This window comes from Ursus americanus, chromosome 21 (assembly GCF_024610735.1).
Source record: "Ursus americanus isolate L20-20 chromosome 21, mUrsAme1.1.p, whole genome shotgun sequence".
In the NCBI taxonomy this organism is placed as follows: Eukaryota; Metazoa; Chordata; class Mammalia; order Carnivora; family Ursidae; genus Ursus; species Ursus americanus.
In genome coordinates this window covers 57,904,995-57,974,788 of record NC_142147.1, presented here as the reverse complement: position 1 = coordinate 57,974,788, position 69,794 = coordinate 57,904,995, and the positions used below count along the sequence as shown (strand labels likewise).

Here is a 69,794-nt window from a genome sequence, read left to right as displayed (position 1 = left end):
GCACCTTTGTCACAGCATCTTGGAGCATACAGCTGTAACAGGACCCTTCTTCCCCACCCCACCTTCCATTCTCGCTCCAGCGCGCCCTCAAGCACGATTAAGACCACCATCCTCCGTCAACCAGGGCCTCACGGTCCAGAACACCACGGTCCCACAGCCCACGGGTATGCGGCTGCGGGATCCAGGGCCGGCCTGGGACCAGTTTCTCTGCAACTGCACCTCAGGACCATCAAAGGACACAGGCTGGGGGACGCCTCGAGGCAAGGGCGGTGGGGACAGCAGCGGCCTCCTACCGGACCGACTAAAACCCGCTCCTCTTCGGCTCCTCCTCGATAGCACCCGCGACCAGAGCATCGCCAGACTTGCTGGCTCCACACTCACCCGCCAGGGGGCCCTCGGGTGAAGGATCTAAAGCGCGCTCCTTCCGAGGACGGAGAGCTCGTCTCACCCTGCTCTGCGGCCGGGAGTGAGGTAGTTGAGCCCCCACTGTGTTCCTCGCGAGGACGGAGAGCTCGTCTCACCCTGCTCTGCGGCCGGGAGTGAGGTAGTTGAGCCCCCAATGTGTTCCTCGGATCCGAATTCCCCGTCACTCGTGACCACCGCTCGAGTCACAAGAACTACCACTAAAACACACAATAGGGACAGGCATTCAAGTACCCGATCGCCGCCTCGCGGTCGTGTGGCCGCTCTGAGGTCCCGTCACCAAAGCCGGAGGCGCACACCCAAGGACCTTAAGGGGCTGACCGGGCCGGTGCTTGGTTTAGACGGTGTGCGCCCCCTCGTGCGAGTCTGCCTACCGGGGCACGTTTCGGCGCTGAAAGCTGCTATGCCCGAGACCGAAGCAAACAACCCAAGGAACCACGTTGATTGCTCACTTGTACCGAGCCAGCGTGCCGGGGCGCGGGCGCCCCTCCCACAAAGCTGCCCCGAAGCCAGGCACAGAGCGCCGGGCAATCCCGTTGAGGCCAGCGTCTTGCAAGGACTAAAATCAGAACAAGGCCCTGCCCCTATAAGTAGCGTGCCTGGGGGGGGGTCAGAATGAGTAGACGCTACTCGACCCGCATTCCGGCATCAGAAGGCGCAGTGGGGGGGGCGCGTCCTTGCCCGCACACATGGCCGCCATCGCTAACGGACGCGGAGGAACCCACAGTGGGCGTGGTAAAAGCGATGGCTTGGAGCGCGGCCCCAAGTCAGCCTGCACGTCTCGAGCCTCAGCCCCCGCCCAGCCCTGGAGCGCTGAACCGTAAACCACAAGCACACGCCGCCCGCAGCGCGGCGCCCCCACCCAGGACGCCACCAGCCGGTGAGGAGGGCCCAGGGTGACATCCTCCATTACTGGGGGGGCTGCACAGTGGGTCGTCTGTTCAGACGTGAGAGAGCGGGCGCTGACGGGGAGGAAAGGCACACGATCTACCCAGCGCAGAGAAATGCGCGCTCACACCGAGGTGAAAGAAAACGTCTTAAGAGCAGACACAGGAACGATCCTGTGATGTCTGGGCTACACACCAGCCTCGACATCCCCGAATTTCTTGCGCCGTGGCCCCAGCTTTGAGGCCACCCGTTGCTCCGCTCAGCTTGTGCCACGACCCCGGGTCGGGGGCCAGGAGCGGCCAGGAGCCCCTCAGCAGGGCAGGGGGTGAAGACGTACACCGTGGCACCGGAAAGGAGAGCCGCACTCTGGCCCAGAGCCCCTCGCTGCTCCACCCCGGGGGCAGCAACACGTTTCGCGACGGGGAAAGCTGTGCCCAGCCCCACCGAGGGGCCAGTGGGCTCCACACGGAAAAGAGGCCGTTGCCCACTCGCAATGGCGCAGCCCCAGTGGCTACTTAGCCCGAGAGGGGAGCGGTGGCACGGGCGCCGTTATAATGTCCTGACCAAAGGCCCGTCTTCTCCTTTATCATGGCCCTCCACACAGATTGAGACACACGGGGCACCGCTAGGATCAGGGGACTAGCGGGGAATCCGCGATACTTGGGGAGCTCAGTTTGCCGCTCAAGGCTTCTAATTCCCAAAGAAAATCCTCTACGTAAGTCCTGAAAGTGCGTAACAAGCCCCTTGAAGCACCACCACGCTCTACAGGAAGCTCGAGACGCCACCGTCTGTTCTCTTTTGAGCCCGTCAGGCCTCGGCCACCCGCCTAGGCGACATGCGACGCCCACGCGGACAGCGCGCATCCCCCACCCACCACCCTTCCAGGGCCCTGGTGGCGGGTTCAGAGGGCACTGCGAAAGGAGGTCCCTGGGGTCCACGTCGAGTGGTCTGATAACCGACACCGCAAGGGGAGCAGAGCGGCAAAATAGCCTCCGCACCTCAGAGAGCCACGTACTAGGTAACCAAGATACGAAGGCAAACGCGTTGCATCATAGACCCCGGTCGGCCATAACCGTGCGGCAGAGCGGGGCAAGCCAGGGTTCCGTACCCGTGCCCGCGCACACACCCGGCATGGGAGAAGAGCAGTCTCTCCCCCCTCACCACTAATATTCGTCTCCCGGCTGCCTAGAGCGGGATCCGTTGCGGAAGAGCGCGCTCACCACCGCGGCCGGCTCGTGAAGCTCCCAGGGGGAGCCCCACCTCAGAGCCTGCTTCCCCCCGCCTCCTTTTGTGGGCGGAATACGATCAGCAAAGAGCGGAGATTTTCATCTGACATAACGCTTTGCCACGTCGGGTGGCACTGCATGCCTAGGACTCGGTGCCTGCAGCAAGAAACGAGGCCGCCAAAGAACGCCCGATGCCCTCGGGCGCTGGAAGCTGGAGACAACCCGCAATTAGAGATCCAGGTGCATAATGCGCGGTACGAAACCGACAACTCGACATGAATTACCGTTCTCAAGGTCCGACCTTTCTGAGCTTCTCCGTATACCCTTCCAAAGCTACAGACCCCGAAAGCCGCGCCATTTACCACACAGCAAAAAGCGCCAATTTCGAGCAAAAAAAAAAAAAAATCGCTTCTGAAGGAAGCTATGGATCCTAGGGGCCTCCTGGACGCTTGGTCTGAGACCCCCGAAGCACAACCCCATCACCAGAACTCCAGATCTGGTCGACCCGCGGGTAATGCCCCCAGAACAAGGGGGAACACTGCGGACAAATTACAGAACTTGTCGCGCACACAGGCTTCTGCAAGAACTTCTGTTCGGGGCTTAGAAAAGCCCCCACTTACAAGCACTCCCGGCCAGCACACGCCTCAGGCGGAACTTCGAACAGCCCCATCACCGCTTCCACCTGTGGACCAGAACGGACCCACAAACCAAGCCCGACCAAAGTCCCTGAGGAGTAGGGGAAACCACCGAGGCCCGCCTCCTCAGCCACTCGTTTGGGCTGTAGCCAGCCCATTCACAGGTGAAGACTCGAAAGAGCCTCCGCGGAGGCGTCTCCGACCAGCGGACCCCCCAAGGAATCACCGCCGGATCATCTTCTGTACTTGCCCATACTTTCCCACAAGGTCCGCGCAGAGAGTTTCACCTCTGGAGAGCTCAACCACCAAGCGCGATCGGAGCACACGGGGGAACGCGAAACCCCGAGGCCCGCCCTATCCGTGCCTCTCCTTTAAAGACGCTAAAAAACCTTCGCGTAGAAGTATCTCCGTCCAGCGCAACCCCACAAGGAACCGCAATCAGATTTTCCACACGTTGTCCGGACCTTTCCTTCTAGGACAAAACGCACAAACACGGGGCGCCGTCAGAGCCCACTCGGGAACGCGAACCGCCCCGCTCGCGCGCGAGCTGGAGCCGGTCCATCAACGTCTCTCCGTGAGAGACTCGAAAGCGCTTCCGTGGAGGCGTCTCCGACCAGCGGGCCCCATAAAGAATCGCAACTAGGTCCTTAAACGCCTTAATCTGGGCCTTCTCGCATGTTTGGGGCCCGTCCCCACTCCGGAGCCGCCGGGATATAGGCGCAGGGTCCTCTCACCTGTGGCCCCGCGGCGCCCCAATCAAGGCGCGCGGGCGGGGAGACAAAACGGGCGCTGAACGAGTTCTCTTGGCGACCTCACCAGCTCGCCATTTACCGTCGATAACACCAAAACACCACAAACCTGCGCATCCAATCTCCAGCTAATGCATGGGCGGCAACGCGCCGACGAGACCGGGACGATTCCGCCAGTGCCGCCGGCCTCCCGGAACTCTGCTTCCCGTACCGCTGCCAAATCCCAGCCCTTGTCGATTTCGCCGGCGCTCCGGAGGGGGAAAAAGTGTACGAGCGGCCACCAGATGGCGCCCGACTACCGGAGCGAACGTCAGCGAGACGGATCTGCATCGCCAGGGGTGAGAGCGCACTCCCTGCCGCCCGGACGTCCAAGGTCCTCCCGCCCGAACGCATCTCTCCGCCCGGGAGCGTCGGCCTCGAAGTCCCCGGGCCCGCAGGGCGGGAGCCCGGTAGCAGAAGGGGAACCTGGGAAATGATTCCAGGTGGCTGCCAGGAAAGGAACAGACAACACATGGAAAGTTCCAGGGAGAGGCCTGCAGGCCTGGACCGCTGGCGTGGGCTTCCCTGAGCAGCTCGAACACTTCCGGGGCTTCCGAGAGGGCTTAAAAAAAAAAAAAAATTCACGCGTGGGCACTGTAATAAAACCATGCAAGTGCTCGCAGCACTGACCAGGGATGGATGAATCATTTTAATTATATTTTGGGTCAAGGAGGTCTTTCTAAAGCATGACAACAACGCCCAGAAGCCATAAACAAGTTGACTGATAGATTCGACCACGTAAAAGGTTAAACAAGATCTTTCTCCACATATACAAAAAAGTACAAAAACAACAAACACACGTGAAGAACGTTGATGCAAATACATACGTAGTTACAAGAATGTCAGTTTCAGTGTTACTTATAACAAATTGAGGAGGCACGTTAACGGCCGGTTTACTAAAGTACTTGCCCACCTATGCGATGCAACACCGTTACAGCACTTACAAAAAATAAAAATAAAACTGGCAGAAAGACACGTCGATCAATGCAAAAGAAGAACCCCAAACAAATAGGCTGTCAAAAGAGGTCTGGTTGACCCTCGAGTTGAACCTCAGCAATTGGAGGTTCCTCACACTCTCCCCTGTCCTTGGAATGTGTGCTGTGCCTACCGTTCCCAGTGGAAGCTATTCCACAGACACAGCCTTCCGAGAATACAGCATTGTTGAGACCATCTGGATGGTATATGTAACTGAACCCAGTTAAGATCTCTATAAATATTCGAGGCTCGGTGGGCAGGTAAGGAGATCTACTCCCCTGGTGGCATCCAAGACAAGCCTCCTATATTAGTTTCGTTGCTTATTAAAACTGCCACCTACCAATCTGGGGTGGACTTCCTCCTTGGTTGGTCTCTTCCTGCCCTCTGCGTACAGGGGCCGGTTTCAGATTACACCCAGGAAGCTCCTGAGGAGTTTACAAACTGACATTTGCCCAAGCCCAATCGATTTTTGGCAAATAGGCAAAAGCAGGGGCACCTGGGTGGCTCAGTCGGTTAAGCATCTGCCTTTGGCAGGTCAAGATCCTGGAGTCCTGGGATCGAGCCCTGCACCAGCCTTCCTGCTCAGCAGGGAGTCTGCTTCTCCCTCTCTCTCTACCCCTCCCCTTGCTCCTTCTCTCTCTCTCCCTCATTCTCTCTCAAATACATAAAATCTTTTAAAAAGAGCCAACCCTTTTTAAAGCATTAGATTAATATGCATCTTTCCTTTATACTACCTTAGAACAATAATTTTCTCTTACATTATGAAATGTCCTTTGTAAAAGTTTCAAAAGATTTTTAGTTCTTTCGTTTTTAAACATTAAAATTTCATTAATCTTACATCTTTAAGTCAAGTCTACTGGACTCGCTCCAGCCATGTTTTTGCATCTCTTGGCTCAATCAGAAGATAGATTGATACCTGGAGTGTGTGTGCACAGGAAAAGAATAAATGACTTAGCGAACTTTTCTTTTTTCACCTGCGATTTGGGAAGTCTTTGACAATGCCACAGATCTTCACGTAACCAGGTGCGATGTCCATTTTTCAGGAATCTCTCCTCTACAAGGAAGTTACAAACTCATGGGACACAGACATTTCAGCCAACCGAGAATACTGTGGACTGAAGGACAAGAAAGGAAAGTTGGGCTAAAAATAGGACAAAGAGGAACAGGGTTTAGGAGGATTTACCAGTGAGGAAAGTTTAAGCTTATAAATTACCTAATGCCAGAGTTCCTACATGGCCCCTGCAACACGGTTTATTTACAGGACAAAAAAGAAATAAAATTCTGATTCATCAATGACCACCTTTCTAGACTTGGTATGGAGAGGCTTCAAAGCAGTTTACACTCAAACTTGCCTCCCTGAAAGACGTTCAGATGAGGGTATGTTCTTTGACAGATCAATTGCCAAAATGTCAGTAACCTAAGATGGAAAATGAAATGCAACACATAAACTTACTCTGTCGCTACTAAACCCTTGTAAAATCACACAGCCAAAATTAGTTCAAATCAATTTACAACACAGTATTTTGAGGAAGATGTCTAAGAGCTACGGAAACAGATGAAGACCAACCAAGTGAGAACACTCAAAGGCTGTTTATTCAGCCCTTGCTGCAACAAGGTTGTCAGAATCCATCACTTGCATTTTGGCAGATTCTCAAAGGCAGGCAGAGGAGTGGTCAAGCCTGATATTTTAAAAAGGTAAGACTTCAGGTGTGCCCTGATTGGGAAGCTGTAGGTGGGCTACCTGGAAGATGCATCGTACATGATTGGCGAGGGGTACATGTTTGGCCTTCTCTGGTTGGTATTATGCTGCAAACAAGGACAAAAATGAAGGAGTCTGTCCATTATTGATCATGTCCTGGCTCTTTGGTGCCATCGTGACTGGGGTCATCCTTTGGCATCCTGAATTGTTGCTAGATATCATGGTATGATTTCCTACAGGTTTCACTTTTAGATAGGTAGCATCTTGGGCTGGTTATATAGATAACAGGCTGGTTTCCCGCGCTGGTTACGAGAGACTGTGGGTCTGAGTTCTATCGTTGTATGTGGTCTGGCCATTGTCTGTTTCTATATTCTCTCAGTCCCACCCTGGTCTTCTCTCACTTCTGAGAAGTTGACCAATTTGGGGGAAAACACGAGATTCAAATCTTCACTGCTTAAAGACTGTTCATCTCCGCAGCGGTTCTGCAAGACTGGCTTGACCTTTTTATTGCTGTGTCATCACGGTGATCATCTGATAACAGTGCAGTTGCACAGAAGCATTTAAGACTCTGGACAAACAGACCAGCATCATGACCACTGCAACAAAAGCAAGCACAATTAATAGTCCCTTGTCTGTTTCATAGATCCAAGTACAAGAAGTATCAGCAACGGCACAGATTCCACCATGACCAGCCAGCAAGAAATCTAGAACGATGAGACTGTCCATCACTACTGATGTCAATGAGACAAGTGTTTACTACATCTGGGGCAGACGTGGTGTCATTTAAAACTTCTGCCAAGGCTAGTGATAGGTTTATTAGTCTCTTCTATTTGTATGATTCCCACTGATGGGAACACTGCTCACATCATTCACATAAACAATGAGTCAGTAACTCCCTCAGTGTGCTGAATAATACAACAGGCCTCATTTTGGAAAGCACACCTGAGACGGATTTCCAACGTTGGTGATTTATAGAACTAGGGTCCCACATGTATGGACACGTCCTAAGATACCATTCTTAAAGTACATGAGGTGTGAGTCTGAATCCTGTGGGTCCTGGCCACAAAGGTAGTCATTATCTGTCAAGGGCACATAGACATCTGGGAACAAAGGAATCATTCGTGATATAAGCTCAGAGGGCTTAGTGACTGGGTTACATTTTTGGATCTCTGTTGGTCTCTTCCAGGTAAGTAAGTATTGGGCACATTGCCCTATGAAGATTATTGAAATCGAACCTAGGATCTCCTGAGGTCTGATCAATAGATTGAAATAATCGGTTCTTTTTCTGGGGGACAGGGACACTAGCAATGTCATGCACTGATTGTGTAAGGTCAGTGTCCATGTATGTGCAAGTGGAAGTGCCATCCGCTGTTAATTCCCTATGGTCTCATTTGCTGCAGGATTTTATGGCGGGCTGGTGATGAATGGCATATCCAACGGTAAGTAAGACTGAGGGTAGTGGCTGCTGTTAGGGATAATCTAATAAAGGTGTTAGATCGAGTGTGTTCTGACATAACCTAATCTTACAGTAGGAAGGAAGAAACGAGTAAAAGGGCCATTAGTGGCAATGACAAGGGGTCTGTAGAAAATGAGAAGTGGAACAATTACAGGCGAGCAGATTTAAAAAAACAAAACAGCGATTTGTTAGATGTCTTGCTCTGAGGCATTGAGGGGAAGCGGTCAGCCGTTTGTCCGGAAGGTCTTGGGTCACCTGTCTGCTTTCGATCAGCTTAGAATCCTCAGTTTGAGGTCTTGGATTGGAGGAGCCTTCCAATCGTGTGTAATTCTGGGTTTCTTCGTTAGTTGTGAAACATGAACCAGAATGACCTCCTGGAGTTTCACTGCTCTATTTGTTTCTTACAGCACCTGATAGGTTCCTTCCAATAAGATCCAAGAGCAGTTATTCTCTGAGGTCTATTCCAATAGATGGAATCTACTAGTTGAAGATCATGAAAAAGCTCTTTGAAGCACATTTTCAGAAGGTGGCCTTAATCAGGTGGTGATAAGACTGGATATAGTCAGTCAGTCCCTGGTAATATTTTGCCACATCTGCAAATAGCAGGGCAGGACTAGTATCGGAAGTGAAATCCCTAGACACATGCATGATTCTTCCGGTTGGTAACTCATAGGGGGATAGCTGAGTGAGTGGGCTACATGGCCATAAGGGCTAGAGAGAGTACTTTTGGCCAAGGGAGCGCAAAGGTTTCTAAAAGTTTTGCTGATGTGAACAATGCCAGCGGTCTGTTCAACTTTTCTAGAAGATTGTCAGTGATTAAAAAATAGAGTTTATATGAAGTGTGACATGATCACTTAATGTAGACGTAAACATTGGGATGACCCAGGGTTGGAAACAAAATCAATCAGCTTTTCAGTGACCATAAGAGCCGCAGCTTTTTGGCAAAGAAATGCTTTAACCCACTCTGCAAATGGACATACAATAACTACAACATATTCAAGTCTCATGGAGGGTAGAAGATGGATAAAATCCATTTGAATGTGTTAAGGGGCCCTTGAGGCATGGCCACCACCTATCCAGGGCCCCATGGTGATGTTTGCGTGGTCCAAGCCACACAGTCCCTATTTGTCCCCCACTGGCTTGGGACTGTCCAGTAAGGATCAGACCTTCAAGAAGAGCCAGGTGGGAACCTTACCCACCCCCTCACTTCAACCTCAGCCCCCGCTAGGCCCCTCAGGTATAAAGATCCCAATAATCGCCCTCAGTGGTCTTTTGCCTCCCTCTCCAAAGGCACTGCTGACCCCACTCGCCATCCCTTAGGACAATCATTCACTTTTAAAAGACTCTCCTTCTGAGCCCCTTTCCTAGGCCCATAAGCTGGGCCCTCAAATAGCCCCAGAGGAAGGTCTGCTCATGACCTCCATTTTACACGGCTGGAAACTGAACCTAGGGGGAGGATGGGCAGAAAGTTCCTATTTGTGACATCCAATGACAGGTGGGGATGGAGGAATCAGTGCCAAGCCCAACCCTCCTTCTGGTCCCAGCTACTCTAAGGATCATCATCTCCTCCTCCCTCTCTCCCTAAGGTGCCCTGTAGATCCTCTCCTTCCCAGATGCTGATGGCCCCCGTAAGACTTTGCAAAGGCCACCATAATACATTACTTTCGACTGGGTTGCTTAAACAACAGAATTGTATTTTGTCAAAAATTTGGAGGCTAGATATCTGAGATCAGGGAGTCAGCAACACTGATTTCTCCTGAGACCTCTCTCCTTGGCTTGTAGGTGGGCATTTTCTTCCTCTGTCTTCACATGCTCTTCCCTCTGTGTGTCTGTGTACTAATTTCCTCTTAATAACACTGGTCACACTGGATTAGTGTCCACAGTATCCCCTTTATTGTACCTTTTTAAAAACCCTATTTCCAAATTCAGTGACATTCTGAGGTACTGGAAGTGAGGACTTCAACATATCAATTTGGGAACATACAATTCAGCCCGTAACTAACACATCTTTTCATAGGGAGCTGACAGGGAGGAATTCTCATGAGGATGACCTTATTTAACAGTCCCCAAATCACAGCCCTGTAACTCGGGCCTTGCGCTCTAAGGTATTAACACAAGAGAAGCGAAACATATCCATATAAGGAATCAGAAATGCAAGAATCAGATAAATGTCTGTAACAACTGTTTGATAAAGCCCCAAACTGGAAACAACTCAAATATCTGAAACAGATGAGTAAATAAACAAACAGTGGTTTATCCACAGAACGTTACTTTTTTTGACAACATTAAGAGGATGAACTAATTACATAGACCCATTGACAAATCTCAAAATAAATATACCAGATGAGGACAGCCGGGGGGGAAAAAAACCCAAACATTTTCTTTTCAGTCGTGTAAAATTACAGAAAATACATATGCATCTATTGTAGAAAAAAGTAAATCGATGTTTGCCTGGAGGGCAGAGAGAAAGAGAATAATTAAAGGGCATGACTGAATATGGGGTGATGCATATGCACATTGTAATGATTTGTGATGATGGTTTCATGGGTTTTTATGAATGTCAAAACTCATTAAGTGGTACAGTTTAAATATGGACGATTTATTATTTAATAACCATACCGAAAAGGTATTAACAGTTTAATTTTAAAAATTCTGTTTTCAAAAAATAAAGTTTGGCAAACCTATGCTGACCCCACCATATCCGTTGTAGTGCCCTGGGATCAGCAACTTGCCTCAGTGGCAGCAAATACAGGTGAGCAATAAAAGCCATTTCCGGGGCGCCTGGGTGGCACAGTCGTTAAGCGTCTGCCTTCGGCTCAGGGCGTGATCCCGGCGTTCTGGGATCGAGCCCCACATCAGGCTCCTCAGCTGGGAGCCTGCTTCTTCCTCTCCCACTCCCCCTACTTGTGTTCCCTCTCTCACTGGCTGTCTCTGTCAAATAAATAAATAAAATCTTAAAAAAAAAAAAAAAGCCATTTCCGCCTGAGTCGTTGGGAATGCAGGCTGCGTAAAGCCTGCATTACTGGACTGAGATCTTACTTCTTTCTATCTTTGTTTTCCTTCCTGTGCGGCAATGGCTTTACGTCGAACAATGCAGAGAAGTGACAGGAATCCGTAAAACTGTTAGATTCCTTTTCTTTTAGAGAGAGCGCACGTGAGAGAATATGAACGGTGGGGGGGGGGTGGTGCACAAGGGAAAAGGAGGAAGGATCCCAAGCAGGCTCCGCACTGAGGCTAGATCTGTATTCAGGGCTTGATCTCACAACCCTGAGATCTTGATCTGAGTCAAAACCAAGAGTCAGACGCTTAACCAACTGAACCACCCAGGCGCCCCCGTTAGATTATTTTCTGACAAGGCCCTCAGCTACACAAGATTCACAGTTCAGAAGGATCTGAGAATTTCTGTACTTTCTCATCCTTCACAGCCATACTGACTGGAACAATGGCAGGTGCCCCTTTAAAAGAGGCACATTCCAACCAATTTGTTGCAGTCTCTTGCCCTCGCTCTGTTTTGGTTTTTTTTTTTTTAAGATTTTATTTATTTATTTGTCAGAGAGAGAGCACACAAGCAAGGGTTGCAACAGGCAGATGGAGAAGCAGGCTCCCCGCTGAGCAGGGAGCCTGATGCGGGACTCGATCCCAGGATCATGGGACCATGACCTGAGCCGAAGGCAGACGCTTAACTGAGCCTCCCAGGTGTCCCCTCCCTCTCCATTAATCCTCTAATTGTGTACAATTATGATTCCCCCTATAATCTTTCAGCCAGAAAGACACTTTCAGACACTACCACAGAAAATTCTGGATATCAGGGTACACCACTCCTCTGTAGGAACTGGGAACAGATTTCCTACACCAGTGCTGAGCACGATGCAATATCCCCTGCAAACGAGAGAACGATTTCATGTTGTTCCCAGAAGTACCGGAGGTTGTCACAACTGGCCCCTCGTCAGGGTGAGTGCTGACACCACGAAATATCCTGGCATCCAGGCTACAATTTAACCACAAAACCCTACATAATTTCCTTAGAGGCCTTGGGCAACAATGCAAACAGGGACCGAACTAGAGGGAGGACTACCATCCTTCCATCCCCCTGAAGCACACAAAGATTGGGGTGCCCACGGCAGCTGTTTCTCCTGCCATTCTGAAAGCACCCCATAAAGTGAATCTAACCCTTAAGATAAAGGTGGCTTACACAATCAGGCCTTTGTTACAGCACAAACCAGAGTAATAGAGGAAGGCTGTTCCTTCGTTGGTGGCTTGGAGGCTGGAAATTCCATCACGAGAGTCACCAGATCAATAATATCCCTAAAATGGTCACTTTTCACATCACCAGCAGAACTCAGATGGAGTCCTCTAGAACACAATGGGGTCATCCATGCCCTAACTAATCAGAGAGAAAAGGATGAGTACTCTGGCTGGGAAAACACCAAGGTTTACTTCGCTGAGCACACCAGAGTGGATAAATGGTACACATGCCGGCACCTGCAGGTGGGAGAGGTGAATGGCTGCTGCTACAGAATCAACAGTAATAAAAATTCACACTGGCCCGAGCTGACACACGCAACACAGCCCCACATACCTGGAATTTATTTTGATGTTTGGATGTATGAGGCTCAATTCAGGCAGACGGCACCCTCAACACAGACCTCGAGTGTTGTTATACTGAACAAGGAAATACATTTGCTACATATCTAAGTTGTTTTTCCCATGTGAATTTTGTCGTAGTCAACGAGGTAAGGCCTTCGGCTAATGCCTTTCTCATTCAAGATATTTATAATGCCCAATCCAGTATGAACTCTCTGGTGTCGAGTGAGGCCAGAGCTTTTACTAAAGGATTTCCCACACTGGTTACACTTATACGGCCTTTCTCCAGTGTGAACTCTCCGATGGTCACTGAAGTTGGAGCTTCGCCTAAAGGACTTCCCACACTCACTGCACTCATATGGCCTTTCTCCTGTGTGAACTCTCTGGTGTTTAAGGAGCGCCGAGCTTTGGCTAAAAGATTTTCCACATTTGCTGCACCGATAAGGCCTTTCTCCAGTGTGAACTCTCAGATGTAGAACGAGGCTACAATTCTGGCTAAAAGATTTCCTACATTCACTGCACTCATAAGGCTTTGATCCTGTGTGGACTTTCTGGTGTTTTAAAAGACTGGAATTATAGGTAAAGGACTTCCCACATTCACTGCACTCATAGGGCCGTTCTCCGGTGTGAACGGTATGGTGTTGCAGGAGCGCAGAGCTTTGATTAAAGGACTTCCCACATTCACTGCACTCATAAGGCTTTTCTCCAGTGTGAATTCTCCGATGTTGAATGAGGTTGGATCTCTGACTGAAGCATTTGCCACATTCTCCACACTCAAATGGCCTTTCTCCAGTGTGAACTTTCCGATGGTTATTGAGGCTGTAGCTTTGGCTGAAAGATTTCCCACATTCACTGCACTCATAAGGCCGTTCTCCAGTGTGCACTCTCCGATGTTGGAAGAGGTTGGAGCTTTGGCTAAAGGATTTGCCACATTCCCCACACTCATAAGGCCTTTCTCCTGTGTGAACTCTCTGGTGTTTAATAAGGCTAGAGTTATGGCTAAAAGATTTCCCACATTCACTGCATATGTAACATCTTCCTCCAGGGCGGACCCTCTGGTGATGAACGAATGTGTGCTTGTGGCTGAAAGCTTCTGTGCTGTCTCCGCAGCGGCGTTGAGTTTTTCCCTTGTGGAAGGCTGCCCCACATTCAGTTCCATTGTTTGACTTCTCTCCTGCGTGTGTGGCCTGTTGCTGGAGGAATCCTGAGCTAGCCAGGAAGTCCCTCCCAATCTCCCCACAGATAAAGGGCTTCCCTGACACTTGCAATCTGCAGCTCTTGACCACTGAAGCTCTGCCTCTGTTGTTTCCAAAGGGCTTATCGCTCAGGTGCTGCTTCTGCTGCTGCTGCAGGTTTTTGCTGAAATAGAATCTTTTCCCATGCGTCCCACCAGTGTGCAGTTTCTCATCAAACTGTGTTTCCTGGTGCTCAGCCGAGTGAAAACTGTCTTTCAAGACCGGACCACACACCTCATAGGGGTTGGCCTTCTGGGGAAAAAGAGCTGTCTCAGGAGTTCTGACATGTGACACTCCTTCTACAGAAACGCTCTGCTCAGAAGGTGCCTCCTCATCCTCTGCTCCATGCCAACAACCTGAAAGCAGGAAATGCTCGTGAAGTGCACGGTGACTTTCTTGGCAGGCAGCTGCTACCCAAGTGTGTATGACAAACCCAGAAACGAGTCCATGAGATTGTTTATAGGATAAGAGGTTTGAGTTCAGGCTGAGGATGAGGCCGCTTAGCCGTACTAGGCCACTAATGATCACAAAATGGGGGTTCAGGGACACTCACGAGGTGAAACAAACACACCAAGAAGAGACAAGGTCTACATATAACTTTCAAAAGGACTTAGTCCGCCATGCAGAACGGTGTGTTCAGACCCAGGAGAATTCAACAGTGAAAGAGATGCTGGTGTTCAAGGACTGTTTAAGAATCTATGTGCACCTCACGACACAACACATAGGAGCCAATAAGGAGAGTGCCCCACACGGAGCAGTGACGAAAATGGTCAAGATGTGGAATCCAGAGAGGATTCCCTGGGCAGGAAGTAAGAGTACAAGTGATGAATAGCAGTTGACCAGTCACCTGAGTGTGAAGACTGGGGAAATAAAGGCAGGTATGAAGTGTTGGGGCCACTGTCATTACCAACGAAAGACCAGTCATGTGGAATAAGTTTCCGGTATGATGTGTACACAGCCCTGAGGTCATGCCTCCCCCAGGTGTTACTGTTCAGAGCCAGGCTGTGAACCACAACAGACTCTCCACCATAACCCCGGGATGAGCAACTATGTGGCACCTGGATGATGCAAGTAATAAGGGAAAGACAGGAGAGATAAACGGCCAGCACTGGCCAAGAACAGCTCAGCACATGCAGTGCACACAAGAGAAAATTTTATATTTCTTTTATATTCTATTCTAATATAATCTTCTAATAAATTCCAATATATTCTAATATAATATTCTATATCATATTGTTCTATTATAAAGAAAATTTCCAAGCAAGAACAGACCATGGTCTTACATAACAGTGATGGTCAGTGATGGCAATTTCTGGCACAAGAAGGAATGAGGAAATGTCAGCTAGAGGAAGAAAGTGGAACTTGGGATACTCGGGTGCTTTGTAACTGGAAGTCACCTGGCAGGGAGAGGGCAAGCACAGGGGGATCCACTGGGCTGAATGGAATAGTCCTGACCCTGGTTGCTTCCCTGAGAGGCTTAGGACTGGCAGGAGTTGGGGCTGCTCAAGAAGTGGGCAGTGCACATACCTCAGCCCAGCCAACCACACTGCCTCTTCAAGGAAATAGGGAAGGAAGCAGAGACCACGATCCTGACGGGAGGACAGACCCGCCCTTGGGGAGAAAGGTAAAGGGAGAGACTAGCCCAGGGCACAGAGGTGGGTGTGAGGACCTTACCCAGGGAGGTTATAAGCGCCAAGTTCTCCAGCATCACATCCTGGTACAGGTGTCTCTGAGTGTCATCAAGAAGATCCCATTCCTCCCAGGAGAAGGACACGGCAATGTCCTCAAAGGTCACAGTGCCCTGGCAAGACGGAGACAGATGAACCCATAAACAGCCTCTCCCTCAAAGATGACAATCCATCCCCTCCACATCTACCCCCTCACCATCCTCTTCCTAAGCATCCAACACAGAAGAGAAACCAGGCCCTAGCACCACTGGTGCCACTGTCTCCTCACAGGCCCATTGATCATGGGCACCAGCCATCAGTAAGACAAGGCAGGTGGATAAAAAGGTATCAAACGAGGGTCTGGACAGAGGCATTCACCCATTTCTGCTAAGCAATTCCCTTAGTATGGACAAACCATGCAATTCTCAATCCCGGGGCCCTAGGGCATCCGGCATACTCCCTCTACAAGTACACATCATTCTTTAGATGGCACATCCCCCACATCGCAGACACTGCCACATGCCCATGGCTGCCACCAGCTTACTGCCCTGCATACCTTAGGCATCCCTCTGGCCTTACAATTATATATGACTGTATTTCAATCACCTCTTCACCCCACTGGTGAGGATGGGCTTGTGTGCTAGGGTTACGGGGATGGCCAGATGACAGATGAGATCGACAGCATTTTTCTAACCATACGTATTTACAACCTGGGAGAGGAGGACACCACACACCACACAGGGCCACATGGGGGTGGCACTCTGGGAAAGACTGAACAGCTGGTGGTTGTAAGATCCAGGCTTTGTAATATCAATACAAAGAGGTACCTGTTTCCTCTGGGAAGATACCACTGACTTATCTGAGTAACTCCATGGGCAGGTAGGGAGCTGAAACCAACTACAGAGGGATAAGCACCTGATCCCCTTGATCAAAAACATTCTTTGGTTAGGAGATCTTATTTCTGGGAGCAGAAGTAGCACTCTGGCCATCTGAGGTCCTCATGGTTTCCAGACATCAGTGCCGCACATAATACTGGGTCTTAATTTTAGACCTTGCACCACAACCTGACGACAGCATTCACAGGACGCTTTGCAAATTCAAACAGGATTAAATACTGCCACTGACTTTCCAGGAAGCCCACTAGCCATCACAGCCCCAAATCCTCCTATGAAGCCTTCACTGCTTGGGTCTATTCCTTGCCTCAGACGTGTGGATCTCAGCTACCCATGGCCCTATTCCATGAGTTGCTGCACTTGCTGTCCCCAAGGCAATCACAACCTCCTCGGTCCACCGAACCCTCATTCAAAGCCCACCTCCATTAGTGGTCCACCCCAGGCCTTAGTGACTCTCACAAATGACCACATTTGCCCTTGACCTTATCTTCCTGGCTGAATGAAACAGCCCAGGCCCCAACAAAGCCCTCACAAAATCCTGGTGAGTGAAGAGTGGTGAATAAAAACCCGCTCTGGTCTGCGTGACATCTTGCCTCGGTTATCCCTTGGCTCTGTGTCCACCTCGTTCCTGTCCACCCTCGCCTTGGAAGCCTTGGCCGCCTGCCAGACTATCTTGTCCTGGACACACACTCCTTTCAGGGCCATGTACCTGCCTCATTTGTGTTTGTGAAGCCTCAACCACTCACCCAGGTACCCAGGCAAGAGACCCAGTCCACAGTCTCCATCTTCCCTACCTGGCTCCCTAATAGCTTTACAATCATAACCTGACAATTACCCCTCCTAATCGTGAATATCCTGAATCCTCCATCCTGAACCTTCCCCAGATTCCCAGACCTATATGAACTACTTCCCACATCATGCATCCATTCAGTGGTCTCTGAAATATCCCAGACTCTCAATACACCTAAATCAAAACTCCTAACACCCCCCCTCCCCACACTGAATATTACTACTACATTCTTCATCTTAGATAATGGACCTTCCACTCCTACAGCTGCTAAGACCTAAAACACTGGGATCATCTCTGAGTCCTGTATTTCACTCCTTCTCCCTCATCAGAGAATCTAGTTGTCCATTTAAAACATCCAACCAGGACCTAACCACTTTCCCTAAGCCACGACTCTGGTCCATTAACTCTCACCAGGGCTTTGGCAGTAGCTACAGCCTGATCTTCCTTCTCCTTCAGTCTCACAGTCGGTTCTACACTCTGCAGCCAGACGGAGTCTGGTAAGACCTTGTTCAGATCACTTTCTGCCTCTGATTCGCACCTTCCCATCACCTCCAGAAAACACAACTTCTCAGTCATTCCAGTCTTGATTCCTGTCCCCCTGCTCTTTGCTCCCACCTAAAAGGACACATGTGGTTTTCTGAACACTCAGTTCAGTTATGCCTCTAAGCATCTGCATATCCTGGAACCAGTTCCTAATACATTGGTTGCCAAAAAGGGGAACATTTCTATATAGAGCCTGATATAGACTTAGAACCCTTTGCTTAGGAATTCCCCAGGGCTCCCAGACCCAGGCCTGGGGGAATGACACTTAAGAGCCCCAGGACACCATAATCCAGAGAATATGTGGGTGGTGGCCTGGGCCATCGAGGGGCTGAGACACCCTCCACTGACCTGTGTAGGTTCCACAGCACCTCTGCCGCAATGGGAAACTGTGCAGAGGAGCAATGGAGAATTAGGTCCATGGCAGGGTTCGTTGGGCTCGTGTTACCCGTCCCCTTCCCTGGCCCTGGAGTCAGGTGACCGCAGCTGGCTCTCTAACCGCTGTGCCTCAATGCTGTGTTCCCTCTTGCCAACTGTGCCACCTGAACTAAGAGCCAACCTCCCAGGGACTCCATGTCCTCTCCATTGCCCTCCGGTCAGCTCTTCCTTTGAACCGCCTTCGGGAAACGTTAAAATCCCAAACGGAGATCGGGTCCCTCCTTTGGCCAAAACTCTCCTTGGAGTCTAGAGTCCTCACCTGAAGGTACCGGACCTCGGTCCGCCATTCCAGGCGTGACTCTGCCTCACGCTGTCACCTGAGGGCAGAATCCTCCCGTCTCCGGCCCCCCCTCCAGCCTCTGCCCCAGCCGGCCCCTCAGCCCCGAGCCCGCTCCCGCAGCCAGCACGCCGGCGCTCACACACGGGCCCCCGCCCACCGGCGCCTCCCTATCCGGGACACCCGGGCCTGGGCCGCAGGGACGCGAGCAGGCGCCCCGCGCTCGAGCCTTTCGGGTCTGGGTGGGGGGACGGCGGGGAGGGCGGGGAGATGAGCGTTTACCTGAGCCTGGTCCGTGGGCGCGGTCGCCGCCATCGGACTCTTTGAGCGGAGCGGACTCCCGGGCCGGTGGTCCCCGTCCCGGCCCCCGGCGCGGGGCAGCCCAGGCGGCGTCGCCAGCCGCGGACCCAAGTGTGTGCGGCGGTAACAGCACCTCCCCTCGCGCCTTCTCGGTTAGTCACCCCAATCCTGAGCCTGAGCTCTGGAACATTAGCGGATGAACGGGCCTGAAAGGCAAAAAGACCGCCAGGGGGATGAGGCCGGAAGTCCCGCCCCGACGTTAGGGGCACACGCAGAAGCGACTCTTTTCTCCATCTTCATTGGTCAGAGATGCAGTCCATCGACGCGCACTCTTCTGGGTAATGTAGTTCACAGACGTACAGGATGAGGATAAGACATTCCCAACGACCTCTGGGAGGAAAGGCCACGCCCCCTTGAGGGCTCTGGAAATTGGGGTTTTCCGTCCCAGGCCAGAGGGACTTCGCTTCTTCTTACAGAATCCGAACCCGGATTTCTGGGAAGCGATGTTTGCAACTGATCACCCAGGTGTTTGGAGACATTATTTCAGACTCCTGGATGCTCAGCGTGGTCTCAAAGCTAAAAACATTTCATATGCTCCAAAAGGCTGCAGATCCAAATGCACATATCATTCTATAGAGTCATTTAGATACAAAATGTGTCCTTGGAAGCAGAACCTAGTAAACGTTATGATCCTACAAGTCCAATGCACCCAGAAGCATTAGAGACAGTTTTGTCAGTGTGTGTATGTTTGGTCAGGGACAAGGTAAAAAATACCTCATACAGGGCCATGACAGAGAAGATACAGGATGAATGTGAGGCCACCCTGAAGCAAGAGTTTTTTTTTTAAATGCACCCATAGAAAACATCTCTCTAATCTGACCATTAATTTTTGTGTCCAATTCATTGAACGATACTTTTATCCATTTAATATCTTAATTCATATCCTCGCACAAACCCAGTTCCTTTTAGGAATCTAACATCCGTCAAAAAAAGAACAATGTAATAAATGTTGTTTTGGAAGGGGACAATGGCTTCAGTGTTCAAAGATGGAGCATGTATGCAAAGGCTGCTCTCCTTTTCCAAGGAATTGGGGTACCTAAAACCATGATATCTCATTGTTTGGAAGTGATTATCATATCTCTTGCAGGGACTGTTCTGCATGGGGAATTAGTATTACCTCAGAACTATAATTGCAAAATGCAAATTACAGAAAGTTATTACTGATCACTACGTAGTGCTTCAAAGGTGGTGGCAGACAGAGCTTCGATGAAACACCAGTGGACGGGGAAAAAAGTTAAGACCTCAGAGAAGATTTAGCAATGATGTCTGAGAACAGGAATATTTATGTTGAACACATGACGAGAATGGTCACTCTGATGGTTTTCTCCAAAATGAACTGTCTTCATTCCTGATAACATTGTGCAGTATCAGGGGCGCCTGGGTGGCACAGCGGTTGAGCGTCTGCCTTCGGCTCAGGGCGTGATCCCGGCGTTATGGGATCGAGCCCCACATCAGGCTCCTCCGCTATGAGCCTGCTTCTTCCTCTCCCACTTCCACTGCTTGTGTTCCCTCTCTCGCTGGCTGTCTCTATCTCTGTCAAATAAATAAATAAATAAAAATCTTAAAAAAAAAACCAAAACATTGTGCAGTATCAGTGGAGGAAAGAAACAATGTAGACAGAGCAGACAGAATTATAAAAATATAGAGAGAAGCTGAGGCTTACTGTACAGTATTATCCTTCTAGAATTGTGTCTGCACTCATGTATGTCATGCTGTCTGGGTCCTGAATTCAGATAAAAGTTGTTGGTTGTAGTAAAAGTAAAGACATGCTTTGTATACAGATCTGCACTGTGCTTTTCTCACTTCACTATATATCTTTGACAACCTAAAGCCACTTCCTCATTTTATATCCATAACTCCTTATATTCACACGTATTAGACCCAAACCTGACTCTTTTTAAAGACTGCTGTGCATTGCCTTGTCCTCCTGTTCCATGGCTGGCCAGCTGGCCCAGCTCTACGAATCTCTCCTATGTGCCCCCAAGATCCTTTGTCCAAGCCCACAGAAAACTCTGGAGATTTCTAGGTTAGTCCCTTGTCCACCTGGCCACTCTCAGGGGTCTCCTGTACTGAGAACTGGGCCAGGTATTAAAGGTATCAAGGCGAGGAGGCTGATGACACTGACACAAGCCTTAGGTTCCAGACCCCTATGATTGGGGTGCTCGCTGGTCTTGGTGTCCTCCTTAGAGTCCCGAAGGCAGAAGCAAGGGCCACATTATACTGGTTGTATCCTGTCCATAAGAGAGTGTAGCTGAACCAAAGGACAGTTCATCTGCCAGATGCACAGCAAGCCAATAAAAGACTGACACCCAGCTTCCAAAGTGAAGAAAAATTGGCTACTTATTGGTGTGGCACCACCCAGGAAAACAGGGAGCTAAAGCTCAAAGCCCTGAACTTCCTGGTGGGAGCAGGGGTCTCCAGAGAAGGTGGATGCTATTGACTGGGAGCCCATGTTAACAGATGTTACTTACTTCTGGTGCCCTTTCATCTGGTCCCACGGAGGTCTGTTCTATCTCACAAGACTTAAAATCTGAAAAATATATTAACTTATGTTCCAAATTTCATTAGGTACATCTGGTGATGATGTGTTTAGGATAGTGCTGGTCAGCTGCTTGTATGTGCCTAAATTAACCACTTATACACGCATAAGCTAACAGGGTTGCATTCCCTCATGTTCCTTTGAATGATAAGCAAGTATTCCTATCTCTTGGGGCTGTGTCTCCATGTTCCATGGCCAGTCCAGCTGTGCATGGGGACAATATAACCTACAGTGTTCCTCCTTTCATCTGAACTAACAAGATGGGTGCTGGCTTCAACGGGTCCCCACGATTGCCTGGCCCACGTGCAGGGGCAATGCCAGGTGCCACAGGTTGGGAGTTAGCCTCTAGAGTGAGAAGTGGGGATTCAGCCTCTGGAAGAGGCACATGGAATTCGGCGGATGGTGTCACCTGTCTGGACCTGACCTCTGCTGGGAAAGAGTGATGGCCTCTGCTTCTGAGGTGAAGGGGACCTAAAGAGCACAGACTGAGGCTAAAGATCAGCCCTGTCCAGGGAGATCTCCTCCCCCAAGGACTAAGCAGTGGGATTTCCTGTTGCCATCATATCCCTTGGCTATGATCTCTATTGCCTCCACCCTCTACTCTCCGGCTCCACACCCATGTGCAGGTTTGGGAAATGCCCTAAAAGGAGGGTAGAAGGATGCGACCTCACCTTCCTTGCTTTCTCTCTGCCAGCCCTCTCTTTTAATTACATTTAGCTATTACCCAGAACAATAATCAAGGGATTGCATATATTGCTTTCTTTCTTATTCGTATTCTCTTCCATTTTTTAAATGCATCTACAAAACCAAGTCTCCAGGAGTTGGCTCCTTTTGTAAATTCCATTGGTAGCTTTTAACTTTAGTAACTGAGTGCAACACAGCTGCCGCGCCATACCATGGATAACCAGGTGGCCATCCAGGAATCGGTTTCCTGGCCCCTGCCCTTACATCTTTTATTTTCCCAAGCCACATGTTTCCACGAGCCAGGGCTAGTCTCACAAATCCCACCCCTCTAGCACCAAGAAACCACCTTCGGTGCCTGTACAGAGTTTCCCATGGCCTTTGAGAACAGACCTTGATAGGACCGTGGAGAGATCAGTAGGTAGGCCCCGCTCCCCCAGTGCAGCCAGCCATGGAGCATGCAGTGAAATGCAAGCAGTCTTTTATATATATATATTAAATATATATTTTTTATTTATATTATATATATACATAAATATATAATATTTATATATGCAAGCAGTCTTGTATATATTAAATACATATATTTATATATTTTATTTATATTATATATTTATATATAAATATAAAATATATAAATAAATATATATATATTTAAAGATTTTATTTATTTATTTATTCGAGACAGAGAGAGAGAGACTGCACAAGCAGGCAGAGGGGCAGAGAGAGAGGGAGAAACAGACTCACTGCTGAGCAGGGAGCCCAACGTGGGACTCGATCCCAGGACCCCGGGATCATGACCCGAGTCGAAGGCAGATGCTGAATCATCTGAGCCACCCAGGCGCCCCACAAGCAGTCTTTCAAGAGGCAGCTTCAGGTCTACTAAGTGTGGCCTTTAGGAGGTAGCAGGTGTCAAAGGCTGAAATAGCTTTAGGTTGTCCAAAATACATTGTTAAGTGAGACAGCAAAGTACTGATCTGTATATAAAATATGACTATTTTTACTACAGAAAACAGCTTGTACAAGAACATGTTTTAACATATAGACACACAGTGGAGTCCATGTGCACAAACCATTCTAAAAGGATGCTATACTGAAAACTTTATTTTTCTCCAGGAGATTTAATTATCTGAGATTTTGACATACTACTGTATAACTGTATATGGTGTAGGACTCCTTCAATAAAAGATAGAAAACATTTTATACTTTCGTTTCTCTAGGAAACCAAATATGCACTATTGAGTTTTTTTTGTTTTTCTCTTTGTTTCTGTTTTTGCCAACTTCAGTTTAAAAACCCTACAGATTTAGATAGACTAAACAGTCTGTTAATCACAAGAAATGCAGGTATATGTTTCTGCATAACACAGCAGAATGGTGGAAATTTTTTGAATATTTATCAGAATCATGTGGAAGCTTGTTAAAACACAGACACTTGGGCCTGATCCACAAAGTGATTCAGTAGATCTGGGTTCAGGATTCAGAATGTGCTTTTCAAGAGTCCCTAGGTGACACTGTGCGTGAAGGTCCAGGAATTACACTCGGAAAATCAGAATTCTAGGAAGGGTGACATTGACTGGTTCCAGGCCCCAGTCCACCGGTGGAGCTCTGCAGGCTCTGAGAGACAGAGCCAGGACTTCTCACCCACATGCCCTGAGTGTATCTGTAGTGAGCCAAGTAAAGGAACAGCCAACTGGCCTTGAGTCCCAGGCCATTCACTGCTGAGAACCGTGAGCCTGCACTGACTAACCTAGACAACTGCTTTATTCTGCCCAGAACTTATTGCAAACATATCCACGAGGCTCATCCCTTACAATTTCAAGTGTTCTCTACTTATCAAGGAGGCCTCCCTTATTGTGCTGAGTAATATTACATTCCATATTTTACCCCCCAGGAGACTCACCTGTCTTCCCCTTCCATTTTGTCTGCCACGTTCCAGAATACTACGTATTTCTTTAGCTACTCTTTTCTGTTCCTGGACTTTCTTCCTTGAATACAACACAAGTCCCAGAAGGCAAGTGTCTTTGTCTCTCTTAGGACCCAATGTCCCCCAGGCACCTACAATAAGTGCCTAAAACCAAATTTTTGTTCCTTGATCAACAGGAATACACATGACATCTCAATTTCCCTGTACATTTTACAATTCTGGGTACTCTAAATGTCCCCCTTTAACTCTTTTTCCATGCAGGTATCACTCAGACTTTACAAGAATGGAGCTTTGCATTTTGGAAACAAAATTTCAGAATAACAATTCTGGTCACGTGCCCAGCTTAATCTGATCTGTTCTCAGACATCACTGCTAAAACTCCTCCGAGGACTTATGTTTTCTCACCTTCTACAGGTGTCTCACCAAAGCTATTTCTGCCACCACCTTTGAAGCAATACATAAACATTGATAATAGCTTTGTACTTCGAATTTTACAACTGTTTTCCTGAGATTATATATACTCTTCAAGCAAAACAGTCCCCGCATCACAAAACAAATGATAATCAGTTTGCAGCAATGATATAATGAATTTAAGATACTCCCAGTATCTCTGGGTAGAAAGAACCCTTTGCATACATACTTCAACTTGCAACACTGCAGCCACTCTACCATACCAAAGTAGTATTTTTCACATTGATATCTTTTTAAGATTGATGTTATATTCCTAAAAGGACCTGAATGTAATCTGGATATCAAGTAAGACATATTAAATGGATAAAAGTGTTTCTCAGTGAATAGGACAGAATAGTTGACTCTACAGGCAGGAGAGATGTTTTCTTCAGAATATACAGATCTGTTAGAGAAAAATTATTGGGGCACCCGGAGGGCTCACTTGGTTGGGTGTCTGTCTTTGGCTTAGGTCATGATCTCAGGGTCCGGGGATCCAGCCCCGCCTCAGGCTCCCAGCTCAGCAGGGAGTCAGCTCACACACTACTTCTCTCTCTCAAATAAATAAATAAAATCTAAAAAAAAAAAAAAAAAGAAAAACTATTAAAATACTTGTTGAAACAGTAATGAAGACTTTATTCAGGAGCATTCCCACAAGTGCAGGGACAATGGGAACTTGCAGTAGGGGGAAGACACACTGGACTCAACTTCAAATTTTTTTAGAAGTTGGGTTTTATACTAAGGAACACGATTGTTGGGGGGGGGGGCGGTTAGTGGATAGAAAATCACTAAGAGATTAGGGAAATTCCTCGTAAATGGACCTAAAAGATCCTTGCAGAAGTCAGGTCAGTATGATCAGAGAACACCTGTGTGATGATGAGGGATGAGGAAATTTGATCAGTTATCAGTGGTGATGAGATAGAGAAAATCTTGCCACACCTACTTGGCAGGATTCTGCAACTGGCCAAAGACTGGACCAGGTTTAAAAAAAAATCCTACAGTGTTCTAAATAAAGATTAGTCAAGGAGAAACTGTCATATCTACCCTTGTACTTGAGATTCCAGGTGGACCAACACTCTTCCTCTTATCTTTCTTGACATGGCACAACCTGAAGTATTTTCTCTATTTAATGCTATGGAGTGGACGCAATAGAATTGAAATAAGATAATGTTTATTAGCTTTCACTAAGCGTGGACATATCTTGAGACTCAAAGACGCTATGGAATAATGTGTTTATTTGGTTCGTAGCCCTTAGGAATATAAACAATATTATTGGCATTCTGGAGTATGCTTAGCTTCACTGAGTCTGAAATAAGTCTTGGGTGATGAGCTTCAGAGAGCACTAGACAGAAATATGGTAACATTCTCTCAAAAACGAAGCGAAGTCCACCAGCATCGGCCTTTACCCTTCGCCCTTTCCAGCGGAAGATGGACATTACCTGAATGAAGTCCCTAACTCAGGGCTTCATAACTGTGGGGACTACGTTACCCAGAATGCAAAGAGTCGAGGGGCAGCGTTGCTCTCCAATGAAAACTTCAAAAGAGGCTCTTCTGCTTGTGGGCAGTCCCACGCGGGCGGGACTTCCGCCTGACTCCTCACCAAGGCGAAGATACCTGCTCCGGGCTTTGCTCCTCCGGGAAGAGGTTTCGGAGTTCTGCGTCCATACCGACTTCACGCGACCTAGAAGAGGCGAGAGGAGGCCCCGACCCTGCTGCACGGTTGCGGACCCGCCGCTCGGCGACGCCGCCCGTGCTGCCCGCGCCGGGCCCGGGCCCCGGACCACCGGCCCGGGTGTCCGCTCCGCCCACCAAGTCCGATGGCGGCGGCCGCGCCCAGGGACCCGGCTCAGGTAAACGCTCGTCCCCGGGGCCCTCCTCGCCCTCCCCCCACCCAGACCCGAAAGCCCCGAAAGGCGCGGGGCACCTGCTCGAGTCCCTGCGGCCCGGGCCCCGGTGTCCCGGACAGGGAGGCGGGAATGGGCGGGGGCCCGGTGTGTGAGCGCCGGCGTACTGCCTGGGGGAGCGGGCTCCGGGTGGGGGCCGCACCCTAAGGGGCGATACTGAGCACTGAGGCACAGACCTTGAACTGCCAGCCAGCCGAGTTCTGGTCTTCAGGGCCGGGCAAGGGTCCAGAGGGCTTTGAGTCCGTCGCATCCACCGTGGTCTTGTGGGTCTAAGGCTACATTCTCTCCAGTTCCCGAGGCTGCAGAAGCGCTTACAGAACCAACACGAACAAGAGGAAGTTGGCCCAGTCCCTCGCTGGCCCTGACCTGACCCCCACCCGCTTGTCTTATGCATTGTTGTGTCCCGCGACTCTTAGGTGCCACTCCCCCAAGTTTGGGCTCTGGAGACTCTGGGGAAACCCCAGGACCGTGCCAGGAGTTCTATGAAGGGGTTTCCGTTTCTGGCAACCAGTGTGTGCACGGTTATTCCGGGAACTGGTAGCAGGGTGTGCACATGCCTGAGTTAACACTCATCTGGAACTGCTGGGGAAACCACCGTTTTCTTTTCTTGCGGGTAGGAGCAAAGAACAGGGGGACAGCAGTCAGGAGTGGAATGACTTTAAGAGACGTGGGGTGAGTCTTCTGGTGGTGATGGGAGGCTTAGATAGGAGCAGCCACGTGATATTACCACAGTCCTGATAGGGTCCATCCCGCTATAGCATGCAGTACCCGCTATGGGCCGAGGGAGGAGGCAGGAAGATCAGGGTGGAGGCTACCCTCGTAGTCTAGGTGAGGGTTATTGGACGGGAGTGCTGGCCTGGATGTCACTGGATTCTGGATATGTGTTTTTTTAAAAAGTGAGCACTGATTTTCTAATGTGCACCGAGGCAGGGTGAAGGGGAGGATTCAGGGTTATCTCTAGGGTTTTTGTTCTTAGCAGCTTTAGGAATGGAAACTCCATCGACTGAGATGAGGGGGTTGGTAGTATGGGTGATGTTGGTGGGAGATGTGCTGGGGAGCCCTGAGTGGATGCATTAAGTGAGTAGCCAAACACACAGGTCTGGAAATCTGGGGGGGGGGGGGCGTTCAAAAGGGAGATATCTAAAGACATCATGGCTACTGTGTGGGCCCAGGTGAGTGAGCTGTGGGTCACAGTCATGAGGAGCAGTCTCCTGGTTATGGTGGTAGAGCTGTTACGGTGCTACGAAGTTGGGGAGGAGGGGGGACCAGGACTGGATACTTAGGTGATGGTATGACTTCAGAGATGAGGGATGTGAGTGGCCATGACGGGAGAGTGTGTCGGGGACAGGATACTCGGGCAAGTGGCCAAGGTTTCCAGCAGAAGAGTAGACATGAGAGGGATACAGCAGCTTAGGAGTACTTAAGGCGAGATGATGACACTCGGGCCTGTGCTGGTGGTGCTTCTCCACTCTCAACTCCACCAGGGTTTTGTGAGGACTTTGGTAGGGCCTGGGGTGTTTCATCCTGGAGGAATAAGGTCATGTGTGAAGTGCGGATGTGATCACCCGTGAGCGTCACTAGGCCTGGGGTAGGCCACCGAGGAGCCTTGCTCTGAATGAGGGTCAGGTGGACAGAGGAAGATTGTGATTGCTGAGGGGGCAAGTACAGCACAGGGGGAGGGAGGAGGACCTTGTCTGGTACAAGATGGAGGAACTCATGGCTTGAACGTAAGATCTCCTCCCCAATCTTCTGCTGTTGGGAAGGTCTCCTAATCAAACAGCCTTTTCATCAAAGGTGCATTTCCTGCTTCTCCCTCTGTATGGGTTTCAGTGCCCTACCAGCCCACGGAGTTCCTCAGACAAGCCCATCACATCCTCTTACAGGAACCAGGAGGCACCTCACCCTCTTGATCCTACAGCTCCTGGTTGTTCACTCTGTGTCAGAGTGCCATCCGCATGTGGGCCTGTGTGGGGCGTGGTGTCCTCCTCTCCAGGCTGCGAATATCTGTGATTACTAAAGTGCTATCCATCTCCTCTGTCCGTGGTCAGGTGTCATGTGTTTGGCCATCCCCATAACCCTAAGACGGGACTCCTGCCCTCACCACTGGGGTGAAGAGGAGGTGGTAAAAACAGCAGTGATGTGTGGGGAGGCCAGCGAGATTTCCGTAGTGTGGGACAATGAGGTGTGGTGGCCAGAGGCATGTGGCTGTGGCATCCAGTCTCAAGAATGATGTGTACTTGGAGAGGGAGTATGCCTGACCGATGCCAGGGCCCTGGTTTTCAGTAGAATAACCTGGATGGCCGGGAGGATACCTCTATGCCAGGTCCACAACGTAGATGTATACTTGTCCACCTGCCTCTTCTTCTGTCGGCAGGACCCTGCCATCATGGGCCCACGAGGAGACAGTGGCGCCGTGGCACCAAGGCCTGGTTTCTCCTCTGGGATGGGGAGATCAGGGGAGGATGGGCATAGGGTAGATCGATGTGGGTGGGAAAATGGGTATGGTTCTTGGGAGAGGGTGTTTTTGTGATTTCCTCTGTCCCCCTCCTGCCAGGGCAGGGTGACCTTTGAAGACGTGGCCGTGTACTTCTCCTGGGAAGAATGGGGTCTCCTTGATGAGGCTCAGAGATGTCTGTACCAGGATGTGATGCTGGAGAACTTGGCACTTATAAACTCCTTGGGTAAGACCCTCGACCCCACGCCTGTGCCCTGAGCTAGTCTCTGCCCTTCCCTTGGTCCCCGAGAGCAGTCTGTCCTTACATAGGGACCGTGAGCACTGCTTCCTTCCCCACTTCTGGGGGTGGGTGCTGTGGTTGGTAAGGCTGAGGTCAGTGTACCGCCCTCCTTCCTGGAGCAACCCCAACACCAGCTTTCCTGCTGACTTTCAGGGAAGGAATGAGGGTCAGGAGCCTTGCAGTGAACGTAATGGATATCCCCTTAGATGCCTTCTCCCTGACTGGGTGACTTTGTCTCGATGCAAGATATCTGCCCGCTCCACGTCTGCTTCCTTTCTCTGTGAGGCTTCCTCATGCCTGCCTCTACCAGGACTTGCTGTCTCTGACAAAGTTACCACGTCTGTGGACCATGGGCTGTTTCATGAGACCCTCCTCCAGACTTCTCTGGGGACTGTGTAGTTCTCTTTGCCATGGGCCGTCGTGTGCTGAGTCATTCTGTGATACTGACGGCTACTCAGCTGTCCTGTCTTTTCCTTAGCACTTGTATCAGGAAGTGGTCATGCACTTGCTGATTGTGGGAGTGGGGTTGGACTGGAGAGCCCCGGGTAGTTCACGGTAGGTATACTGACCCACACAGAACACGACAGCTCATAGGAAGCCAGCCCTGCAGAGTGGTATCTGGAGGAGACGATGTCAGTGCTGTGTTCACATCAGACCAGAAGCCTGTTCTGTTTGACTAGTATTTTGACCCCAGGGGCCACATTTCACTTCTGTCTCTTCTTCCCCTTTCTTGGCACTTTGCCGCGTTATCGACTCTGTTACTCGTCGCCTCTACTCGTCCTTCTGGCCCGGGGTTAACCTCACATTTCTGGGATCCATATCTCACTCTTTTTTCTCACCACTCCATCTACAGCGCTTTGCACGCTAACTGCTGTATGTTACATCATGAGGTGTGCCTACGTTCTTAAGCAGTCCTGGAACACCACCTGCCAGTTTACAGTCCTATTTCCTTGGGTCTTGACACACCCTCCTGCACGGGACAGGTGTGTCAATAGGAGACAGGTTCCTTTGGAAAGTTGTTGGCAGGGGTATGAATCACAGCCCACTTCTCTCCTCCGTGTCACACCAAGTGCTTGCATCCTTCACCTCACGAGGCCTCTCCCATTCTCTGCTCCTTGTAGCCCGCTCCTGCTAAGCAGCCCCATCCTCCACCTGAACCGTCTCCCTGGTCCTGCAGACAATCCCAAGCACTGGTTCCTGGGTTTCTTAGACACACATTTGTAGCTTGTATGGTAGCTGCCCCCTCCCACCAAAGGCAGCATGCGCTTTACCGGCATTTCTTGCTTTCAGGTCGTAGGCATGGAACAGAGGATGAGGATGCGCCTGAGCACAGGGTTTCTGTACAAGGAGCGTCACAGGTCGGGACTCGCAAGGCAGTTGTGTCTCCCCAGAAGGCCCATCCTCGTGAGGTGTGTGGCCAGGACTTGAGAGACATTTTGCTCTCCACCGAGCACCAGGCGACACTTTGTGGACAGAATCTCTACAAGACGGGGGCATGTGATAGACAGTTGTATTTCGACGTCAACCTTCCGCATCTGAAGCAGCACACTGGAGAGAAATGCTTCAGAAGCAATATGGACCGAGCCTCTTTTGTGAAGGACTACAAATTCTGTGTGTCAGGGAAACCCTTTTCCTGTGGGGAGGTTGTGAGGGACATCTTGGCCACCTCGAGATTCCTCCAGCATCAGGCCACACACAGCAGGGGGAAGTCGTACAGGAGGACTGGGTATAGGGCATCCTCCCCTGGATGGAGAGCGCAACGCAACTGGGCCGAAGGCACGAACGACTTCACTTGCAAACACACACTTGTTCATCCCCAGAGAGACCTCGCTAGAGAAAGATGCTTCCTGTGCAGTGAATGTGGGAAATCTTTTAGCAAAAGCTACAGCCTCAATGACCACTGGAGAGTGCACACTGGGGAAAAGCCTTATGAGTGTGGGGAATGCGGGAAGTCCTTTAGGCAGAGCTCTAGCCTCATTCAGCACCGGAGAGTTCACACTGGAGCAAGGCCTCACGAGTGTGACGAATGTGGCAAGTTATTCAGCAACAAGTCCAACCTCATTAAACATCGGAGAATTCACACTGGAGAACGGCCGTATGAGTGTCGTGAGTGTGGGAAATCCTTCAGCGAAAGCTCTGCGCTCCTTCAGCACCGCAGTGTTCACACTGGAGAGAGGCCGTATGAGTGCAGTGAATGTGGGAAGTTCTTTACCTACCACTCCAGTCTCATAAAACACCAGAGAGTTCACTCGGGATCGAGGCCCTATGAGTGCAGTGAATGTGGAAAATCCTTTACTCAAAACTCTAGCCTCACTGAACACCGTAGAGTTCATAGTGGAGAAAGGCCTTTTAAGTGCAGTGAATGTGAGAAGTCTTTTAGCCAAAGCTCCGCGCTGCTTCAGCATCGGAGGGTTCACACTGGAGAAAGGCCTTACGAGTGCAGCGAATGTGGGAAATTCTTTACCTACAGTTCCAGTCTCCTCAAACACCAGAGAGTACACACTGGATCAAGGCCTTATGAGTGCAGTGAATGTGGGAAGTCCTTTACTCAAAATTCCAGTCTCATTAAACACAGGAGAATTCACACCGGAGAAAGACCTTACGAGTGCAGTGAATGTGGGAAATCCTTTAGCCACAGTTCTAGCCTCATTAAGCACCGAAAAGTGCACGCTGGAGAAAGGCTTTGAGGAGTACAGTGACTTTGGCAAACGTTCACGTGTGGCTTCCATTTCAGTGACCATTGAGATAGTCACACCGAAAACGGCTTTATGAGTATTTATCCGTGGGATATTCTTTACCTAGGAGTCCAAGCTCCTAAAACGCCACAGTGTCTCCTAGATGAAGGCCTGTGAATATGGAGAATGTGGGAAATGGCTAACCAAAGGCTAGCCTCGTTGCACTCCAGGGAACTCAAGGTAGTGAAAAGCCTTACAAACGCAGTGAATATGAGAAAGCCTTCATCTGAAGGACTTAACCTCATAGGATTTCACAAATCTCAAATGGGAGAACTGCCTTAAATGTGCAGGCATTTATTCGGTGAATGTTAACAACACTGGAGGAGATCCCTTATGAAGCTGCCATTTACCATCTCCATAAATCCCAGGTATGTAGCAGCTGCATTGCATCTTTTGAACCCGCCCAGGGCCCATACCCCAGTGTCAGGGCAATTGCTGGATGACTAACGAGTCACCTGAGCACTAAATCCTTCCCCATTTTTCCTCTCTGAGGAGAGGGCATGGATCTCACCCAGTTTTGTCCTAGAGGACGTTGGAGATTTGAAAAGGTGGATGACATCTTCAGGGATGTTACTGTCCTCTTGAAACTCTGTGATGGCACTTCCCAGCCTCCAAGTCACCAACCCAGGAACAGTCTGCCTCCCATTGCTCTTGCCGTACGAGAATAAAGATGTTGCTGTTTAAGCCCCCATTAATCTTGGGGATTCTGTTCACTGTGTGTTTGTATGTTGAAATTACCTGTGTTTGCGAGCGTGAAGGGGTGAACAGAGTTGTGTGCCGCAGAAGGGACCGTATGATGGCAGAAGATAGCTCTCCAGTTTCGGCCTGGTTTGCCTGGCTGCTCAAAGCCTTTAAGGAAAGACGGTAGGGCTCCGTGGTCCTAATTTATAGTTGGATGCCGGGACACTTGTGGGGTCAGAGTTTCAACCCGAAGAGGAGGCAGTTGTTGGTTGTTGTTAGACACCGTCTGGTGCTTCTGAGCGACATGGTCTTGTTCTCTTGTTCACAGGGGATGTTGATGGCATGCTGCTCAGTGCTGGTGAACAGCAGCAGCTCCAGGGGCCTCGATGTCCTGAATTCTGTAGGGTGACATCACTGGTTTTAAGAGTGGAAGGGCCAGGGGAATGATCATTGGTACAGAAACACAGGATTAATGGTGCAGGAGACCAATAAACTGGTCGTAATGTACCTCTTTGAAAAGGGCATGCATCGTGTTTAGACACCAGGACTGTGAAGGATGAACCGGTACAGAGAGTCTCAGGACCTCCAGAAGGATGTATCTTGTGTAGCTGCGGGCCTGCCAGAAAAAAACACTCCACAGGTTTTGTGGATTCCTCGGCCCCTCTGGGCTGTTCACCAAAGGCCGTGGTTGTGCGTGGCAGCCAAACAAGGACAGAGACAGGAGAGACCTCTTAGTGCAGCCATGAGGCCTTTGTGACTCAGCTGGTACCCCTGCTGAATGAAATGGCAACACTCATCGCTCATCTGTTTTTGCTGCCACTGAGGCAAGTGCCTTCTGATGAGGAGAGAAGTGGTGGTCAGTATGGTGGCCAAGCTTGATCTAAAGCGTATGGAGTCCAGACTTAATTTGAGCCATATATCTTTAGGTTTCAGTAAGGTATAAATGACGTGTGGTGTCCATCACTCAGTTGTGCCATTTGACTGTTTGACATTCAGAGAAACCCACGAAGCCGTCAATTACGATGATAAACCTTTCCGTCACCCCCACATTTACTTTGTGTCCTAATAATCTCTCCCCAAGGCAGCCATTGACTTGCTTTTCATTATAGATGAGTCAGCACTTTCTAGAATTTATGATCAAAGTCTTCAAGTGTTTTCTCCTCCTTTTCCTTGGGTCCCCTCATGGGACGTATTTAGTTTCAAATTCATCAGTGGTGTTTATATGAACAGACCATTCTTTGTATCTTTGAGAAGTATGTTCTATGGATACAGCACTACTTATTTATGTATTCATCTGTGCATGGCTATTGTAACTGTTTCCAGTTTGGCGGGCTGCAAGTAAAACTGCTGCAGAGAAGGCGCCTGGGTGTCTCAGTCAGTTAAGAGTTCCAGCTTTTGATTCTGGCTCGGGTCATGATCTGATGGTTGTGAGATCCAGCCCGGTGAGCCTCGGCGTTGGGCTCCTCTCTGTGTGTGGAGCCTGCTTAAGATTCTCTCTCCCTCTCTCTACGCCCCAGCCTCCCTCCCCCCCACCAACGGCCCCCCACTGCCCTGCTTTCCCACGCACAGTGGCACTCTCTGGGTCCATAATTAATTAATTAATTAATTAAAAATATGACAAAATGTTATTAATGCTCCTTTTTCTCAGTTTGACTCAAAAATGTTTCACGAGCCGTGTGTGTTGCAATTAGGATCCTGAATGTATCCTGAGGCCCTACAGTAGCCGTCTCAAATGTCTGTGAACCCACAGGTCTCACTTGCCTTGCTGTTAGTTATTGAAGTTCTGAAGCCTTTGTTCATTAGAGCTTGCCACGTCCTGGGTGCTGCTTATTGCGTCTCTGATACTGTGCATCTGATCACCCTCGCCCATAATCCTGCACACGAGCTAGTGAGGAGACGGGTGATGAGGTTTGTCCCTGCAGACGTGTGTGGCGGTGACTGTTGGGGATGGAAAACAGAATCTTCCTCCACCCACGGAGCCTCTCCACATGCCATTATTTGGTCTGTGTGTTCACCAACACCACCATGCAGTTAATGCTGCCTCTGTCCACCTGGATATAGCACGAGGTCGCACAGGTTAAGGGCTCGGTCCCACAGGATGACTGTCCTCTTCAACGCCCATCACAGATCCAGGTTGTCACCTGTGCTTCATACTGACTGGCTGTAAATCAGAGGCTCCCCTGACCCCTCCTCTCACTCAATTATCTTGCTGGGGTGCCTCACAGAACTCTGGGAAGGACATTTACAGGCAGATGAAGAAGTACATGGGGGTCAGGTGTAGAAGGGTCTGCAGTGCAGGAGCTTGTGTCCTCATGGAACCTCGGTGTACCACCAACCCGCCAGGCATGTTTACAGATCTGGAGGCTCCTCTAGTGTTCTTGTTCAGGAGTTTGTACGGACCTTTAATCTTCAGCTCCAGCCTCCTCCTGGAGGTCAGCGGGTGGGGCTGCAAGTCCCAAGCCTCTGATCCCGATCTTTCTGATGACCACTCCCCATCCTGATTCTATTTAGGACCCCCACCCTAACACAGCTCTTTAGCGTAAATTCAGGTGTGCTCAAAAGGGGGCTCCTTATGAATGACGCAAGATACTCCTCTATCACTCAGGAAAGAACAAGGGTTGTAGGCGCTCTGTGCCAGGAATAGGGCACGGGGGACCAAGACAAATATATTTTTTCTTGTGCCAAATTACTGAATAAATATTAAGCTGGAATGTGATGTGAAATAGATATCAGCTAAGAAATTACAAAGAATTGCAGGACAAAGTCTCACCCTGTTATACAGAAAGCAGATAGAGCCCATTACATACATATTTTGGAGATAAATAGAACCTGTTCTCAAGTAAAGTCACTTGAAAGCATCATTTGGCACAGAGTTTATCCTAACTTACGTTTGTAATTGGGGTGACCATGTGTAGTGTTTTACTGACCTTATCCAGAGGAAAAGGAGACTTACTTGCAGGACAGTAAGTACTTTTTGGAATTAAACAACATAGTCACGAATGCAGGAGAAAGGGAACCCTAGTGGCCAACGGTCTGTGTAGTCTTCACAGGGATTAGGAGGTGCTCACAGATTCTCTAAACTAAATGTGAAAAAAGGGGAGCGGGAGAGCCTCTCCCCTTTATCAACAGGGAGAATTAAACTTTATTTGTAATCTGTATTTCGCATAACTGAAGAGAGTATAGCTGACATTCTAGCAACTGATGATCTACCTAAGATACCCTACCTAAATAATGTTTCAGGTAGGCAACTTAGAGTCTAAATTCCATTAGGAAGCCTGTTTGTAACAAGAATAGAAAGAGTGCCAATGATTAACCAGAATTTTATTTTCTTTTTGTCCTGTATAAACTGTATTTGCAGGGTCCATTTAGCAACTGTGGCATTAGGTACTTTACCATAAGCTTAAAACTTCCTCCCTGGTATTTCCTATTCAACTCTGTCTCTCTTTACCATATTTGCAGGCCTCCTTTCCTTTAGTTTTTCTTCCATCTGCAGAATTCTGAGCTGGCTAAAATTCTTAAGTGTCACTTCAGTATATACCTTTGTGCAGCAGACACATATGTGGAGAATGGACATTTGGTTTTGTTGAAATCTGTGGCATTGTGAAAGACTTCTTAAATCCCACACTGGAAAAGAAAAATTTATTAAATCATTCATTCTTGTCCTTTGCACACACATACAGGAATCAATCTCTCCGTCTTTGAACCAAGAGATGCAAAAACATGATTGGAATAAGTCTAAACACGTGATCTGAAAAAGATTTGAAAGTTAATGAAAATTTAAGGCTTAGGATGAAATGAAAAATAAAACTCATTTCGAGTCTGCTTATTGATTGATAGTATAACATAAAAAAGAAAGGAGTGTCTTAACATAGCATAAAAGAAAGTTAACTACTAATTTTCTAATGCTTTACAATGGATGAGCTCTTTACACTGCCTAAGAGAATCAGGTTCACAGTTGTTTTACAAGAAAAAATTGTTAGGCTATGATTCTGAATTGTCGCCTGACTTCTAGATCCTCAGATAAGTACCACCCGTTCTCGAGCACTTTCTCTTTGGAATCCTCTTCCCAACACTCTACACTTAGTGCATTACTGTAAATATTCATTCCAGACATAAGAAAATATATTCTCAAGAATGTTTTCTTCACCCTCAGACTAGTTCTTCTAGTACTTTATCATATTTTCCTAATTGACCATCCAGTATTTATAGTAATTTAAATTTTGTAATAATTTGTATAGATGTAGGCTTATAGACTGTGTACTGGATAGTACACAGATTTAGCTTTTGAAAAAAAATTGTGCCAAAGCTATGAGGCATACAGGAAAGATTTTTAAAAGGTGAGCACATTAAACAGAATCAAGAAATTCAATCAGCCAACTTAGAGGATGTGGCAAGTACTAATGGACAAAATGCTTTTAAAGTTTATCCAATAAATAATGAAAGAGTAAGTGGCTTCCTTATTGCCCATAGTAGCCATGGTGGCCATGAGTTTATTGCAGTGGGCTTCAGGTGTTCTGCACCTGTGGCTTTGTGAAGATGCAGCTCCTGTGTGACACAGTGGAGACCATGACAAAGGCTATTTATCATCACACCTTCTGGATTCTAGGATACATGCTTTTTGAATGTAATGAAATTCTGCATTTTTGTGAGTGGGATTCCAGTAGCAACCAATACAACTTCAGTAACTGTATGACTGGTGAAGCTGAGTTAGCTGGAAATCCAGGCGGCTATATTAGAACACTGGCAATATTTCAATCCATCAAGATGGACTGCCTACTTTCTCTGATGGTCCTGAAAATACCTATGAAAAAACAATGGCTATCCTACAAATTAAAGCCCAAAGGGCTGGATTATAGTTAAAAGAACTGGTAATATTAATGTGTGCCAGATGCTTGGTCCCTGGTAGCAATATCTGACCCTTGATAAGGCACTTACTGATCAATCTTCCAAAGCAAGTCCTAACAAGTAATCTTTTATTTCTCCAAACACAAAGTGTATTGTCTTCAGAGGAAAATAAATTAATAAACATATTCTGTAGTTTTGCTCTGTGTGATAAATGAAAAGATCCTCTTCCATTGCTATTTCTCAATGTTAGTTCAGATTAAGGCTTTTGCATGATTTCAGTCTTTTATTTTTCCTTTACCTGTATTGAAATATAATTGGCAAATGACACTGTAATATATTTAAAGTGATGATTTCATATATGTATACACTGACGAGGGAAGATTAAGAGTTTTGATTTGGGGATTTCAGCTTCATATTATGAAAGTTCACAGATTTTTAAAATGCAGAGAAATTGGGATTTGTAAACTTCTGAAGCAGTAACTTTGAAACATTAATGTTTTATTTGACAAATGGAAGGTAGAGAAGTCTAACTGTGTTAAGTATCAGGAGGTATAGTTGATACATATGTTTGTACTGTAGGTAAAACACCTGCATTATTCAGGGTAACTCAGGATTTTAAACTACCGAAGAAATACTAAACCATATAAAAATATTAACACCTTAAGTTTTCAGCCAACAAAATAAAAGAGGTAAGGTGAATACTCAAAAGACACATGTATTAAAAGCCATACAACTGGCATCATGATTGCATTCAATCTGCCTTCAGTAGCTAATTCGATCAATAAAATTTAGCACTAATATTTATATTTAAAAATATTTTTTGTGTATTCAAGTTATCAGAGTTATGAGGGTCCTGACATTTTGGAAATTCTTAAGAGGTTATGCATTGACATATCTAGGGTTACACATAAAATAAGCCACCAGGATGCATGGGGACACAAGAACAACCACGACAATGATAATGATGGAAGATTGTGATAGGGTTAATGGGACTTCTTAACAGTCTTATTCACAGATACATATGTAAATAGCCATTACAAAAGCTAGAATATCTCCTTATATCAATAATTTTATATGTTGAAAAAGATGAATTGAAAAGGGGAGGAGGAACTTAGCTTCAGGGATGCAAGCATGTATGAAAACATCAAAATGTATATTTAAAATACGTGCAGTTTAAGTCAAGCATACTTAAATCAAACTCTTTTTACAAAACAAATATTTAGGGGCACCTGGATGGCTCAGTCGGTTAAGCATCCAACTCTTGACCTCAGCTCAGGTCTTGATCTCAGGGTCACTGAGTTCAAGCCCTGTGCTGGGCTCCACACTGGGCATGGAGCCTACTTAAATAAAAAACAAAAACAAGACGGGGGGGGGGAGGGGGCCTGGGTAGCTCAGTCTGTTTAGTGTCCAATTCTTGGTTTCGGCTCAGGTTGTGATCTCAGGGTCTTGGGATTGAGCCCGTTGGGTTCCATACTCAGCAAGGAGTCTGCTTCCCCACCCCCTCCGTTAGCCCCTCCCCCTCCCCGCTCGTACACACTCTCTAATAAATCTTAAAAAAAAAAATAAAAACTAAACAAAAACACCCACAAATATTTAAAACTTGCCACTTACTGGTCATTTTACAGTTTTATTACCTATGTTCTTAAAGTTATTTGTGGCTACTGTATCAGTACTTTGGGAACAGAATATAATGAGGTACTACTGGAATATTTTACCAACGCCAGGTTCAGTGACATCACCTTGGCAATTTTTTTTTTAAAGATTTTATTTATTTATTTGACAGAGATAGAGACAGCCAGCGAGAGAGGGAACACAAGCAGGGGGAGTGGGAGAGAAAGAAGCAGGCTCATAGCGGAGGAGCCTGATGTGGGGCTCGATCCCGGAATGCCGGGATCACGCCCTGAGCCGAAGGCAGACGCTTAACCGCTGTGCCACCCAGGCGCCCCCACCTTGGCAATTTGGCATTTACCATGAGGGGAGTGTTTATACCAGGGGTTGCCAAAGATTAAAACCTAGGCTTGATTTAATGTGTTACTGAGTTTAGAAAGCAGAGGAGAATATGTTGATGCAGATTAAATTCATAAGTCTGGTGCATGTAGGCTTTCAATTGTGAGACGGACAAAAAGTTGAGGGAGAAAAATCTTCTAGTACTCAGAAACAGTTGTTCCATATAATAAATATGTAAGTACATAAAAAGAAAATAGGCAAAAGATTACGAGCACATGTTTTACCAAACAAGCTAAGTACAGAGCAAATAAATGACAGATGCTCAACATCATGAACACTTTGGGAAATGGAATTAAAACCAAAGTGACTTACCACGACACACTTATTTCAAGGATGTCACGGAACTTGAATTTTCATGTGCTACTGATGGGACGGCAAAAGAGAATAACCATTATAGTTCAGTTTCCCATTTCTTAATGTGAAACATTCACCTCCACTCTAACAGTTTCAGTTATCACAACAAGAGAAATAAAACATATAACCACATAAAGAAGTAAATGTAAATATTCATAGCAGCTTTATTTGTAAATACTCCAAACCTGGAAATAACCTGTATGTCCAGAACAGATGCACAGATAAAGCCATTATCCATAGAATAGAATGCTATTTGGCAATACTACACAGAATTCTTTTTTTTTTTTTTTTAAGATTTTATTTATTTTATTTGACAGAGATAGAGACAGCCAGCGAGAGAGGGAACACAAGCAGGGGGAGTGGGAGAGGAAGAAGCAGGCTCATAGTGGAGGAGCCTGATGTGGGGCTCGATCCCATAACGCCGGGATCACGCCCTGAGCCGAAGGCAGATGCTTAACCGCTGTGCCACCCAGGCGCCCCACTACACAGAATTCTAACATTCCTCCCATTTAAGGGTTTTCTCCAGTGTGAACTCTCCTATGTCTAAGGAGGTTAGATTTGCGGCTAAAAGATTTCCCACATTTGCTGCATTCATAAGGTCTTTCTCCAGTGTGAACTCTCTGGTGTTGAACGAGGTCAGATTTGTGGGTAAAGGGCTTCCTACATTCGTTGCACTCATAAGGCCTTTCACCAGTGTGACCTCTCTGGTGCTGAATAAGGCTAGAGCTTTGGCTAAAGGTTTTCCCACATTCACTACACTCATAAGGCCTTTCTCCAGTGTGAACTCTCTGGTGTTGAATAAGGCTGGCACTTTGGCTAAAGGATTTCCCACATTCCCCACACTCATATGGCTTTTCTCCAGAATGAACTCTCCGGTGTTGAATAAGACCAGAGCGTTGCCTAAAAGATTTCTCACATTCGCTGCACTCATAAGGTCTTGTGCCAGTATGAATCCTCTGATGTTGAATGAGGTCAGATTTTCGGGTAAAGGATTTTCCACATTCACTGCACTCATAAGGTCTTTCTCCAGTGTGAACTCTCTGATGTTGAATAAGGATAAATTTGCGGCTAAAGGATTTCCCACAAACACTGCACCCATAAGGCCTTTCTCCAGTATGAACACTCCGGTGTCGAATGAGGTTAGAGAACTGTCTAAAGGACTTCCCACATTCACTGCACTCATAAGGCCTTTCTCCACTGTGAATTCTCTGATGTTGAATGAGTTCAGATTTGCAGCTAAAAGATTTCCCACAATCACTACACTCATAAGGCATTTCTCTAGTGTGAATTCTCCCATGTCGAATGAGGTTAAAGATTTGTCTAAAGGATTTCCCACATTCGCTGCAGTTATATGGCCTTTCTCCAGTGTGAACTCTCTGATGCCTGAAAAGGCTAGAGGTTTGTCTGAAGGATTTCCCACATTCAATACACTCATAAGGCCTTTCTCTAGTGTGAACTCTACGGTGTTCATTGAGGTTGGATTTGTAGCTAAAAGATTTCCCACATTCACCACACCCATAATGCATTCCTCTACTGTGTAGTCTCTGGTGGTGAATGAGTTTAGATCTGTGAATAAAGACTTTTCCACATTCACTGCATTCAAAAGTTCTTTCTCTAGTGTGAATTCTCCAGTGTTTTATGAAACTGAAGTTATGGGTAAGAGATTGTCCACATTCTCCACATCCATAAGGCTCTTTATCACTGAGAATTCTCCAGTCTTTAATAAGGCCAGAGATTTGGCTAAAGAATTTCCCACATTCACCACACTCATATGGCCTTTGTCCACTGCGAATTTGTTGGTGCTGCACAAGTCTGTAGTTGCAGCCAAAGGCTTTCCCACATTTGCCACACTCATAAAGCCCTTCTCCAGAGCAGACACTCTGATGTTGATCAAGTGCATGGCTGCGGCTGGCAGCTTTTTCACATTCACCCCCGTTGTACTGACTTTTTCCGCTGTGAAAAGCCTCCCCACTCTGGCTGCCACTGTGTGGCTCCTCACTGTTGGGATTGGTCTGGAGCCGAAGATGTCCCGAGGCGGCTAGGAAGTCCTCTCCAACCTTCCTACATGTGAAAGGCTGCCCTGACACACAGAAGTTGCAGCTTGTCACACATGAGACCCTGTCCACATCTCTTTTCCAGGGCTTCTCCCCACTGCCATGCCTCTGTTGCTGATGAAGGTCTGCATGGAAAGAGAAGCATCTCATACATGTGGTACCCAAGTATGGTTTCTGCCAAGGGGATATTGTCTGGTGCTCAGCATGGTGCAAAATATCTTTCAAGGCTGGGATACACGTCTCACAGGGGTGGATCTTCTGTTGGGACAGACCTGCCTGAGAAGCCCTGGCCTGGGACTCTCCTATAGGTACAGTCTGCTCAGAAGGGGCCATCCCATGCCTACAACCTGAAAGCAGAGAAATGCTGAAGAAATGCACATTGACTCTGGTGGGAGGGGGAAGCCCCACTTCAAAGGTGTGTCTGACACAACAAGTTGCGTCCATGTGATTGTTCTGAGCACAAGGCAGCTGGGGGCAGGTTGAGGTAGGGGCTGCTTAACGGTATTGGGCCTCTGAAGAGACCCGATTAGGAGAGACCTCAACAGACAAGACACAAGCATAGGGTGCACCACATGGAGGAGAGGCCCCTGCCTCCTCACTCCTCCTTCAGTAGGACCTTATCTGCTGGCAACATGGGCATGCTGTGTGAGAGGCTGGTTGTGGCCTGTCCAATAAAATTCAACTGGACCTGAGTAGCTGGTTCAAGGACTACATAAGGATATGTGCACACCTCATGACACCACGTGCCGTTCAGTGTTGGAGGATATCATAAAGGGAGCAGTACAGAGGAACTGGTGGCCTGGGAAAGCCACAATGGTGGAAGGAGCCACGAGCCAGAAGTCTTGGATGAAATAACAAGTCAGCAAAGTGTTAAGTATGCAGAAGAAAAGGTAGAAACAATACGTGGCTAGTGGTATCTGCACCAAAACACTACCTAACACATGGCAAGTTCCTGGTACCATCTCAACACAGCCCTGATGTCATGCCCTCCACAGTTGCCACTCATGAGGGCCAGACCTCCTCTGAGACCATCTTTGCCATATCTACCCTGTAAAACCAGTGTTTTCCCTGTACTCTCCACTGTATAACTCCTCGGAACTGAATGATTCAAGTCTTAATGAAAGACACACGGTGAGTGGCCACCACCACTGGCCCTGTGCAACTTGTCATGCAATAACATTCAGGAAAGAAAATATAAAATACAATCAAAGGAGGGTCTTACAAGAACAGCCCATGGTTCATGTGAATAATGACCATGACCTGGCAGAGGCAGTCACAAAGAACTGTGAGCTAGAGGAAGGAGGCAAAACTGGAAGCCAGGGATCCGGACAGAGTCACCCTGCCAGGGAGAAGGCAAGCAAGGAGGGATCCATTAGTTAACTTCAAGACTCCTGACTCCCAGACCCTCCCCTGCACTGTTTGAGGTAACAGGTGTCAGGGATGCTTGGGGAGTCCGTTGCTCAGGGCACTATACACAGTTCAGCACTGGCATCCTCACCACACCTAACAAGAAAGTGGTGGAAATTAGCAGAGCCCATGCTCCAGCTGTGGGAAAGAAAGAGCGAACTCTGGGGGAAAAAGGAAAGGCAGGATGTCACCTCAGGACACGAGGAGCAATGTGACAATCTTACCCAGTGATGCTACAAGTGCAAAGTTCTCCAGCATCACATCGCAGTACATGAGTCTCTGAGTTTCATCAAGGAGCCCCCATTCCTCCTGGGAGAAGTCAATGGCCACATCTTCAAAGTTCATACCCTGTCATAATGTGGACAGTTCATTCCATGATCAACATCTCTCCTAGGAGTCCAAGTTCATTATACCCCCTACCCTCCACATCCACCCTCAGCTCAGTCTACTCCATACCCCAGAGGAGATACCAGGCCTGGGTGTCCTTGGAGCCACTCTCTCCTCATATTCCTACTGATACTGTGTCATCCCACAACAACAGGCAGATGGGCAGAAAGAGGATATCTGAACTGTAGACCTGGCACGGTAGTCACACTGCCTCTTGTCAGTGTAGTCAGTGTCACAAACACAGATTAGGGAGAGAAGCTGGCTATAGGGAGGGTGTGCACTATCTGATTCTGGTCTTATCAGGCAATACCATCAAAGTCCCCTGGATCATCCCTCCAAGATGCAAAAAAATGTGGCATTATCCTTCATCCTTATGACCCCAATTCTAGGGTCCTGTGGTTATGTGTTCACACTCACTCTCTTTCTGTCACACTTCTCACAACTGCACTCCCACAGCAACAGCCCCCTCCTACCCTACACCACAGTCATCTCCTTGGCCTTTCTACATGTTACGCAGCATCCGTGGCATAGAAAATGCCTGGCAGTTTCAAACAGGATCAAATACTACTCCAGACTGATGGTTCCCACTGACAGAGGCAGCCTTGAGTGCTACTATGAAGGCCTCCCTCCCTGTTCCTTGCTTCAACCTCACTACCAAGAATAAAATCAGATTGCACTTACCCATGGCCTTCCTCCACCTGTGTGCCGCAAGCACTTGATGTCCCCTCTCCAGTCACAGCTGTCCTCTCTCCATCTAACCCTCATTCAACACTCAGCTCCAGTGGTCTTGTACCCGACCCCCAATTAGTCTCATAAATGACCACTTGTGCCCCTAAGCTAATCCACCAGCCTAACTTGAATACTTAGGCCCCACCATGGGACACAATGCAATCCTAGTAAGTCTATAGAACAGAGAATAAGCACCAGCCGATCTCAGCATCATCTCATTTGAATTACTCCTATGTCTCCACATCCATCTCCAAGTCCACTTTTCCCCTGGAGCCCTTGGCCACATACCAAACCATACACTCTCCCCTACCTTCTCTATGATCACTTCTCTCCCTGATCCATGTTGTGACACATCCCACAACCAGGGAGCCAAGCAGGAAACCTAGTCCTTAGATGCACCCTCTTCTTCCTGGGCTATTATTACCATTATCCTGACCAGGATTCCCCATATTAAGTGATCTACAGCTCCTCCCTGGTCTACACACTCTCCACCACCTTTTGGAGAAGTCTACATCCTGAACTCCGCCTCAGAGTTCCAGAGGCACACAAACTGTTCTCTGAAACATCTCCCACCCTTAACAGACCCAAAAGAACTCTTCTGATATCCCTAATAAGAACTACTCTTACTATAAACTTCCCCATCTCAACTGATGGAGCTTCCATCCTTCCAACTGCTAAAGCCAAACCTTCAAGTTATCCCTGACTCCCACCTCTCTCTACCTCAAACTTAGAAAACCAGGAAGCCACACCTAAAACACTAATGCAGAATCCAGCCACTTCTCCATGACCACCACCCTGCTCCAGCTACCATCACACCCACCCAGACTACTGCGGTAGCCTCTTCCCTTCTCTTCCTACCACCAGCTTCACACCTTTACTCTTCTCCATGCTGCAGCCCCAGGGAGCCTTATGAGACCTCGGTCAGATCACCGGCCTTTACTACTCCAAACCTTCCATAACACCCATTACCAGGGTGTCCAAACCTGACTCCTGCCCGACTCTTCCCAGTTCCCATGAAAAGAAAGGAGACCTGCAGGTCCCTGATCCCTCCAAGCCTTTGCACATTCTGTTACCTCTGCCTGGGACCACCTTCCACATTTCATGCGCTAAGTACCTAGCGCAGCCAGGATCTGGTGACCTCAAGAGGGCTGCCTTACTTCTGGGCTTCAGTCCTCAGTGCACTCTCGCTAGTGAGGTGCTCTTTACAGAACTCAACTTTCCTGTGCCTGTTATTACCCCTCTTCCCGTCTGTTCATTCTGTGAGCAGCTTCAGGAAACGTGTGAGAACCCGATTTCAGACACTGTCCCTCTTTTGTTCCCAAATCTCCCTCGCTCCCAGCGTTCTGAGAATGAAGGTAAAATTCCTGAGGCACAACTTTGCCTCACACTCTGTTGCCTGTAGACACAAGAGCCTGGGTTTCCCCAATGCTCCTGGCTCGGCTGCACTCCAAGTCTTTGCACGAACCTGTCCCCTCGGCCCGGAGCCCGCTCCCGTAGCCACCACGCCGGCGCTCACTCACGGGGCCCCCGCCCACCCCCGCCTCCCTGTCCCGGACACCGGAGCCTGGGCCGCAGGGACGTGAACAGACGCCCCGAGCTCGGGCCTTTCGGGTCTGGGTGGGGAGACGGCGGGGAGGACTCGGGGGACGAACGCTTACCTGAGCCGGGTCCCTGGGCGCGGCCGCCGCCATCGGACTCAGTGGACGGAGCAGGGCTGTGGCGCAGGGAAATCTTGATCCCAGCCTGCTGCGGGTCACCCCGGGGTGCGCCGCCTCCAAGCCTTAGAGCCGCCTCTTTGTAGCGGGGTGAACGCTTTCGCGTCCTATCCGTCGCCGACCCGGGGCTCCGAAGCCTCAGGGTGACCAAACTCCAGAAAACCCAAAATGACCGCCACGAGGAGGACGCCGGAAGTCCCGCCCTGACTTGGTGCGTCCGCTCGGAAATGCTCTTGTCCTGGGATTTCATTGGGTCAACTCCACCACCGTTAGGCACATTGCCGTCTGGGTAATGTAGTCTCCTCAGCCGCACAGGTGGTTGGAGTGTCCTAGTCCTTGACCACCACGAATAAAGGTTTCGTGGTGCCACGAGTGTCTGAGAAATAAGAGGCATCTAGCCTTCAGGGAAAGGAAGCTGTTTACCTTTTTTTTTTTTTTAAGATTTTATTTATTTATTTATTTGACAGAGAGAAAGACAGCCAGCGAGAGAGGGAACACAAGCAGGGGGAGAAGGAAAGGAAGAAGCAGGCTCCCAGCGGAGGAGCCTGATGCGGGGCTCGATTCCAGGGATCCCAGGGATCCGGGATCACGCCCTGAGCGGAAGGCAGGCGTTAACGACTGAGCCACCCAGGCGCCCCAATGTTTACCCCTTTTTAAAGCGGCAGCTCGCAGACTTCTGGGGAGTGTTGTCTGCAACTGATCTTTGTTAGAGACATTTCAGACTCCTTGAAGCTTAGAATTCTCCCTTAGCCTAAAAATACTTCAATTATTCTAAAACGCTACAAATTTAAATGGACACAGTTTCTTTCAGACTCAAAATGCATCCCCTCTTAGCTAGAATGTAATAAACATTTTCTTGCTATTCAAATGCATGTAGTCAGAGGCTTTAGTCAATTTTGTAACTCTGTATCTTTGGTCAGAGCCATGAATTGGAAGAAACAGTGATGTTCAGGCCACCCTGAAGTAGGAGGACAAGGAGTTATCTCTGCATCTGGTTTCCAAAGAGAAACTCTTTCCTGCCTGTATATTCAGTGATCATGTCCAAATCACAAAGCAACACTATTTATTCATTTAATATTCTTAAGATACATTCAAATCCTTTAGAAATCTGACATCTAAAACAGAGAACAATTTATTAAATTCTATTTTGTTATGTGATAGTGGCTACAGCGTTCTCAGGCAGAGTGCATGTACAAAAGAGTCATCTAAACACCATTGTCTCATCTCCTTGCTGAGGAAGGATTATCGTTCCTTCAAGTGATTGTTGGGACTTTTGTGCATGAGGAATCGATATATCAGGGGAAAAAAAAAGTTGTGAAATGCAAATTGCAGAGAGCTATTAATAATGATTATGTAATTATTCAAAGATAGTGGCATAATAGCTCTGGGGAAATGTCAGTGGAGGGTGAAAAAAGTAAGACCTCAGGTAATTTTTATCAGGACACAAGTCTGAGAAGAAACAAGAGTTAAGCTGGAGTGCCTGGATGACTCAGTTAGTAGAGCATGTGGCTCTTGATTTTGAGTTGTGAGTTTGAGCCCCATGTTGGATCTAGAGTTTACTGGAAAAAAAAAAAAAGTTAAGCTGAGCCCAATCTTGGCATTGTGATTCTTTTTAATCAGTTTCATCCTAGTGGATTTGTAGTCCTTCTCATTGTAATTTTAACTTATAATTTCATAATGACAAGTGTTCTATAACTTTTCTAAGCCTAATGACCATTAAAAATGTTCTTTAATGAAGATTTTGCTCAAATATGTTGCCTATTTTACCTTTTGTCTTTTTCTCATTGATTTCTATTTCTTTTTTTTTTTTTTAAGATTTTATTTATTTATTTGATAGAGACAGCCAGCGAGAGAGGGAACACAAGCAGGGGGAGTGGGAGAGGAAGAAGCAGGCTCCTAGTGGAGGAGCCTGATGTGGGGCTCGATCCCGGAACGCCGGGATCACGCCCTGAGCCGAAGGCAGACGCTTAACGACTACGCCACCCAGGCGCCCCTATTTCTTTTTTTTTTAAGATTTTTTTTTATTTATTCATTTGAGAGAGAGACGGAGAGAGCACAAGCAGAGGGAGAGGCAGACGGACAGGGAGAAGCAGGCTCAATCCCAGGACCTGGAGATCATGACCTGAGCCTAAGGCAGATGCATAAACATCTGAGCCACCCAGGCGCCCTATGATTTCTTTTATATACAGCCCTTCAGTTAGATGTTCACAAATTTGTTTCTACCATTCTGTGTTGCAATTTTTAATAAGCATCTTTTGAGTTATTCCAATGTTTTTACAGTCGTCTTTACTTTAACTAGCAATTCTTCAGTATTCCAATACTGAAGTTAATTAATACCCCTTTTATTAAATTTTCCCTATTCAATTTAATGTGGAGGTTCTTTCTCCTGATTGAATCCTAACTAATAACGAATTAGCTCTGGCAGTAGTCCTAGCAGATAAACCTATATGGACGAGATTTGGGAATTGGTTTGACCAAGCCCTTGGGCTTGAACGAAGTGCTGAACACCTAGCCAATAGGAAATGGGATGCTTATGACCCATGATATGCAGTGGCATCATAATGAATCCATTACCTAGTGTCAATTATGATGAAGTGGCAACTGCAGCACATGCCTGAGACCAACTGGGTGCTGCAATGAATATTAAGGCAGTGATGGTGACTACAAGGAGTTTGGTCTGGGAAGGATTCGAATTCACATTATTGCTTACAAAGTGAAAATGGTAAGCTCAAGGTCATTCTCTCTCAGCTGAAGTCCCCATATGAAAAGAGAGATTCTTGATAGCCCTAAAAGAAACTCTGATTTCTGTAGCTGCAGGATTCCTATTGCTGCAAATCAAACCATTAAATCTATAACTTGCTGAGTTATAGATTGCTGAATACACAGTCTCACAATGTTTCTCATGTGAAAGTTGGGGTGTTGGTTGATAAAGTGGGATTCTAAATGCTGGAATGGGGACATCTGGTTGGATGCAAAGAAACTGAGAATCTGGATTCTAAGTTAACCTGAGTCTCTTTTACCAGGTGTCTGAAGAGACTAGTCTTCCTCTGCTAACACTGCCTGGGGCAGATGGTCTGTAAAAGACTGCTAATTCTCTACAAGACTCATCACAACAACCTAAAACTAGTATCAACTCAGCATGACCCAGGGAAATAGGAGGAAATAATGGCTTCATAAAAAGAAACTCCTCACAGACCCCAAACCTGCAACCTTTCTGACCTGGCTGCCCATTATGCTTAGGGACATGAAAAGGGCACCCCCACAAGCTTGGCAAAGCTACCAAGTTCTCCTTAAGATAGGATAAAGCTAAACCTGAGCCCTCTGGTGTCTACCTGCGGGGCGGGGGGGGGGGGGGTTCTCTGTCCTCAGTCCCTTGCCAGATGCCATGGTGCTGGAGAAGGTCACCTCTCTTCCAGATACCTTGGCCATCCAGAGAGCCCCTTTGGATTAACTGAGCGAAGAATAATGGGAGTTTGTAGATGTAAGAAAGGCACTGCCAGCCATCATATATGGTGGAGCTCAGTGAAATGCTGCTGCTTTCCACCCCTAAGCTAGGATGTTCCCGAGTAAGAACAGGACCAACAAAACAACAAACCTGGCCAAATGTCAGGCAATCATCTTAGGACTGGATACCCTGATCAACAACTGATGCTACCTCACATAGATTGTAAACAACTGGGCCATTACCTAAAAATTGTCCATATCAGGGTAAAGAACTTTGGGACCTTCTTACCTCAAGACACCCAAAATAAAAAAATCACCACATTACAAGGCCCTCCAAGGACACTCCTTATTCCCTTGGGAGCTACAGACATGACTGATAGTAACAAATGCCACAGGTTTTTTGGTTTCTGGGTTTTTTTTTTAAATTATATTATGTTAGTCACCATACAGTACATCCCTGGTTTCTGATGTAAAGTCCGATGATTCATTAGTTGCGTCTAACACCCAGTGCACCATGCAATACGTGCCCTCCTTACTACCCATCACCGGTCTATCCCATTCCCCCACCCCCCCCTCCCCTCTGAAGCCCTCAGTTTGTTTCTCAGAGTCCATAGTCTCTCATGCTTCATTCCCCCTTCTGATTACCCTCTCTTTCTTTATCCCTTTCTTCCCCTACTGATCTTCCTAGTTCTTATGTTCCATAGATGAGAGAAATCATATAATTGTCTTTCTCTGCTTGACTTAATTCACTTAGCATTATCTCCTCCAGTGCCGTCCATGTTGCAGCAAATGTTGAGAACTCGTTCTTTCTGACAGCTGAGTAATATTCCACATGGACCACATGGACCACAACTTCTTAATCCAGTCATCTGTCGAAGGGCATCTCTGTTCCTTCCACGATTTAGCTATTGTGGACATTGCTGCTATAAACATTGGGGTACAAATGCCACAGGTTTTAACATAACCAGGTTGAATGTCCATTTCCCAGGAATATGTCTCCTCTACAAAAAGTTACACTCAAGGGACAATGAGGTATTTCAGCCAACTCAGAGTACCAAAGGTATTCTGGAAAAGGAAAAGAAAGGAAAGGAAGGCTACAAATAGGATAATGAGGGACAGGATTTAGCAAGGTTCACTGAGGAAATATTAAGCTTATCATAAATTACCTAATGTCAGAGTTCCTAAGTGGACCCTGCAAATACTGTTTATACACAGGACAAAAGGGAAATAAAATTTTGGTTAACCAATGGCCCTCATTCTATACTTGTTACAAACTGGCTTCCTAATGCAATTTAGACTCCAAGTTGCCTACCTGATAGATTATTTAGGCAGGGTATCTTAGGTAGATCAATCAGTTACTAGCATGTCAGCTATACTCTGTGTTTTCAAGTATGTGAAATACAAATTAAAAATAAGAGGCTTAATTCTCCCTGTTGAAAATGGGGAGAGACACTCCCCCTCCATTTTGTCACAGCATTTAGCTTAGAGAACTTGCAAACATTTCCTTACCTCTTTAAAGCGTCTCTTTAAAGACTAGACAGGCCTTTTGCCAGTTGGGCTTCTTTTCCCCCCAGATTCAGGACTCAGGATTGTCTTTCATCAACAAATGGGAGCCAATTTCTTTAAGATGGGAAGATCTTGGGGGTGCCTAGCTGGCTCAGTGGGTAGAGTGTACAACACTTGATCTTAAGGTCATGAATTTGTGTCCAACGTTGGGTATGGAGCCTACCTTTAAAAAAATGGAAAGATCCTGAGAGCCATCATTTTGAAATGCAGACATCAAGGGAGACAGCAAGTCTATCTTTCAGTACATGTGGGAGGATAGGAACCTAACTTTGGTGAGTGCCTTGTTTATTTTCAAAACTACTTCCTGTCACACAGATGAAAGAAGTTTGTTTTTCCCCTGGATAAACTCAATAACTGTCAGACATGATCACCCCAAACAACGTAAAGTTAGGAAAAATTATGTGTGAGAAATGATGCTGTCAAATGACCTTACTTGAAGATTAGTTCTATTGATGTGAAAACATGTATGTCATGGGTTCTATCTGCTTGTCTGTATAACGGTGATTTTTTTCCATGTCTTTGCAATTTCTTAGGTAATTCTCTTAAGATTTTATTTATTTATTTATTTATTTATTTATTTATTTATTTATTTAATTTGCAAGCACTCCAGTGGAGGGAGGTAGAGAATCTCAAACAGACTCCATACTGAGCACTGAGCCCGACTTGTGGATCAATCTAAAACCCTGAGATCATTACCTGACCTGAAATCAAGAGTTGGATGCTTAACTGACTGAGCCACCAGGCTCCCCTCTTTTTTTTTTTTTTTTTTAAGATTTTATTTATTTATTTGACACAGAGAGAGATAACCAACAAGAGAGGGAACACAAGCAGTGGGAGTGGAGGAGGAAGAAGCAGGCTCCCAGCAGAGGAGCCTGATGTGGGGCTCGATGCCAGGGATCTGGGATCACGTCCTGAGCTGAAGGCAGACGCATAATGACTGAGCCATCCAGGCGCCCCTAACAGGCTCCCCTCTTAGCTAATTTCTTGTGGTGCACATCCACAGTCCATCTTAATACTTACTCAATAATGTGGTATAAGAAGAAATATATTTGTCTTGGTCCCCCGTGCCCTATTCCTGGCACAGAGCGCCTACAACCCTTGTTCTTTCCTGAGTGATAGGAGTATCTTGCGTCATTCATAAGGAGCCCCCTTTTGAGCACACCTGAATTTACGCTAAAGAGCTGTGTTAGGGTGGGGGTCCTAAATAGAATCAGGATGGGGAGTGGTCATCAGAAAGATCGGGATCAGAGGCTTGGGACTTGCAGCCCCACCCGCTGACCTCCAGGAGGAGGCTGGAGCTGGAGATTAAAGGTCCGTACAAACTCCTGAACAAGAACACTAGAGGAGCCTCCAGATCTGTAAACATGCCTGGCGGGTTGGTGGTACACCGAGGTTCCATGAGGACACAAGCTCCTGCACTGCAGACCCTTCTACACCTGACCCCCATGTACTTCTTCATCTGCCTGTAAATGTCCTTCCCAGAGTTCTGTGAGGCACCCCAGCAAGATAATTGAGTGAGAGGAGGGGTCAGGGGAGCCTCTGATTTACAGCCAGTCAGTATGAAGCACAGGTGACAACCTGGATCTGTGATGGGCGTTGAAGAGGACAGTCATCCTGTGGGACCGAGCCCTTAACCTGTGCGACCTCGTGCTATATCCAGGTGGACAGAGGCAGCATTAACTGCATGGTGGTGTTGGTGAACACACAGACCAAATAATGGCATGTGGAGAGGCTCCGTGGGTGGAGGAAGATTCTGTTTTCCATCCCCAACAGTCACCGCCACACACGTCTGCAGGGACAAACCTCATCACCCGTCTCCTCACTAGCTCGTGTGCAGGATTATGGGCGAGGGTGATCAGATGCACAGTATCAGAGACGCAATAAGCAGCACCCAGGACGTGGCAAGCTCTAATGAACAAAGGCTTCAGAACTTCAATAACTAACAGCAAGGCAAGTGAGACCTGTGGGTTCACAGACATTTGAGACGGCTACTGTAGGGCCTCAGGATACATTCAGGATCCTAATTGCAACACACACGGCTCGTGAAACATTTTTGAGTCAAACTGAGAAAAAGGAGCATTAATAACATTTTGTCATATTTTTAATTAATTAATTAATTAATTATGGACCCAGAGAGTGCCACTGTGCGTGGGAAAGCAGGGCAGTGGGGGGCCGTTGGTGGGGGGGAGGGAGGCTGGGGCGTAGAGAGAGGGAGAGAGAATCTTAAGCAGGCTCCACACACAGAGAGGAGCCCAACGCCGAGGCTCACCGGGCTGGATCTCACAACCATCAGATCATGACCCGAGCCAGAATCAAAAGCTGGAACTCTTAACTGACTGAGACACCCAGGCGCCTTCTCTGCAGCAGTTTTACTTGCAGCCCGCCAAACTGGAAACAGTTACAATAGCCATGCACAGATGAATACATAAATAAGTAGTGCTGTATCCATAGAACATACTTCTCAAAGATACAAAGAATGGTCTGTTCATATAAACACCACTGATGAATTTGAAACTAAATACGTCCCATGAGGGGACCCAAGGAAAAGGAGGAGAAAACACTTGAAGACTTTGATCATAAATTCTAGAAAGTGCTGACTCATCTATAATGAAAAGCAAGTCAATGGCTGCCTTGGGGAGAGATTATTAGGACACAAAGTAAATGTGGGGGTGACGGAAAGGTTTATCATCGTAATTGACGGCTTCGTGGGTTTCTCTGAATGTCAAACAGTCAAATGGCACAACTGAGTGATGGACACCACACGTCATTTATACCTTACTGAAACCTAAAGATATATGGCTCAAATTAAGTCTGGACTCCATACGCTTTAGATCAAGCTTGGCCACCATACTGACCACCACTTCTCTCCTCATCAGAAGGCACTTGCCTCAGTGGCAGCAAAAACAGATGAGCGATGAGTGTTGCCATTTCATTCAGCAGGGGTACCAGCTGAGTCACAAAGGCCTCATGGCTGCACTAAGAGGTCTCTCCTGTCTCTGTCCTTGTTTGGCTGCCACGCACAACCACGGCCTTTGGTGAACAGCCCAGAGGGGCCGAGGAATCCACAAAACCTGTGGAGTGTTTTTTTCTGGCAGGCCCGCAGCTACACAAGATACATCCTTCTGGAGGTCCTGAGACTCTCTGTACCGGTTCATCCTTCACAGTCCTGGTGTCTAAACACGATGCATGCCCTTTTCAAAGAGGTACATTACGACCAGTTTATTGGTCTCCTGCACCATTAATCCTGTGTTTCTGTACCAATGATCATTCCCCTGGCCCTTCCACTCTTAAAACCAGTGATGTCACCCTACAGAATTCAGGACATCGAGGCCCCTGGAGCTGCTGCTGTTCACCAGCACTGAGCAGCATGCCATCAACATCCCCTGTGAACAAGAGAACAAGACCATGTCGCTCAGAAGCACCAGACGGTGTCTAACAACAACCAACAACTGCCTCCTCTTCGGGTTGAAACTCTGACCCCACAAGTGTCCCGGCATCCAACTATAAATTAGGACCACGGAGCCCTACCGTCTTTCCTTAAAGGCTTTGAGCAGCCAGGCAAACCAGGCCGAAACTGGAGAGCTATCTTCTGCCATCATACGGTCCCTTCTGCGGCACACAACTCTGTTCACCCCTTCACGCTCGCAAACACAGGTAATTTCAACATACAAACACACAGTGAACAGAATCCCCAAGATTAATGGGGGCTTAAACAGCAACATCTTTATTCTCGTACGGCAAGAGCAATGGGAGGCAGACTGTTCCTGGGTTGGTGACTTGGAGGCTGGGAAGTGCCATCACAGAGTTTCAAGAGGACAGTAACATCCCTGAAGATGTCATCCACCTTTTCAAATCTCCAACGTCCTCTAGGACAAAACTGGGTGAGATCCATGCCCTCTCCTCAGAGAGGAAAAATGGGGAAGGATTTAGTGCTCAGGTGACTCGTTAGTCATCCAGCAATTGCCCTGACACTGGGGTATGGGCCCTGGGCGGGTTCAAAAGATGCAATGCAGCTGCTACATACCTGGGATTTATGGAGATGGTAAATGGCAGCTTCATAAGGGATCTCCTCCAGTGTTGTTAACATTCACCGAATAAATGCCTGCACATTTAAGGCAGTTCTCCCATTTGAGATTTGTGAAATCCTATGAGGTTAAGTCCTTCAGATGAAGGCTTTCTCATATTCACTGCGTTTGTAAGGCTTTTCACTACCTTGAGTTCTCTGGAGTGCAACGAGGCTAGCCTTTGGTTAGCCATTTCCCACATTCTCCATATTCACAGGCCTTCGTCTAGGAGACACCGTGGTGTTTTAGGAGCTTGGACTCCTAGGTAAAGAATATCCCACGGATAAATACTCATAAAGCCGTTTTGGTGTGACTATCTCAATGGTCACTGAAATGGAAGCCACACGTGAACGTTTGCCAAAGTCACTGTACTCCTCAAAGCCTTTCTCCAGCGTGCACTTTTCGGTGCTTAATGAGGCTAGAACTGTGGCTAAAGGATTTCCCACATTCACTGCACTCGTAAGGTCTTTCTCCGGTGTGAATTCTCCTGTGTTTAATGAGACTGGATTTTTGAGTAAAGGACTTCCCACATTCACTGCACTCATAAGGCCTTGATCCAGTGTGTACTCTCTGGTGTTTGAGGAGACTGGAACTGTAGGTAAAGGATTTTCCACATTCATTGCACTCATAGGGCCTCGATCCCGAGTGAACTCTCTGGTGTTTTATGAGACTGGAACTGTAGGTAAAGAACTTCCCACATTCACTGCACTCATACGGCCTCTCTCCAGTGTGAACACTGCGGTGCTGAAAGAGCGCAGAGCTTTCGCTGAAGGATTTCCCACACTCACCACACTCATACGGCCGTTCTCCAGTGTGAATTCTCCGATGTTTAATGAGGTTGGACTTGTTGCTGAATAACTTGCCACATTCGTCACACTTGTGAGGCCTTGCTCCAGTGTGAACTCTCCGGTGCTGAATGAGGCTAGAGCTCTGCCTAAAGGACTTCCCGCATTCCCCACACTCATAAGGCTTTTCCCCAGTGTGCACTCTCCAGTGGTCATTGAGGCTGTAGCTTTTGCTAAAAGATTTCCCACATTCACTGCACAGGAAGCATCTTTCTCTAGCGAGGTCTCTCTGGGGATGAACAAGTGTGTGTTTGTAAGTGAAGTTGTTCGTACCTTCGGCACAGTTGCGCTGCGCTCTCCATCCAGGGGAGGATGCCCTATACCCAGTCCTCCTGTACGACTTCCCCCTGCTGTGTGTGGCCTGATGCTGGAGGAATCTCGAGGTGGCCAAGATGTCCCTCACAACCTCCCCACAGGAAAAGGGTTTCCCTGACACACAGAATTTGTAGTCCTTCACAAAAGAGGCTCGGTCCATATTGCTTCTGAAGCATTTCTCTCCAGTGTGCTGCTTCAGATGCGGAAGGTTGACGTCGAAATACAACTGTCTCTCACATGCCCCCGTCTTGTGGAGATTCTGTCCACAAAGTGTCGCCTGGTGCTCAGTGGAAAGCAAAATGTCTCTCAAGTCCTGGCCACACACCTCACGAGGATGGGCCTTCTGGGGAGACACAACTGCCTTGCGAGTCCCGACCTGTGACGCTGCTTGTACAGAAACCCTGTGCTCAGGCGCGTCCTCATCCTCTGCTCCATGCCTAAGACCTGAAAGCAAGAAATGCCGGTAAAGCGCATGCTGCCTTTGGTGGGAGGGGGCAGCTACCATACAAGCTACAAATGTGTGTCTAAGAAACCCAGGAACCAGTGCTTGGGATTGTCTGCAGGACCAGGGAGACGGTTCAGGTGGAGGATGGGGCTGTTTAGCAGGAGCGGGCTACAAGGAGCAGAGAATGGGAGAGGCCTCATGAGGTGAAGGATGCAAGCACTTGGTGTGACACGGAGGAGAGAAGTGGGCTGTGATTCATACCCCTGCCAACAACTTTCCAAAGGAACCGGTCTCCTATTGACACACCTGTCCCGTGCAGGAGGTTGTGTCAAGACCCAAGGAAATAGGACTGTAAACTGGCAGGTGGTGTTCCAGGACTGCTTAAGAACATAGGCACACCCCATGACGTAACATACAGCAGTTAGCGTGCAAAGCGCTGTAGATGGAGTGGTGAGAAAAAAGAGTGAGATATGGATCCCAGAAATGTGAGGTTAACCCCGGGCCAGAAGGAAGAGTAGAGGTGACGAGTAACAGAGTCGATAACGCGGCAAAGTGCCAAGAAAGGGGAAGAAGAGACAGAAGTGAAATGTGGCCCCTGGAGGCAAAATACTAGTCAAACAGAACAGGCTTCTGGTCTGATGTGAACACAGCACTGACATCGTCTCCTCCAGGTACCACTCTGCAGGGCTGGCTTCTTCTGAGCCGTCGTGTTCTGTGTGGGTCAGTATACCTACCGTGAACTACCCGGGGCTCTCCAGTCCAACCCCACTCCCACAATCAGCAAGTGCATGACCACTTCCTGATACAAGTGCTAAGGAAAAGACAGGACAGCTGAGTAGCCGTCAGTATCACAGAACGACTCAGCACACGACGGCTCACGGCAAAGAGAACTACACAGTCCCCAGAGAAGTCTGGAGGAGGGTCTCATGAAACAGCCCATGGTCCACAGACGTGGTAACTTTGTCAGAGACAGCAAGTCCTGGTAGAGGCAGGCATGAGGAAGCCTCACAGAGAAAGGAAGCAGACGTGGAGCGGGCAGATATCTTGCATCGAGACAAAGTCACCCAGTCAGGGAGAAGGCATGTAAGGGGATATCCATTACGTTCACTGCAAGGCTCCTGACCCTCATTCCTTCCCTGAAAGTCAGCAGGAAAGCTGGTGTTGGGGTTGCTCCAGGAAGGAGGGCGGTACACTGACCTCAGCCTTACCAACCACAGCACCCACCCCCGGAAGTGGGGAAGGAAGCAGTGCTCACGGTCCCTATGTAAAGACAGACTGCTCTCGGGGACCAAGGGAGGGCAGAGACTAGCTCAGGGCACAGGCGTGGGGTCGAGGGTCTTACCCAAGGAGTTTATAAGTGCCAAGTTCTCCAGCATCACATCCTGGTACAGACATCTCTGAGCCTCATCAAGGAGACCCCATTCTTCCCAGGAGAAGTACACGGCCACGTCTTCAAAGGTCACCCTGCCCTGGCAGGAGGGGGACAGAGGAAATCACAAAAACACCCTCTCCCAAGAACCATACCCATTTTCCCACCCACATCGATCTACCCTATGCCCATCCTCCCCTGATCTCCCCATCCCAGAGGAGAAACCAGGCCTTGGTGCCACGGCGCCACTGTCTCCTCGTGGGCCCATGATGGCAGGGTCCTGCCGACAGAAGAAGAGGCAGGTGGACAAGTATACATCTACGTTGTGGACCTGGCATAGAGGTATCCTCCCGGCCATCCAGGTTATTCTACTGAAAACCAGGGCCCTGGCATCGGTCAGGCATACTCCCTCTCCAAGTACACATCATTCTTGAGACTGGATGCCACAGCCACATGCCTCTGGCCACCACATCTCATTGTCCCACACTACGGAAATCTCGCTGGCCTCCCCACACATCACTGCTGTTTTTACCACCTCCTCTTCACCCCAGTGGTGAGGGCAGGAGTCCCGTCTTAGGGTTATGGGGATGGCCAAACACATGACACCTGACCACGGACAGAGGAGATGGATAGCACTTTAGTAATCACAGATATTCGCAGCCTGGAGAGGAGGACACCACGCCCCACACAGGCCCACATGCGGATGGCACTCTGACACAGAGTGAACAACCAGGAGCTGTAGGATCAAGAGGGTGAGGTGCCTCCTGGTTCCTGTAAGAGGATGTGATGGGCTTGTCTGAGGAACTCCGTGGGCTGGTAGGGCACTGAAACCCATACAGAGGGAGAAGCAGGAAATGCACCTTTGATGAAAAGGCTGTTTGATTAGGAGACCTTCCCAACAGCAGAAGATTGGGGAGGAGATCTTACGTTCAAGCCATGAGTTCCTCCATCTTGTACCAGACAAGGTCCTCCTCCCTCCCCCTGTGCTGTACTTGCCCCCTCAGCAATCACAATCTTCCTCTGTCCACCTGACCCTCATTCAGAGCAAGGCTCCTCGGTGGCCTACCCCAGGCCTAGTGACGCTCACGGGTGATCACATCCGCACTTCACACATGACCTTATTCCTCCAGGATGAAACACCCCAGGCCCTACCAAAGTCCTCACAAAACCCTGGTGGAGTTGAGAGTGGAGAAGCACCACCAGCACAGGCCCGAGTGTCATCGTCTCGCCTTAAGTACTCCTAAGCTGCTGTATCCCTCTCATGTCTACTCTTCTGCTGGAAACCTTGGCCACTTGCCCGAGTATCCTGTCCCCGACACACTCTCCCGTCATGGCCACTCACATCCCTCATCTCTGAAGTCATACCATCACCTAAGTATCCAGTCCTGGTCCCCCCTCCTCCCCAACTTCCTAGCACCGTAACAGCTCTACCACCATAACCAGGAGACTGCTCCTCATGACTGTGACCCACAGCTCACTCACCTGGGCCCACACAGTAGCCATGATGTCTTTAGATATCTCCCTTTTGAACTCCCCCCCCCCCCAGATTTCCAGACCTGTGTGTTTGGCTGCTCACTTAATGCATCCACTCAGGGCTCCCCAGCACATCTCCCACCAACATCACTCATACTACCAACCCCCTCATCTCAGTCGATGGAGTTTCCATTCCTAAAGCTGCTAAGAACAAAAACCCTAGAGATAACCCTGAATCCTTCCCTTCACCCTGCCTCAGTGCACATTAGAAAATCAGTGCTCACTTTTTAAAAAAACACATATCCAGAATCCAGTGACATCCAGGCCAGCACTCCCGTCCAATAACCCTCACCTAGACTACGAGGGTAGCCTCCACCCTGATCTTCCTGCCTCCTCCCTTGGCCCATAGCGGGTACTGCATGCTATAGCGGGATGGACCCTATCAGGACTGTGGTAATATCACGTGGCTGCTCCTATCTAAGCCTCCCATCACCACCAGAAGACTCACCCCACGTCTCTTAAAGTCATTCCACTCCTGACTGCTGTCCCCCTGTTCTTTGCTCCTACCCGCAAGAAAAGAAAACGGTGGTTTCCCCAGCAGTTCCAGATGAGTGTTAACTCAGGCATGTGCACACCCTGCTACCAGTTCCCGGAATAACCGTGCACACACTGGTTGCCAGAAACGGAAACCCCTTCATAGAACTCCTGGCACGGTCCTGGGGTTTCCCCAGGGTCTCCAGAGCCCAAACTTGGGGGAATGGCACCTAAGAGTCGCGGGACACAACAATGCATAAGACAAGCGGGTGGGGGTCAGGTCAGGGCCAGCGAGGGACTGGGCCAACTTCCTCTTGTTCGTGTTGGTTCTGTAAGCGCTTCTGCAGCCTCGGGAACTGGAGAGAATGTAGCCTTAGACCCACAAGACCACGGTGGATGCGACGGACTCAAAGCCCTCTGGACCCTTGCCCGGCCCTGAAGACCAGAACTCGGCTGGCTGGCAGTTCAAGGTCTGTGCCTCAGTGCTCAGTATCGCCCCTTAGGGTGCGGCCCCCACCCGGAGCCCGCTCCCCCAGGCAGTACGCCGGCGCTCACACACCGGGCCCCCGCCCATTCCCGCCTCCCTGTCCGGGACACCGGGGCCCGGGCCGCAGGGACTCGAGCAGGTGCCCCGCGCCTTTCGGGGCTTTCGGGTCTGGGTGGGGGGAGGGCGAGGAGGGCCCCGGGGACGAGCGTTTACCTGAGCCGGGTCCCTGGGCGCGGCCGCCGCCATCGGACTTGGTGGGCGGAGCGGACACCCGGGCCGGTGGTCCGGGGCCCGGGCCCGGCGCGGGCAGCACGGGCGGCGTCGCCGAGCGGCGGGTCCGCAACCGTGCAGCAGGGTCGGCGCTCCTCTCGCCTCTTCTAGGTCGCGTGAAGTCGGTATGGGCGCAGAACTCCGAAACCTCTTCCCGGATGAACAAAGCCGCGAGCAGGTATCTTGGCCTCGGTGAGGAGACAGGCGGAAGTCCCGCCCGCGTGGGACTGGTCACAAGCGGAAGAGCCTCTTTTGAAGCTTTCCTTGGAGAGCAACGCTGCCCCTCGACTCTTTGCATTCTGGGTAACGTAGTCCCCACAGTTCCAAGGCCAGGAGCCAGGGACTTCTTGCAGAGGTGGTCTAAGGTCTGGTGGGAATGGCGTAGGGAAAAGCAGATGGTGCGGGCGTCGCTTCCACTTCGAGAGTATATAATCGTATTTCTGCGCAGTGCTCTCTGCAGCTGATCACCCAAGTGTTTGGAGACACTTCATACCCAGCAAAGTCAGCATACTCCCGGAGGCTAAAAATATTGTTCTGGATGCTCCCAAAGGCTACAAATCAAATGAACACATCATTCCATAGAGTCTTTCAGACACTGATGTGTCCACGCCTAGTGGAAGCTAATAAACATTATCTTTTTTCAATCTGTGTCTCATCGTGGTCCCATTGACAATAGGCAGGTGGACAAACAGATGGCACTTAACCTCGGCCACTATACCCCCTCTTTCCAGGCAATGCTGCTGGGGTTCCCCAGATCGTCTTTCCCAGACACCGCCATACATGGACTCACCCTCACTGTTACGCCACTATGAGGGCCCTCCGTAGTCATGAGTTCACACTCCCTCTCCATGTGCACATCACTCTTTCTGCCACACCTCTCACAGCTGCACTCCCACAGCCACAGCCCCTTTCTGTCCTACATCATAATCATCTCCTCAGTCTCTTTGTTACTCAGCATAATTGCCCAGAAAATGCATGGTAGATTCAAACCGGATCAAGTACTATCCTAGACTCTGACTTCCCCAATGACAAAAGCAGCTTTGAGTCCTACAGAGGTCACTCTACAGTCACATGCACCCTTCCTCTTTGCTGAGGGTCGCCATTCATCTTCTCATGGGAACCTAATGCTGATGGGCTTTCTTGAGGATTATCTCATTTAACAGCCCAAAAACCATACAGTATGGAGGGACTATTATTCTATTTTTCAAAGGAGGGATCTATCTCTTAGAGAGGGCAAGGGACTTCCACAAAGCTCCTCAGCTGTTACACTGCTGAGCTGGGGTGGGTTAGGTTACACTGCACTGGACCCACTCGCCTTGTTCCCTTCTGTTCTTCTCCGGCAGAAATTGCCCAGGACTCAGGCCAGGACACCCAGACACCTCACCTGACAGACTGTCTGTGGAGCCTGGGACCACCAAGTAACCCCACCTGACATCTCCACCTGAGGCTCTCCACATCATCAGCGTCACCTTAGACCATCCTGCCCCCCACCACTATTAGCAATAATTCATCCCCATGAAGGGAGGAAGCCTGAATATGGCTTCTGGGTGCCCCCTTCACTCTGTGCCCCCATACTAAGCTGTCACCCAGTTATCAGTGTCACTATTACAATGTGAGGCTCTGAAGGACTGAGAGTAGCCACTGAGACCCTTACACATCCCTGCCTGTAGCTCTTGCAGGAGACCTTAGTGCTTACAGCTCTTCCTCACCATTGTTGGTAAATTGCAAATTGTTCAAACAATGGCTGCCAACCTGTTAGAAATTTTCCATCTGTCCTGTAAAGCCCATAAACCTTCCACCTTCCTATTCAAACCAGACTGAGGCTTCTCGGCCCTGGGGGCAAGCATTTCTGTGTAAAGACTTCTAGGCTCCAGCTGGTCTTCCCCCAGCACCTGTCAGTCTTCAAACCTGTGTGAGCCTCCAGGCTGTACCAATGCGTGCGCCCAGTTTTCTGTTCTGACTCCCACCAGTGCATCATCAAATATGCAGAGATGGGATAGGTTGTTTTCTCCAAGACAGACTATCTCCACAACCATCCCCCTCATCACACTTGGTCCTTGGGGACTGTGCAATTCTGTGTGTTGTTTGGGCGTGTGTGTCATAGGGACCTATGACATACCTGTCTCATGAGTCTGTATTTGCGCATTTGTGTTGCCAGGCTGTGGTGAGGTCTGGACGGGTCTCCAGTGCAGAAGCTTCCATCCCCATGGAGTTGCGGGTATGTCATCATCCTGGCATGTGGGTGTTCACCAAGTTCTCCAAATTCATTTGATCATTAACTCAATCTCTACCTCCTTTCCACTTTGTGGAGGATAGGGCTGAAAGTTCCAAACTTGTACTCATGATTTGGTCTTTCTGGCGACCAGTCCCCATCCTGAAGCTATCCAGGAGTTGCTTCATTGTAATGAAATACATTCCTATCACCCAGGAAATTCCAAATGACTTAGGGGTTCTGTATCAGGAACCAGGGTCAAAGGCCAAGTATTAGAACAAAAGATGTTTCTAGTGCTCTCATCACTTAAGAAATTACAAGGGTTTTAGGAGCTCTGTGCCTAGAACTAGGGACAGAGATAAACATATATATTTTCTATTATTTCACAATCCGCCTCACAAAGGTCTTTCCAAACAAAAGCTTTTCCACGTACCAAGAGGTATGTGCAAAAATATTCACAATAGCACACACCTGGAGACAGCCCAGGAAAGAGGACAGATAAATGGGCTTCTGCACACAGTGAAGCGTTATCTGCAGCCCCATAGTCCTCTGTACTATGGATGCGGTGAGAAAAATGTCACAATTTACCCCCCCCACACACACACAGAATAGCCCCTTCCATGATTCAAGCCATTTCCACATGGTACCTTCTAGTTTCTCAATGTAACTGAGCCCTAATTTCCTAGTGGAAACCAGCTCACAAATGTATTCCAAGTAACCAGCATAAATGCTTTTGCCTCAGCTGTGCACAGAATCTTTTCATTTCCTCCAAACTACCCTTTCAAACTAGTTCTGCAAATAAGCTCCTCATCCCCCCATACCTGCCATCTCTAGAAGAAATTAATTGAAAGCTTTTGAACTTTTTTGGCATTTATTTATCAATAGAATAGCATTCTGAAACTTTCAGTCACCAATCATATTAGGTACAGTTTAGCTATTAATATTTCCAGTGAATTACAGAAATATATCATTTGAATATAAAGGTTTTCTTTTATAGGCTAAGGCCTACTTCTGGGTTTCTGCCTCTGCTCTCCACCTTTTTAAGTGCATGTGGCCCAGTAAAGATAAAGTGTGTGGACAGAGGACAGGGGAGCAGGAAGGAAAGCATCACTTGACCACCACGAGCTACTATTTGTGTTCTGGGGTTGAACATTCCTGGATTTTAAGTAATAAGCACCAACATTACATATCTGTTCAACAGATATTCATTGTTTATATGAAATTTGTCAGCCACTTTTCTAGGCACCCGAAGATACTCTAGGGAACAAACTACGAAATTCCTCCTTAAACTTACATTTTAGTGAAGACAATAAATGGAAAATATAATCAGGAAATTATATGTTCTAAATTGGGAAGTACTATGGAAATATACATACTTACAGACATATTCACATATCATTCCAGTGGGGCTGCACCCGAGGAAGCTTCTGGTGTGGAAGAGACACCTCTGAAGGCACTTTTCTGGTGAGTCCTCAGGTGGCGGTGGTAGGTAGATGACTGCCGGTAGCTTCTATGGCAGAGGGAACATTCAAAGGGCTTCTCTCCCGTGTGGATTCTCTCATGTGCCAGAAGGTTGCTTTTGTGGCTGAAGGATTTTTCACACGTGCTGCACGTGAAAGGCTTCTCTTCTGCATGAATCTTCTGATGCACGTGCAGGTCTGATGCTTGGAAGAAGCCTCTGTTACACTCAGCACAAGTAAATGTCCTCTCGTTATTGTGTCTTCTCTGATGGGCTTTTAGCTGAGAGAAATACCTAAAGATCTTGGGACACTTTTCACATCGGTATGAGTTTTGGGCTTCACGGCATCTTTCTTGGTGTCCCCCACGTGTGGAGTTCCCCTCAGCTCTCTGGTGGGTAGGAACAGGCTCAGGGGTGACCTGGATTGACTGAGAGAGAAACGCTGGTCCCCCCTCCACAAGGACATCTTGATATGAGGGTCCTTTCAGGGACCTTTCCTGGGACCCGGACATGCCTAGACCTGCTTTTCTGGAGCTGAGCGGATTCTTCAAAGAAACACTGTCCTCTTCCGGCCTGGGCCAGTCCTCTTCCCGGATAATGAGCAGGGAAGGTATTTCATTGCCTTGACTAGCAATACTGTCATTTACGTGATAAATGTTGTCACCGTTTTCTTTATCTCCTGTGGGGGATGGAGTGACTCAGTGAAGTTGTACCCAAGGAGGAGTCCACACACAACATCCCTCTGGTACCTCGGCTTACCCCACTCACCTTGTCCTGTTTCCAGGGAAGTATCTTGGGGAGTCCAGGAGGGCATCTCCATATCTGTTCCTGTTGGGGATCCTACTGACAGCTGTTTTGTTAGATGGACAATGACTTCTTTTAAGGGCATATTCTCAGAAAAGAGGGCTTCCTGTCCCTGCATGTGGACATGGACCTGTAAACAAAGCCTCATCACTATTGTATATGGATCTGTTGAGTGACAGAAGCCTCTGTGGAAGACCTGCTCTCGTGAGGCTTTCCCACGATCCTTCTACTGTATGCTACCACACCCACTATTCTGTCCTTATCCCTGCTGGCCTTAAAGTTCATTGTAATTTCTAGTTAGTGTGTCACTCTCAATGAGTAAAGACTAATACTAATGCCTTTTGAGGGAAGAACGAGCTTGTGTTAAGGCATTTCTCCCCATTCTGGAGGTTTCTGCTCCATTGTCAATTTCTTAGTGAGCCCTCCTACCATCTCACTAAAATCAATTAATACGTTGGCTCTTATATGTCCTACTGAATAGATGCCTTTAAAACATTTGCTTTGGTTTTGCTTACTTAGCATGGTAAAGAGTCTCTTTGGTGAGAACTAATAAGTAAGTGGGTCTACAATAACCCTTCTTTCTCTACTTCCAAGCAACTCCAACAGGCTATACTTAATTCTTACACACCTCTGACCCTCACCCCAGGAGTTAAAACCCTCTACTCACTAATCCAGGTGGCTTCATGCTGTCGTCAGTCAGATCTTCCATGAATTTCTCTAGGTTTCTGCCACTTGCATTCCATTTCTCTTTCAACATGGACCTGTCACTGCAGTGGCCATTGATCATAAACTGTTCCAGGACCAAACGAGAAATAATTTCATCCTTGCTGTGTTTTTCTGGTTGCAGCCAAGAGTGAAATAACTTATAGAGATTTTGCAGTTCCTGCTTTGCACATGAGTTATTACTGTTTTGTAATAAACTGAGCTGTGTGCTCGGGAACTCATAGGTCTCCTCTTCTTCCTGAACGGCTGGGCCTTGACTGGGTTTATGCTGTAGGTTTTCTGACCCAGGATCATTCCTAGATGGTTCTCCCTGAAATGAGATTCTGAGATCTGAAGCCATTCTTAACAGGAATTCTCAGAGACATTCAACTTTAGATATTCAATTCCTACTCATTTGTTTCTCTGGACGCCTATTTCACCAGCTCATAAATACCTAAAGGGTGCAAGCTAGAAATAGAAGAGATATATAATTAATTACAGCACTGGCATAATTTAAAAAATTCAGTTTCAGATAAGTTCATGGATGAATTCTACTAGACATTTGAGAAAGAATGCTAATCTTACACAAACTCTCCCACAGCATAAAAAAGTGGGAATGCTCCCCTTTTAGTTAATGAGTTCAGCAACTCCCTGATACCAAAAGTTTACAAGTACATTAAAGAAAGGTACACTACAGGTTGGGATCTCTCACAAATGGTAGGTGTAGAAATGGAAAGCAAAACATTTGCAAATCAAATCCAGTGACATATAAAGAGAATAATAAATCACAAAACAAGTGGGGTTTACTTTCTTTTTTTTAAGTATTTTTTAAAATTTACTTATTTGAGAGAAAGAGAGCACAAGCACAGTGAGTGGGGAGGGAGAAGCAGGCTCCCTGGGAGCCCGATGGGGGCTTGATCCAGGACCCTGGGATCATGACTTGAGTGGAAGGCAGATGCTTAGCCAACTGAGCCACCCAGGTGCCCCAATTGGGGATTACTTTCAAAATGAAAAGTTGGGTTAAAATTAAATAGTCAATTACCACATAAATAGAGTTTAGAAAAACACAATATAATCATCTCCTTGGGTACTTTAAAACTGCTTAATGAAAGTGAGTGCTCATTACCAAAAGACATTTAGTAAACTAGGGATAAAGAGAACTTTCTTGATGTCATAAAGTATACAAAATACAGCAAACTTATCCTTAAATGTTTTCTCCTTAAAATTGAGAGATGGATGGACACTGCCAATTCTATGCAACATTGGACTACTCTTTAATCAGTAAAAAAAAGCAAGAATATATATCAAATATCATTATTTATACATGTTCTGATTTTGTTTCTAAGAAAGTATCAAACATTCTACAAATATTAGACAAGGTGAATTTTTGCAAGATGTCCGATACAAGGCCAATTTACCCAAATCAGCTGGATTGTATTATGCTACTAGCAGCTGAAAATTAAATTTAAAAAATATTCAATTGTATACTTTGCCATTAACATCAAATATCTAAGAAAAAATCCAATGAAAATGTGCAAGCCCTCTACGGAAATACACAATATTATAAATATTATATGTATAAAGGATAGCCATGTTTGTGGATTGCAAGACTCAATTCCAATTGGAAAACGTCAATTATCCCTAAGTTGCTGTATAAATTCAATGCTATGCCATTGGAAATCCAGCAAGTGGTGTGTGTGTGGGTGTGTGTGTGAACATTGACAGCTGATTCTAAAATTACATAGACACAAACAGGCTAAGAATAGCCAAGACAATTCTGAAGAATAATAATATTTCAGGATTTACATAATCACAAAACAAAACTGATTATGGGACTATATTCATTAAGACTGTGATCATGACACAAGGATAGACAAATAAGGCAACGGAACAGAATGTTATGCTGATACAGATCGTTATCTATGCTGTCACTTGCTTTCTGTAGAACACGACACTGAAGTGCATGTGCTGACAGGAAAGCTTTTTTTTTTTTTCTTCAATAAATAGTGCTAGGTCAACTGAATATTCATAAAGGGGAAAATTCATTCTGACCCCCATCCTACCCTATTTACAAAAATTAGTTCTAGATGGGTTTTAAAAATCTCGGAAATGTAAAATAAAGCTTTTAGAAGACCTGGAAGAATATATTTAAGAACTTGTACTAGAAAAAGATATCTTTTATGCAATACAGAAAGAACTCAGAAGTAAGTTCCTTTTCCAAGGAAAAGACTGACATACTGAACTACATTAAGATGAGAAGTAGTGTTCATCAAGTAATTTATTCATTTAAAAAATGCAGCACAGTAGAGGAAAAGATATTTTCAATACATATGCAAAACACAGAATGTTTGCAAAAACTCTTTCAAATCAATGAAACAGAAAACTGATTTATAGAAAAATGGTCAAAAGTACTTGTCAAAAGCAGGTATCTTACAATAAAACTACCATAACATGCTATGAACTACCTGCCACAATGACAAAAATCAAATAGACTGAGTGTTGGCACGGATCGGAACACCTATAACTCTGTCACTACTGGTGAGTACTCACTGTGGAAATGTTTTGACTGGTATCTACTAAACCTGTATTTATGTAATCAGGATGTGACTCATCAGTGTTACTCCAGGGCACTTATTCAACAGAAAAATGTACTCATGTATATCAAAGACATATATGAGTGTTTATAACATCATAATTCATATTCTCACATCGTAAACAGCCTAAGGGTCCAACAAGAGATGGAATAGATTATCATTAACTCTTAGAGTCATTTTGGATAGCAATGAATGTGAATGAACTGCTTCCTGCAACATTGAATAACCATAAATCATAATGTTGAATGAAATGATGCAGAAAACAAAAAAATACATTTTGTTTATTCCCATTTATGTTACTTCAAAAGCATACAGATATTATCAGTATTATTTAGGATCTTGGGTACTTTGGGAAACAACAGTAGATACTGGGGTAGGTACACATATGGAGGGTTCCATAGGAGGACCCCATCCCAGAATGGAATAGAATTCCTGGGATGCTGTACTTCCAGTTTCAGCTGGCAATATTTCACCTCTTGATCTTGGAGGTGGTTATGCATAAGTGTTTCTCTATAAAAATCCACCAAGCTATCTACTTTCATGTTTTCATTTTCTGTATGAGTATTACACTTCAATAAAGATGTCCAATTTTAAATAGCAAATGAAATCTAAAATTATTATTGGACATATAATTGAATGAGGGCAATGATCTGGTACAAATATGTTCCACCAGTTATTGTAAGAAAACAAACTATTAGAAAAAGTTGAGAATAAAGTGAATGAGATAGAAGAGACAAATGGGAATCCATACAAATGATCTCACCCTGTGTCAAAACACCTCCTATCTCAGACACAAACATTTGTACAATGCACCCACCCTACCCATTGACCCCCTCCCCAGCTATGCCCACTGTGTCAGTCCAATGATACATTCCTTAGGAAACTTTCCCTTCACTGTTTTTTTTTTCCTATCAACAATCACCCTTCCTTGTGAAAAACATTTGTCCTTGCTTCACTGCTTTTATCAAAGTTACAATTTTATGTTGATTCATTTCTAATCCCTGTTCTCTTCCACCTGAGTGTAGGATCCAGTAGAGATGAAATTGAGTTTGCATTGCTCAATATTGATTTCTGACTGCACATCACGTTACCTGGGCTACTGTAGGCACACCACTGGGATGTTGAACGAATGACAGATTTAATTCTACTTCTATATTATTGATCTATTTTAGTGTCCTTCCCCCATTTTGTAT

At 47.6% G+C, this 69,794-nt stretch overlaps 4 protein-coding genes across 6 annotated transcripts; 1 reads left to right on the top strand and 3 right to left on the bottom strand.

Annotated features, from left to right (window-relative positions):
• Positions 1–9,381: 9,381 nt before the first annotated feature.
• On the bottom strand, positions 9,382–19,043 carry LOC123777155 (uncharacterized). The gene is made up of 3 exons (XM_045773638.2): positions 18,797–19,043; positions 15,584–15,710; positions 9,382–14,265 (listed from the first exon to the last, which is right to left on the bottom strand). Exons 1-3 carry the CDS (start codon positions 18,827–18,829, stop codon positions 12,782–12,784), a joined length of 1,644 nt encoding a protein of 547 aa, XP_045629594.1. The 5' UTR covers positions 18,830–19,043; the 3' UTR covers positions 9,382–12,781.
• A 6,931-nt stretch (positions 19,044–25,974) lies between these two features.
• Positions 25,975–32,552, top strand: LOC123777078 (zinc finger protein 814-like). Of its 2 annotated transcripts, none has more exons than XM_045773539.2 (3): positions 25,975–26,315; positions 28,929–29,050; positions 30,395–32,552. In XM_045773539.2, exons 1-3 carry the CDS (start codon positions 25,993–25,995, stop codon positions 31,789–31,791), a joined length of 1,842 nt encoding a protein of 613 aa, XP_045629495.2. In that variant the 5' UTR covers positions 25,975–25,992; the 3' UTR covers positions 31,792–32,552. The 2 variants fall into 2 exon arrangements, with proteins under 2 accessions (XP_045629495.2, XP_045629503.2); XM_045773547.2 differs by having other exon boundaries at positions 26,155–26,315; positions 28,924–29,050.
• A 6,695-nt stretch (positions 32,553–39,247) lies between these two features.
• ZNF551 (zinc finger protein 551) lies at positions 39,248–63,274 on the bottom strand. Of its 2 annotated transcripts, XM_087853336.1 has the most exons (5): positions 62,950–63,274; positions 60,774–61,381; positions 58,040–58,166; positions 55,475–56,696; positions 39,248–41,670 (listed from the first exon to the last, which is right to left on the bottom strand). In XM_087853336.1, exons 2-5 carry the CDS (start codon positions 60,804–60,806, stop codon positions 40,236–40,238), a joined length of 2,817 nt encoding a protein of 938 aa, XP_087709462.1. In that variant the 5' UTR covers positions 60,807–61,381; positions 62,950–63,274; the 3' UTR covers positions 39,248–40,235. The 2 variants fall into 2 exon arrangements, with proteins under 2 accessions (XP_087709462.1, XP_087709463.1); XM_087853337.1 differs by lacking the exons at positions 55,475–56,696; positions 58,040–58,166; positions 60,774–61,381; positions 62,950–63,274 and adding exons at positions 43,412–43,535; positions 45,962–49,355 and having other exon boundaries at positions 39,248–42,127.
• A 586-nt stretch (positions 63,275–63,860) lies between these two features.
• ZSCAN4 (zinc finger and SCAN domain containing 4) lies at positions 63,861–66,444 on the bottom strand. Its single transcript, XM_045773867.2, has 3 exons — positions 65,973–66,444; positions 65,270–65,435; positions 63,861–65,180 (listed from the first exon to the last, which is right to left on the bottom strand). Exons 1-3 carry the CDS (start codon positions 66,366–66,368, stop codon positions 64,438–64,440), a joined length of 1,305 nt encoding a protein of 434 aa, XP_045629823.2. The 5' UTR covers positions 66,369–66,444; the 3' UTR covers positions 63,861–64,437.
• Between the last annotated feature and the right edge of the window lie 3,350 nt (positions 66,445–69,794).

Excerpts from the sequence above, each read along its gene's own strand:
- ZNF551 (XM_087853336.1), bottom strand. The coding sequence starts at position 60,806 with ATGGCGGCGGCCGCGCCCAGGGACCCGGCTCAG. Across the intron at positions 58,167-60,773 it reads CGCCCAGGGACCCGGCTCAG|GGCAGGGTGACCTTTGAAGA; the intron begins GTAAACGCTCGT and ends CCCTCCTGCCAG. Across the intron at positions 41,671-55,474 it reads AAAGTGCACGCTGGAGAAAG|TCAGTACAACGGGGGTGAAT; the intron begins GCTTTGAGGAGT and ends CAGCGGAAAAAG.
- LOC123777155 (XM_045773638.2), bottom strand. The coding sequence starts at position 18,829 with ATGGCGGCGACCGCGCCCACGGACCAGGCTCAG. Across the intron at positions 15,711-18,796 it reads CGCCCACGGACCAGGCTCAG|GGCACTGTGACCTTTGAGGA; the intron begins GTAAACGCTCAT and ends CCGTCTTGCCAG. Across the intron at positions 14,266-15,583 it reads GGCGCTTATAACCTCCCTGG|GTTGTTGGCATGGAGCAGAG; the intron begins GTAAGGTCCTCA and ends TCCTGCTTTCAG.
- ZSCAN4 (XM_045773867.2), bottom strand. The coding sequence starts at position 66,368 with ATGGCTTCAGATCTCAGAATCTCATTTCAGGGAGAACCATCTAGGAAT. Across the intron at positions 65,436-65,972 it reads GCATGAAGCCACCTGGATTA|GTCCATGTCCACATGCAGGG; the intron begins GTGAGTAGAGGG and ends CTTTGTTTACAG. Across the intron at positions 65,181-65,269 it reads TTCCCTGGAAACAGGACAAG|GAGATAAAGAAAACGGTGAC; the intron begins GTGAGTGGGGTA and ends CATCCCCCACAG.
- LOC123777078 (XM_045773539.2), top strand. The coding sequence starts at position 25,993 with ATGAAAACTTCAAAAGAGGCTCTTCTGCTTGTGGGCAGTCCCACGCGG. Across the intron at positions 26,316-28,928 it reads CGCCCAGGGACCCGGCTCAG|GGTGACCTTTGAAGACGTGG; the intron begins GTAAACGCTCGT and ends CTGCCAGGGCAG. Across the intron at positions 29,051-30,394 it reads GGCACTTATAAACTCCTTGG|GTCGTAGGCATGGAACAGAG; the intron begins GTAAGACCCTCG and ends TCTTGCTTTCAG.